The sequence below is a fragment of the Alexandromys fortis genome, unplaced genomic scaffold (assembly GCF_014885135.2).
Source record: "Alexandromys fortis isolate MF-2015 unplaced genomic scaffold, M_Fortis_MF-2015_v1.1 scaffold_85, whole genome shotgun sequence".
NCBI lineage: Eukaryota > Metazoa > Chordata > Mammalia > Rodentia > Cricetidae > Alexandromys > Alexandromys fortis.
Window position 1 is genome coordinate 5820180 of NW_026067975.1, and position 69920 is coordinate 5890099.

The 69920-nt window shown below is 40.4% G+C and overlaps 1 protein-coding gene across 7 annotated transcripts; it reads right to left on the reverse strand.

Moving 5' to 3' along the window:
• Positions 1-4945: 4945 nt before the first annotated feature.
• Positions 4946-57882, reverse strand: LOC126510612 (phospholipid scramblase 1). 7 transcript variants are annotated; one of them, XM_050157251.1, is made up of 9 exons: positions 57704-57841; positions 49932-49957; positions 48236-48316; positions 15788-16023; positions 14382-14424; positions 12029-12249; positions 11753-11914; positions 6711-6872; positions 4946-5450 (listed from the first exon to the last, which is right to left on the reverse strand). In XM_050157251.1, the coding sequence occupies exons 2-9, from the start codon at positions 49942-49944 to the stop codon at positions 5421-5423; spliced, it is 948 nt and encodes a 315-aa protein (XP_050013208.1). In that variant the 5' UTR covers positions 49945-49957; positions 57704-57841; the 3' UTR covers positions 4946-5420. The 7 variants fall into 7 exon arrangements, with proteins under 7 accessions (XP_050013208.1, XP_050013210.1, XP_050013211.1 ...); XM_050157253.1 differs by lacking the exons at positions 48236-48316; positions 49932-49957; positions 57704-57841 and adding exons at positions 19704-19784; positions 27242-27540; positions 28540-28712; XM_050157250.1 differs by lacking the exons at positions 4946-5450; positions 6711-6872; positions 11753-11914; ... (1 more) ...; positions 14382-14424; positions 15788-16023 and adding exons at positions 28540-35839; positions 36854-37015; positions 40408-40569; ... (1 more) ...; positions 42504-42546; positions 44361-44689 and having other exon boundaries at positions 57704-57868.
• Between the last annotated feature and the right edge of the window lie 12038 nt (positions 57883-69920).

Here is a 69920-nt window from a genome sequence, read left to right on the forward strand (position 1 = left end):
CCCAAAATGCCATGAGCACATGGATGCTGGCAGAATAGTGTTTTAGATCAATGGCAAAGATGGACTCCCATTGAAACTGAGGAAGTTAGTCGTTGTATAAAATAAAAGTCAGTGTCTACTCACATTATATAAAAAGCAAATTAATGGCCTCCAAGGAAAAAGAAACTTTCGAGCAAGAACAAGAAAACAAACTGCAAAGTACTCATAATAACTAGTAATTATATATTACTATAAATCCCATACTAAACTGCCATCACAAGTCAGACAAACTAAAAGATTGCTTGCTGTGCTCAGCGCAATTTTTCTAATTCTCTGCCTAGGGAATGGTGCCACCCACATTGGACTGGGTCTTCCCACAACCACAAACCTAATTTTGACAATTCTTAAAAAAAGGAAGTCTCCCCCACCTTGTGCATTTTGTTGATAGAGAAAGAACAAAAAGCTGGTTGGATAGGATGATGAGGAGGATCTGTCACAAGTTGGGGAAAGGAGAAGAATATGACCAAAATATTTTGCCTGGAAAAAATTAAAAATAATAAAAATGTAATGGAATAACAAAAAAAGACAATCCCTTTCACAGTCCAACCAAATGTAGGTGCTTTCTCACTGGGAATTTTCTACCAGGTGATTCTAGGTTATATTAACTTGGCAATTAAAGCTAGACCTCAGCTTTGCCCTGGAGAAATTGGTGTTACTGTGGTTCAATGAATAGAAGCCATAAGGTCAGTTTGCAACTGCCTAATATGTAAGTTTATCGGCACTTACCTACTAGGGAAGGAGGGAGAGAGGAGGGGAGCTGCAGTGGAATTTTCTCAGTGGTTATAAAACTATGTTGGGAGAAAATTGAACAGTAAAGGAAAATTCTAGTGAAGGACAAAATATCTTAAACAAAAATGAGGAACTAGGTATTAGAACCGAGAGAAAAATCCACCTTCTGACAAGGCAAGAAAGAAATTGACTGGATAGTGTTTGTGTCAGATGACTTCATAAAAGGCAGACCTTTAGAGTAAAGCACTAAAGTATTTAATAGAGGAAAATATCTCAGCTAAGTATTGAGGATGTAGCATGAGTTGTAACAAAAGTATGTAAATGGAAACCATATTAAAGATAGGTGATATAATCAAAAGATAGGCATAATATAAAGGGGTGGAAATTTATCAAGCCTGTAAAAAAATAAAGATGGAGGGGGTGGCACCGAGACTGATAAGTGCTGATAAAGTCGCATGCTATTATTCACCAAGACAGTAGTAGAAAGTCTCACTTCAGAGACTTTCAATGCTGCCACATTAGAGACTCAACATACCAAACCCATGAGAGGGGAACATTTCCAAGAGAGGTGCCTGAAGTGTCTGTGGAAACTTGCCCACCGTTGCTGGTGGTCTCAGCTCCTACATTCAGGCACGCTGCTCCTTAAATGCTCTACCTGTGGTTCAGGTGGGCCTGGGTGTTCTGGGATGCCCTTCCACACGGCACAGAAATAACTATGAACAATACTTATGCAGTGCTGAATCTGCTGTTGTGTCTACTGCACAACTATGGAGTTATGGCGACCTTCATCTGGACTCCAAGTGAAACTTGGGCAGATGAGGGCAGTATCCTGAGGACCCATGGTTAAGAGATCCTTGTGGAATGCTTTCACTGCAATATTGTCTACAGAATGTAGAAATGGAGTCCCAAGATCTGGTATGCTCCCTGAATTGCAGAAGTATAGAGCCTGGAACTCTGAATAGGAGAAACCCCAAATATAATATGTAACTGAAAATCATATAAACACTAACTTGAGACATTTCCAATAAATTCATAAGACATGCCTTCCTTGAGCCTTGGAGACCCAGTACTCGTCTAGGGTATACAGAAGGCAAAACAGACAGAGTTTGTTCTCAAGTCTTAAAATTTAATGTTTGGACTTACTGAGAACCATGTTAGCTCTTAGTTCTTTTTCTTTCTTTGGAAGTATAGAACTTGTTTGACCTCTTGGGTTCACAGCCATAAGGAAATTTGCCCCTCCAAAGAATCAGCTTTACAGTTTTATCTTCATCTGCTTCAGATGATACTTAGGTAAGAGATGCATACAGATTTTAAAGTTGATGTTGGAAATGATTTGCGAATCTTCTAATTGTAAAGATAGAATTTCATACATGAAATTTTCGGTTGTATGTAGCAACCAGTTGCAGCTTACATTCTCATGTTGAAGCCTAAAGTATGAAGAGATGGATTATGTAGGACAAGATTAAGTGATGTGTTCTTTACTTTTCTGAATGGGATTAGTATCTCTATGAAAGTACTTCAGGGAACTAATCAGGCCACGTTTGTCCTTCTGGGCTGTCCAACATTGAATAATGCAGCCATAAGGGAACAATAGGATCACAGAGACTGAGGACTCTCAGGACGCTGAATCCACTGTGTCCTTCACCATGGTCTTCAGCCTTCAAAGCTGTAGGACATAAATACCTGTTCCTTATAAACCACATAGTCTAATGTATCCTATGATATGAGTAGGGTCTAGAGAGGATTAAGAAATCAACTATCCAACTTACTCTGTAAAGTTCAGGTAAGAAGAAAATTTTCTGCATATAGTCCTACAGGATTCATTTTTCTAGCAATGTGTAACTAAAGTTGAAATGCTCCCTAGCGACAAATGCTTCAATCATGTACACACGCACCATAACTAAACACAATTTTACTTCACACTGTTCGTTCACTATCCCTGCCAGACAGAAAAAGTATTCAATATGTTAATGATCTAAACCCATAATCCACAGTTTAAAAAATCACATTTTTATTAGTAGAGAAACAGAATTAAGCATTAGTGTTCCAGATCTAGTTGGTTTCCAACTTGGGTAAATTTTTAAACTACTTTTTGGCAGAAATAGGGGCATTTAAAATCACACGACCACGGAAAATAGGTTGGAGATTAACTCGAATGTGTGACTAGAAACAGAGCACTAGTGCTCAGCTCATTTCTCTCATTCCCACAGTGCAGGCTTCCATGACGAGGTCATGGTCCTGCCGCGGTCAAGACGAGGCTTTAGACATCAATTAACATAGCTAAGAAAATCCCATGTAGGCGCGCTAAGTCCATTTCCCGAGTGATTCTAAATTCTGTGACATTGACAATTAACATTAACCGTCACAGTGGTAGCCCTTGGCATTCAAATACATCAAGTTTAATCCAAACCCTACAACCTCACACCTCTATAAATTCATAACCATGTTATAATACCTAATACATGCATTCTTACAGCAAAAAGCCCAGTCATTAATAGTTTCAATACTTTAAACGTCTAAACTCTCTTAACTTTTAGCTCTCATAAAACCAAAAGGGAGATGCATATTTTCAGCACACAATAGCAGAATAAACATTTCTGTTCCAAAAGTGAAAGTCTAGCAGGAACAGTCACACCAAACAAAATCAAACAAATTACCTATCCTACAATCTTCGTGTCTGGCACCTGGGGCTTCTGGTATAATAAACTGGACTTTAAAGTGCTTGGATGACCTAGTCATCTACCTCTGCTGCTTTCCACACCTCTAGCCTGGCTTCATTCTACACCTGAAGAACGTACCTGCTTGGTACACATTCCATTTTCCCAGAACCTTCAATACCCTGGGATTTCCACTAGTAACTTAAGCTTAAAATTTTAAGTTCCATGACACATCCCATCACTCTGAACTTGTTCCGCATTGGTTATCCCGAGCTGCTTTCCATTATACTGCAATCTTTTAGCTTCCATGCCTTTAAAACTGACACTGCCAGGTTCTGCTACAGGTGGGAAACACAGTCGTCCCTTCCCTTCCTTGAAGCCCACTCGACGTTATCAAGTTCTCTGTGTTGGCATTAGAAATCTTTCTTAAGACAGTGACTTGAGAGAAGAGGCGACCATCCCCATCCTCCCAAGATATATTCTCAGTTCAGGCTCTCCTTTGCTGAAGTTTCCATTTTCACAAGCCTTTGGTAGGAGGACTCTTGCCCTTGAGTCACCTGGTGCAGAGAAGGAGGGTTGTTGTTGATGATCTTCATGTCTTTAACAATTGTAAACACTTTGTTATGTGTTCTCTGCTGTTCACAGTTCTGTTTAGATGCTTTTCCTCATGGAGCTACACATTGTTTCTTCTCACTGAACTCCTTGCTTTCGCTCACAGAAGATCTGAATGTTTGTGGTGAGAAATCACAGTAAAACAGTCTCAGCACCCTGCCTTGAAATGTCCTCTTCCCTACAAGGTAGGCCGTTACTTTTGAATTCAGGTTAACTCAAGTTCTCTGGACACTGTCCAAGTAAAGCCAGGCTCTTCGTCAGAATAGAACATGAACGCCTCAGTCCTGGTCTTAAGTGTCCATGTTGCTCCATGAAACTAGGCTTTAAGAGTTCAAATTTTCCACTGCCTTTTGGTCATTGAAACAGTCACTACAATGGCCAGTTCAAGACTGCTAACAGCATTTTTGTATTTTTTCTAGCCCAAAATTTCAAACTTTTCCACATTCCTCCTACAAACCAGGCACAAAGTCTTAAGAGGCAGGTAATAAGTTTTACCATAGGAACAGCCCCAAATTTTGGTTAAACTCCCTGGTGTTATGGTTAGTTATCATGGTTAACTTGACATAAACTAGAGTCACCTGGAAAGACTGAACCTCACTTGAAGAACAGCCAAGATCAAAGTGTCCATGGGTCATATCCATGAATAATAGCCAAGATCAAAGTGTCCATGGGTCATATCCATGAATGGGTCTCTTGATAAATAATTGAATATAAATGTCAAATAGTATACCAACAGTAAAGTAGTAGAGAGTGAGTCCTAAAAGTTAGAGTTTCTAACATGTCATTGTTCATTGAGAAAGCATTTAAAATTGGCAAGTTATGGACTTCTCAGCATGAAAATTTATAATAGAAATTGTAAAAGAGCATTTAATGTTATTTCCTACAGATAGAAGAAAATACAAGCTACTTTTTTTCTTATTTGCATTTATTTTATTGAGAAATATTTCCAAGCCAACAAAAATAGTAACATTTAAAAAGTTTTCAAACTATTATTTTCAAAATAATATCAGGTTTCTCATAAGAAATAAACTAACAAGATTTGACAGAATCAAGTGTAACTTTATAATTAATACTAGCAAGTTTAAATTTAACAGAAGATGAAAAATAAACTACAATTAGGATGGAGCTTTTCCATAAAATGTTATGTCTAAATATATATTTTTATTCTTATCTTGAATTTAGTGAATATTTTAGGTGTGTATAAAGATATGCACCCATGTCTATTTCAAACATGTAGAAAATCAACCATCATTCGGAAAACACATCTGTACACATTAAAGAAAAATAAAGCCATCTGTTTCTCATGTACACCGTCTCATCACGTAGACGTCAGACCTTCTCTGTCTTCTTTCATTCTTCCCACCATGCTACTGAGTTTTGTTCCTACTCACAGCCTTCAAAAAACATGTAATCCTAGGTAGAAACAAAACCAGAGAGTTTTTCAGAGACAAAGAGTGAGAATAGGTACAGAAAGCTAAGGGCACTCAATGCCCAATGATGCAATGTCATCCATGTAATGAGTAAATAAATAAATGTTGGAAAGTATGAATAAGCATGACCTATCCCTTCTGGTTACAACAGCAATTAAATTCCATGATTCAATTTATTTTTCCATGTCTGTATCAGTTTAATAAATTCCCATGTACTTTCTCTAAATATTTCTTTTTATATTTCCCTTGAAATCTATCCATCTTTCTTCCTAAATTGCAATTTTTTTCATCGATGATATGAGTTTATGTTTGTCAGTGTTGTGTTTCCATGCATTTCTGTGCCCATGGAGGCCTAAAGAGGGCATCAGATCCCCTTTAACTGGACTAAGAGGTGGTGATGAGTTGCCATGTGATGCTGGAATCAACCCAGGTCCTCTGGAAGAGCTACCAATGCTCATGACCTCCCTCCCATTCCTTCACTTTTTCTAGTTTCCTTCTAATAATGTAATGTCTCAAGTAACATGGTCAGCTTTAGACTTGGGGCGAATGCAGACTTTTCATTCAGAATGAAATACAGATCAAGCTTTCCGGCGAGGGTCAGCAACTCTCTTGTAAATATGCCTAGTGTTTCCCATACTGTTTCCTTTCAATAACTATTAAATCTTACAGAATTTATTACTTTCCCACTTTTCCTGCTCTTTTATTTCACCAACAGTAATAACTCAGCTCTTTTGCTGATCACTTATATATTACGACGCCTGTGTTGCTGCTTTTTTCAATCTGTTCCTCACAGTTCCCTCAATAGTTCTCTTCAAACCTGTATTCACAGCTATTTTATTCTGCTAGCTTTGAACCAAGCAATATCCAATTTTAAATAACTTACTCAATATTTATAGAAAACTTCCTGATGTTTAAAAGATTTTGAAAACAATTTTCTTTGAATTGATACAAAAATGTGATTATATTTATGGAATATGGGTGATGTTTCAATGTGTGTGCATATTGTATAAAGTTTAATAAATATATTCTCATAAAACAAAAAATATTTATTATATATTGTAGAGATCAATGCAATCTGAGGAGCAATGCAGTTTGAGAAGCAGTGCAGTCTGAGGGAGTCAGTCTGAAGAGGCAATCTGAGAAAAGGATCACCCCTTTGGTCTGAGCATTGTTAAAGATCAATCAGAATTCGTGCTTACAATTATGGAACAATTCTGCCAAGGATTAGCAGGGGCAGACTTACTAGGAGGAAACACGCTCCGAGGGTCACAGCCTTCATCTTCACATCAAGGTCAAGTGGGAACTGGATCCCAAAGTTGTCTGAGTCTGTGAAGGCCTCTTTCACACACCCCGACCACTGCTTGGATATCTTGCCGATTCTGGATTGTTCATCAAGAGATCTGATCTACAGATGAAAATAAAAATATAAGGAATGCGTATAGCAAACCTACTTTCAAAACTGGAGTAAAGTCAGACAAATATTTTCTTAAAATTATGTACAAAAGTGTTTCTCTTCTGAAATTTCTAGAGGCTAATAGATGAAACTCTTGTTCTATATAATCTGCTTTGAGAAGCGTAGCTTCCACGCAGGCTGACCACACAAATGTGGCAGAGGCTCATTGCCACCTATGGGTGGTGGACAGGAGGAGCATGGAATGCATAAAGCCATGAAAAACCTAAAGAATAGCTGGCGATTGGAAGGGACCAACAAGAAGATCCATGGAAGGCACTCAGGGCAGAGATGGGGTTGGACTTGATAACAAGTGGAGAGTAAAGAGTACAAGAAAAAAAGTGTGTGAAATCAGATTTCCATTACAAAAAAAAGTTCTGATTTGGGGGTTCTGTGGGAAGAAGACACAGTGCCACATTTTACAGTAAAACGAGTAGAACACAAACTAAAGCCACTCCACAGAGGGCATGTGAATGCTCACCAAAATATGTACACACAGACTTAAGTCAAAGCAGGAGGACGTGTGTCCTTTCCAAACCTACAAAAGGCATCAGAGCAGGAAGCAGCCTTTTTTAAAGTTCTTGCCTCAGATAGGATCTCAGGTGGGATTGCCTTCTGTATGCTATGAATATGTTTTATTACCATTGGTTATTAAAGAAGCTGTTTGGCCTATGGTTTGGTAGAGTAAAACCAGAGGGGAAATCCAAACACAGTTTAAAGAGAGAAAGTAGGGGAAGTCAGGGAGACACCATGTAGCTGCTGAAGGAGTAACATGCCAGCACCAGTAAGCCACAGTCTACTGGTGATACACAGATGAATAGAAATGGGTTAATTTAAGATGTAAGAGTTAGCTATAAAAATGTATAAGCTATTGGCCAAACAGTATTGTAATTAATGTAGTGTGATTATTTGGGTCTGGAAACAAATGCAAATGCATAGTCTTTTTTTTTTTTTTTTTTTTTTTGATTTTCGAGACAGGGTTTCTCCGTAGCTTTTTGGTTCCTGTCCTGGAACTAGCTCTTCTAGACCAGGCTGGCCTCAAACTCACAGAGATCTGCCTGCCTCTGCCTCCCGAGTGCTGGGATTAAAGGCGTGCGCCACCATAAGTGCATAGTCTCTTACTCCAAAAATTCACCAAGCAAACATGGGGACATTCAGAGGCAGTCAACATCTTATTATGGCTGGAGGAGGATGGCACCTTACATGCTCTGATGTTTATCTCTAACGTGAATGAAAAGTCATAAACCATTGCTCATAGAGTAGTTCTTTCACTCCACACCCACACTGGGCAGAATGCACATTCTCTTCCTTGAGAACTAGGTTTCCTCCTATGTCTAATCTGATGACAGGGAGTGGCAGATGACTTGAGAGTTCGCCAAGGCTAACTTTGTTGGCCTTGATGTACATCCATCCAATGAGCAGTATCACCCACTGAGATGCTGTGGGTACAGTCCTGGGACACACTTTCCTTGAGCAGATGGGAGGTCACTTCCTGTTCCACATGAGAGCCATCTACATGAGCTTCCATCAATGCACAGAAATTCAGATGGACGAAAGGCCATGATGTGAGCATAGCGATGTCAGTTTGAAGTCATGAATCATTAGAGTTGTATCAGATATGACAAGGTGATAAGCTGCTCTAAAGCAAATGCTCTTTTGTAACATCTTAGCATCTTATATGCAATAGCTGTCCTAAGCATTTATAGTCAGTCATAAAAACTTCACATATATATTTGAAGTGTGAATTAAATTATGGAAGATAAACAGTAATTTATTAATATCATAAACCCAAAACTAAGATAAACACATGAGTATTTACCATATTTTTACAAAGAAATAACTTAAAATTAGCTGACTTTATTTTCAAATGTACACGTAATTTTATTGGAGGGATGATCAGAAAAGTAAATTGCAAATTACAAACAAAAGTAACCAGAACAAAAGGATTTTTAGCTAAATTTGAGAAGTTTTCTTCGTTTTGTTTTTTCATCAAGAGAGTGTGTTTGTGTGCATGTGAACTTGCAGATCTTGGTGCAGGTGCAGAGGTGCAGGAGTCTGAGAACAACTTGAGGATGTCATTTTTCTCCTTCCACCATGTTAGTCCTGTGGGTAGAACTCAACTGGCCAACCTGGTAGTTGCTAAGCCATGCCTCCATACCCAGGCACATTTTAAAGGAGACACCTGAACATCTTTGAACTAATGCACTGGCCTAAGGACAACTGTAACTGTTCTACTCACAGTTCTAATGCTATTGTTAGAGGCTCATAATATTTCCCATTTCTAAGACATGAACACTGCCAACACTTACTCTGCAGGAAACAGAACAAGTGGGCGTTTCTAAGTTCTGTCAAAGACAGGACATAGATAGCATTCTAAATATATCATAAAGGAAGCAACTCATTTAAGACAAGGGGTATTGGGAGGCAACATGAAGACGGAGGGCACAATAAAATTTAAAATCTTTAAGAATATCACAAAACTCCATTTTTTATCTTTCTCTCTTTCTTTCTTTCTTTCTTTCTTTCTTTCTTTCTTTCTTAAAGATTTCTGTGGAAACTCCATTTTTTTAATTAAGCACATGACAGCAAAATTTCCCTTAATAGTGTTTCTTGATTAAAAACAGAAAAAAAAATCTATCATATGATGTAACTACTTACTACCTTCTCTGGTGCTCACACAAGAATAATGTTCTGCATAAAGAATTATCATTACAAATGCTCTTGAGTGTTTTGATACACACACATATCATATACATATTTTTCTGTCACAGGTATTTTCTTGAAACTCTCAGCTCTGCCCTTAGCCATGGATTCTGTAAGAGAAGAAAACCACCTATCCACACCCAAATTCTCAGAGAAATCAAATTCATAGGAATGGAGGAAGAGGCGGTAAAAACTGAATGAACCTATAAAACAGAAATCTTGGGGAGACTGGGATTGGGCTACCAGAGTTTCCACAAAGGGTCAGCTCTACTCAGCCTTAGAGAATCTTTCCTTGTTGGGAAATTAAGTTCAGGTTTGCCTCACTTTGATTTTCTAAGAAAAATGTGTGGGTTTTAGATTTAACAAATTCCCCATCCTTAAATATTTGCCAGTAAAATGAAGCAACAAAGCTGGTTAGGGCATTTGTTGTAGAAACCTTATAATGTCAGACATATTAAAGTGCCAGTGGCCTAATTTGCTCCAAGGGTTTATCAGAGCCCAGAGAAGCAGAACTATGCCTTATGCAAGGGCCACATGACCAAACCCTGCTGGAGGCCTATAGGTGCAAACACTACTGAGTTCTATGTATGTGGAATTCCTATTAATGTATTTCTGGTATAGAGTTTATTTTTATGGGGAAGGGAGAACTGACCTGCTTTAAAAAAAAAAACCTGCTAGTGAAACAGAAAATATAATACTCTTTGAAAAACGTTATGGGAATGGGTGTCTCCCTCAAAAGATCTTACTTATTCTTTGTTTACTCTTCCTTGATGAAGTAAGTTGAATAGTGCCAGGCAGTGAGAGGAGTCACGTGGCTCCTTTAGGCTACTGAGAGCAGACTGCGTGCCCACTGTGCTGAGAAAGCACAAGCGTGGGCTTCGAGACGGTTCCGCAGAGGCTGTTGTGAAAGACCCTGTGGAGGGTGTACAGGAAGATGACGCACATCCAGGCAGGATGGAGCAGGACAGCCTGAGGTTACTTCACACTACTGGGAATAGGGTGTGATTTACAACTCAAGTCCTGTTTATTCGAGGAATATTCTCTTTCAGATTTTCAAGCCACAGTTCAATAGTTCAAATGGAAATTTTGGAATCTGGAACCTCAGAGAAAAGAAAAGACATGGCTTCTACTCACCACACTGAAACTTCACTACGTCAGTGGGGTTTTGGCAGGAATTCCAAATGACAAAATTTGTGTACTTTCCCAAGAGCTGGTGAGGTATATAATGCAGAAGGAGGGAGGAAAGGACCCTAGAATTATTTTAAGTGTTTTGGTTACTCTTAGGTGAATAATACTGTGTTTACAAAAGGAAGAGTCTCTCTGCTTTTGTCTCTCTGTCTCTCTCTCTCTCGTGTGTGTGTATGTGTGTGTGTATTTATGTATTCATGTTTGTGCATGAGTTGGCATAGTATGTATGACATGCGGGGTATAGAGGTCAGAGGTCAAAGTTAGGTGTCTTCTATTATTGACCACCTTATTGAGACCCGGTCTCTCTCATTGAGCCAGGCTTTTCTTTTTCTTTTCTTTCTTTCTTTCTTTCTTTCTTTCTTTCTTTCTTTCTTTCTTTCTTTCTTTCTTTTTTTCTTTCTTTCTTTCTCTCTCTCTCTCTCTCTCTCTCTCTCTCTCTCTCTCCCCCTTCCTTCCTTCCTTTCTTTCTTTCTTTCTTTCTTTTCTTTTTTTTTGAGCTAGAATGGCTGGCCAGCATGTCTTAGGAAGTGCCCCCCTCACACATACCTGAACTGAGAGTAGAGGTGGATACCGGCACACTAGGGTTTTCCTGTAGTTGTTGGAATCCCCTTTCAGGTCCTCATATTATACACTAAACAGGGTAGCCATTCTGCAAATCACTAGCAAAACCTATAGAATTTTTAAATGCTTGAAGGTTTTCTTTTCCTTTTTATTTATCTGAATTGACCTCTGTTTGCAGGACACTGAGAATACTCTACATTAACCTTTAATCAAAGTAATGATCTTTGCTCTGAATAATCAAATGACCATTATCTAGATGGATACACATCAGCTCACACTAGGTAACACATTAAGAACATCCTTAGGACTACATTCCTTTCATTAGGAATATAGTCTTTTCATGTCAGGTAAGCACATCCTAGGAAGGTTGTGATATTTCTTACCTCAAAGTCAATGTCTGTACAGCAGGTGCATGCAACACATGGACCAACGACTTTTAGAACATTCTCCTTCTTCTCATTTTGCAGAGTCAGTTTTGGCAGACAAGGGTGCCAGTTCTGAGTCACATAACCAATGGGTACACCAGGAGGAGCTTGGATTTCTATCTACAAAAACAAGAGTGCATGCTGAATGGAGCCATAGCCATACCACCCAGGGTTAATGGATTCTGGAAAACTCTGCTGCTCTCCTCTCATTTGATATGGAAACTCCACACTGACCTCCTGGAGGCAGCAGGGAAAACAGCAGCTACTGCATCTCAGGGGTCTCTCCAGAGTCATGACCTCTTGGCCCAGATTGTCCAGGATCCTCAAGGTGAAAGGTCTAGCTGCTTCACAGCAGTTCCGAGTGCAGCAGTCAGTATCTTCCACAGCTAGGTAAACCATCTGCCCGAGGCTGTTCTTGATTTCAAATTTATTATTTGTTTCAAAGCCTGTTAAGACTGAAAGCACACAGGGGAAGTTCCATTCACCACTTTGTGAGGAACAGTGACTCTCTCCTAGCAGTGGGAAGGGTGCCCGAGATTGCAGGAGCAGCAGGAGGTGGGAGGGAAGCAGTGGAGAGATGCTTTGGACCGGAACATTTAGGACACAGCAGTGGGAAAGGAGATGGACAATAAGGTATGAAGGAAAGATGGAAGACATCCATATGCGAGACTTCCTCAGGGATGAAGCTGCATGTCCACCTCCATGGACTCTGTTACAAAGGAGCTTCAGTGTCTATGAGGTGCAGTGCTGAAGGGGAAGGTGTGTGCATAAAAAATGCCCAGTCATCTCTTCTGGCAGTGTTGCTTTATGACTGAGAGGGACTTTTCTAAAAGCACAGATGGAATAGTAGTAGTAGTAGTAGTATGTGTATTCTGTTAAGTTCTTTGGACTCTTTTGGGGAATCCACCACCTAGCTCCCAAATGAATCACACAAAGAGGCTTATTCTTAGTTACAAACATCCAGCCTTAGCTTGGCTTGTTTCTTGCCCACTTTTCTTAACTTATCCCTTCTGTCTTTTGCCTTAGGGCTTTCCTATTCTCTAACTTCTGTGAAACTTATTCTTACTCTGTGGATTGCTGTGTAGCTAGGTGGCTGGCCCCTGATGTCCTCCTTCTCTGGCTACTTCTCCAGCAGCCCCTTCTCTCAGCTTTCTCCTTCTGTACATTCTCTCTGCCTGCCAGCCCCATCTATCCTTTCTCCTGCCTCTCCTATTGGCCTTTCAGATCTTTATTAGACCATCAGGTGTTCTAGACATGCAAATATTCCCAACACAGAGATGTGAAAATGAAGAGTGAAACTGGAAAGGAATCAGAAGAGGACATTGGCCCAAGGAATCAGGAAACAGGCTGTTATATATTAAGTCTGCTTGCCCTAACAAAAATAGCCTATAGATTATTTGAAATACAGCTATGGGACTATGATAAAAGCAAAATCAATTCTATCTGTACTTAAGTAATTGTAACTGACCTTAAAACCTGGGACAAGTTATAGAAAATTAAGTAAATATGATATAATATATATATATATATATCCTCTGAAAACTCATTGAATCTGTCTTTGTCTTATAAACCTGTATAAATAAAGAAGCAACCTGATTGCTATTCAATCAGAACTGCAAGATTTCCCCCACCATCGAGCCAGACCCACTTCTTTTCCTCCCTGACACCTTACCTGCTGTCCAGACCTGTGAAGGTGTTTTCTAGAATTGAGCCAACTTTTCATAATGCCCTGCTAGCTAGAAGACAACACTGGTTCATACATCCTTCCTGGCTGCTTTCTGGAGGGTGTGGTGATGCACTTAGCGGCATCTTAAGTTCTTGCATCTGGGGACACTGTACCCAAAGAGGCTTCTGAAAGCTCTTTTCCCACTCGTATCAGGTGTGTTCTGTGAGGAGCAGCCTTGGGGGTCTGTGTTCAGTCCCCCTGAGACCACATGGACGTTTCCTTCAGCTGGGAATCTACAGCTCACATGTACAGATTCTCTAAGACTCCACTGTACTTCCAGCAGAAGCTGGGGTTGCTAACACTTTTATTGTTGTTGTTGTTATTTGAGACAGGGTTTCTCTGTAGCTTTGGAGCCTGTCTTGGAACAAGCTCTTGTAGACCAGGCTGGCCTCAAACTCACAGAGAGATCCACCTACCTCTGCCTCCCAAGCGCTGGGGCTAAAGGCGTGTGCTACTAACAATGATTTTACAAATGGTCCCTGTCCTAATTCCTACAGACTATTCACTGTGGGAGCTAAACCACTGCCCAAGGCTCAGCTCAAGTCTCATAGGTCATGGGCTGGCAGAGAGTGGCAAAGAGGTAGGAGTCAGGTGAAGGGCAAGGGGAGTTTAGTGCAAGCAGAGAAAGAGAGCACAAGCATGGCCTGATTCCTTTCTAAGGCGTGGGAACACACATCTGCACAGGAAGTTTGATCACCTGACTCCTACTAGAAGTGGTCAGGAAATTACGTTCATAATCTCTTTACAGTGAAGAGAAACCTCTGTAGCCTCCTGGCTGAACCTCCCACAGAAGAGTGCTATAGGACAGGCAACTCGCAGGCTCCTGTTTCTAGAAATACCATCAATAGAAGGGATACACACCTTCCAGAAGTTCAGTTTGCTGATGAATCAGAATCTGATCTATCTGTTACAGAAAAGAGAATGAGCATGGGATTATTTATCAAGTCTCAGTTGGATCAACATTTCACACTTTGCATTTTATTGCACATAGAATTAAATGTTTATATTTCAATGGCAAATGTTTATTTAAAGATGTATTTATTTTATGCATATAAATGTTTTGCCTACATGTATGTAAGGATGCCCCTTGTATGCAGTACTTTCAGAGGCCAGAAGTGGAAGTCAGACTCTCTGGAACTGGGGCTGAAGATAGTTGTGAGGGGCCATCTGGGAGCTGGGAATCAAGCTCCCAGATGGCCCCTTACTTGATGTGTCTGAATTGATAACAATGTCCTCTTTACAGCTGAGTATTCACAACAATGAAATATTTCTAAGCCTGACTTTGAAAGCACATAGGACGTGTTAGTGCCATGTGTGCGAGGCAGACTGGAGATGCTTGGATATCACAGGGTCCTCTGGGGTGTTCACAGACTGAGTACATCCACAGCCCTTTTACTTCACTGACTTTTCATACCGACCTATTATTAAACTTCATATTTTTGCTAAAATTTATTATCACTGAACTATAGTTCAGAAAGACCCAGACTTTCCTCCCTCACTAGAGGCATTTATAATATTCGATTTTCTAAAGAATAAAAGCAGCTTTGTAGTCTATAAAAATACATATATGAAAAAAATTACTCTTGCCAGGCAGAGGTAGCACTTGGGAGGTAGAGGCAGGTAGATCCCATGTTCAAGGCCAGCCTGATCTACAAAGTGAGTTCCAGAATAGCCAGAGTATGCAGAGAAACCCTGTCTCAAACACAAAACAAAACAAAAACGAAAAAAGAGAAAAACTTAAAAATTGCTCTTTTTTATGTACCACTAAAGATAATAACGAATTTTTTTTTGTTAGTTTGTTTTCTCAGATTCCAAGGCTGAGGGTCAGTCTTGGGGGGGAAAGCCTTTGTGCTCATTACCAAAGTTCACATATAAAAAGTAAATTGCAATGACTGCTCCTTGGTTTTGAGGCTCAACAAAGCAGTTAAGATCCTCTGACACTAGTTTCCCCTTGGAAAGAACAGTGGCAATTATCTTGTGTACACATCACAGATTATCTATAAGGACTGTACTTGGGACAATGAGTAGAACAATGTATAACAAATTCTGCCTGTTGACTATTATCATAGGCTGAACTCACAGGAAAGAAAACACAATTATCTCCCACATTGATAATTTGCTTAACTGAACTTCATTTGGGGGAACTGAGTAACTAGAAGACACAGAGGCAAATGTTACACTCTGGAGAATTATCCATTTGTTGTCCAAGCACATTAGAAGTAGAAACACAGTTTTGTCTCTTGTGAGTGCTGAGCATGTGAATTTACCTGACTTAAGTATTCTAGCCCAGGTGGGCAGTTCTGAAGAGGTGGCGGTGCTGGCATCCACTGGGTATTCACGAGGATGATAGCCTGGCTTCTTTGACTAGGAAGCTGGGTTGCATTATAACCTCCACTGCCAGCTGTTGCGACTGTGTAGCCAAGCTGAGGCCCCGGGTAAGCAGGCTGGGGACCTTGGTAGCCAGTCTGGAGTGCAACAGGGTGTCCAGTATGTGCCGAAGGTCCTGGAATCGGAGCAAAACAACAAGAACAACAACAAAAAAGACTTGCAACTTCATAGAGAAAAAGAATCATCAGTTCACATAGACTTGCCTGTGACCTCTCCACTCACAAGGTCTGGTCTATGGCCTCAATACAGTATCTGTGGCTTATCCCTGCTTCTAATTATAAATATGAAGAATAAACAGCCAAGTTTATTGTTACACTAGTCACATCAGCCAAGATGTGGAGTCAGCCTACATACCTACTGACGATGATGAAGAAAATTTAACACACATGCCTACACAGATATAGATGGCAATGTAGATACAGGTATTATTGGATCTAGATATGAATAATGGTGGATTCAGCCATAAAGAAGCATGAAATCATTTGTAGGAGGAAGTATGAAACTAGACATGACCATATAACGAGACACAAGTCAGAGAGATGCATCGGTGTTTCTGTCACCAAGGAACGACTCTGGATCATAGTGATTTTCTGTTTATTTACATTTTTAGACAAATTTCTTTTATCTGAACTCTTAAATGAACTATAATATGATATTTCTCTTTATAGCTTCTACTTGTGTATCACCCCTGGAGTGCGTGCGAACATACATGCACACAAGGTTTAGAGCAACAGAACAAAGCTCACAACAATTTTAAAAATTAAATAAGCAGACCAAGTAACACATTGCACTGTCACACCAATATACCTGAGTATCATGTCCTTTGTTCACAATTCATTTCCTATCATCCTTGTGTCCACCCCAAAATCTTCCCACTGGGTTCTGGGTTCTGACCAGTCCCCAAAATAGTGCAGTTTACTTTTGATCTTATATAGACACTTTTTTTTAAAATCGAGATTCCACAAAAATAATTTTTTTTAAATAAATGGGATATCTGTCTTTGGAAATCTGGCTTGTATCACTATCTCTATTTTTGTTGTTATTATTTTGCTTTTTGGTATTTGTTTGTTGAAATGGTTTTACTATACTGCCCTGGCTGACATGTCTTTAACTTGCTATGTAGGCCAAACTGGTGTCAAACTCACAGAGCTCCATCTGCCTCCCAAGTGTTGGGATTAAAGGTAGACACCACCACACCCAGCCTGGTTTGTATCTCTTAATATGGTGCTGTCCAGTTTCATCCATCTTCTACAAATGACATAATTTTCACTCTTCTTTCTGACTGAATAAAACCTGTGTGTGTATATGTATGTCTTTGAGTGCATATTCATGGGCTTATTGAGTATTGTTCAGGCATCTGTTGATAAGCATTTAGGGTGACTCCATATTTTGGCTATTACGAACAGTATAGTAATAAGTATGGATAAATGTTTGTCTGTGGTATGATGACAGATTCCTTTAGGAGGAGATCATGCGATAATCCCATTTTAATCTTTGGAGGGACCTCCAATGCTATTTTTTTTTTATTGACTGTGTTACTTTCCTAGAACTACAATAAGTCCCCATCCCCCATCATTGAAGAGGATTAAGGGGGCCCCTGCAGGTGTTATACAGAGAAGGGAACCATGCAAAAGAAAGAAGAAAACCCAGTGCATATTGACTTCATCAACCTGCATCAGACTTCCAGGTGATGTGAGAAGGTCCTATGTCTACCTGTTGCTTTCATTGGTTAATTAATAAAGAAACTGCTTGGTCCGATAGGTCAGAACATAGGTGGGTGGAGTAGACGGAATAGAATGCTGGGAAGAAGGGAAGTGAGGTCAGATGCAATGGAGCCAGCCACCAGGTCAGACATGCTGAATCTTTCCCGGTAAGCCACCACCTCATGGTGCTACACAGATTATTAGAAAAGGGTTAAGCAAGATATGAGAGTTAGCCAAGAAGAGGCTAGATATAATGGGCCAGGCAGTGTTTATATGAATACAGTTTGTGTGTTATTTCGGGGCATAAGCTAGTCAGGCAGACGGGGAGCCGGGCCCCAGGAACGCAGCCCGCTGCTCCTTCTACATCCAGAACTCTGTTAAAAGGCAGTTTATTTCCAAGGTATTTAAGCCCAGTATTGTGGGATATTTGTACACTGTGATAATGTATTGCTGTAATTGGTGTAATAAAAAGCTGAACGACCAATAGCTAGGCAGTACAATATGAGGAAAGTTTCCTGGTGTAATACAGCTCTACTGAACAAGAAAGCAGAATTACTTTGAAACTCAACTCAGGAAATGTATCATTTCTTCCAAAAAAAAAAAAAAAAAAAGGATTCCAGAGATAGACTTTCTGTATCTTAAGGGCCTACGGAAGGGCCTGGCCTGTCTAGATGATAAAGATGCTTAGAAGTCATGTGGGCTATTAGCCACCTCTGGTCCTAATTATGGGAGTTTGGCGGAGACTCTGGCTATAAGGGTCATTTAGATTATTAGTCACCTCCTGGTTGTAGGAGCTTGATATGGCCTGGCCTGACAAGATCACAAGGCAGTTAATCATTTCCACTTCTCAGGTTTCTGGATGGAAGAACAGGTTTTCCATCTTTCCCAAACCAAGCTACCTTTTCTAACACATTCCATGCCTGATACAAACTGAATTTATCATGTACGCCGATTTTAAGTTAGCTGTAAGGCTAATTAAACTGTTCTATGGGTGCCTAGGTTAAGTTATGAACAATCTAGGAATTCTCCAAGTATTGTATCTAGGAGAACTCAGAACAGCGTTCTCAACCCAGGCCCCACATTACCAACACCTGGCTTTTTGGAAATTACCAGCCATTGTTCAGAGGTGTGGTTTAATTTCCCTGTGAATGTTCTCTGTATTAGTATTTTTAAATGAAAATTAATGACAGCCATGGTTGTGAACTGCTGCCTTAGAGCTTTGGAGTTTAGCCAGTTCCTATTTCTTTAATTGCCAACATCTGGATTAGATCGGAGACCCCTGGGGAGTTTTCTAAGACAATTACACAGACTCTTCAGCTCCCAAGCCAATCTGTTTACTCAGAAAAGAAAACAGAACGCTTGTACCCTTCTGCCCAACCTTTGATATGAAGCCCCAGGGTGCTCTTTGAGGATCTGGAGAGCCTGTTACTGGTAAATCCAGGTATCCCAGCAACATTGGCCTTGACAAAAGTCCAGTAGTGCTGACATTTGCATTTGCCTAGATCTCTGAAATAGTTTACTGTTGGAAAAGATAAATGAACATCTAGTATGTAGTGTATGTGACTAGAGAACGGGGCAGCATGTATGAAGTCTTTGCATGTGTTGCAAAGTGAAAATGAGGCTTACTATGAAGTGGGGACATTTTTGCTATAGGTCGCTTTCAGTTTAATGTTTTTATTATTGTTCACCGAGTACAATTAATTCTAAATACGTTGTTCAAAAACACCCACAGTTAAATCTTCTAGACATCATCACATGAAGCACTTTCAGCACCGATGAGCAGCCAACAAACATTTTACTTACTATCCGTATCAATATTTATTGTCAACATTGTATTTCACGAGTAAATATAAAATGTGCATTGCATTAGTTCTTTACAATGTTTACTGTCCTTCATAAATAAAAATTATTTCTTTGGAAAGCATGTATAATCTAAAAGCAAAACCTAGGTCACTAACATTTTTTTCAATCCAATTTAAAAAAAAAATACTAAAATAAAGACATAGTCACCACCTTTTTCTCTCTCTTGGGAACATCAATTGATTAGTGTTATATATATATATATATATTTTTTTTTCTTCAAGTATTTTACCTTGGAATGCTGCTGGTGGATACTGAGGGACGTACCCAGCTGGCAAGTGTGTTCCTGGGCGGGGAGCCTCCATTGGCATGCCTGCAGTTCAGAGAGAGTACACGTTTATCTGTTTAAACGAGATGTGCATTGGGAAGATGTGTGAGGCTGAACGGAAACATGCAAAGACAATTCAGCACATGAAGCTGTGCCTGTAAAAGAACCAGCAGTGAACAGAATCCTGTGTGCAGCAACTTCTCTTCTAGGTAGCTTGAGGCAGCTCTGTGATCGGGGCTGAATTCCCAAGATTTGTCATTTGTGACATTAGACCAAAGATAATTTTAAAAGCATACATAGATAGACAATGTAGAAAACAATAAAACTCCCTGTATGTGGTGATGGTAACAGCTAGAAATGTGGGATTGAAGCCAGGCGGTGGTGGTGCATGCCTTTAATCCCAGCACTTGGGAGGCAGAGGCAGGCGGATCTCTGGGAGTTCGAGGCCAGCCTGGACGGGCACCAAAGCTACAGAGAAACCCTGCCTCGAAAAAAAAAAAAAAGAAAAAAAAAGAAAGAAAAGAAATGTGGGATTGTTTTTTAATAACTATTTTCATTAACTCTTCGAGAATTTCATACAAAGTATTTTTGACATATTCGCTCCAATTCCTCACTGAACTCCTCCCAGGAGAGCTCAAACTGGAGGCAATGGTGTACTAAAATATGAATGAAGAGTCTGTAATCATTGCCCTGACACTTAATTTTAGGGTCCTCATGCCTTCTGTTAAGAGCACTTGCTGCTGTTCAGAGGGCTCAATTCGCTCCCAGCACTCACCCTGGGCAGTTCACAACTACCTGTGAAGTGGGTTCCAGTGGCTGAACACCCTTGGCTTCTGGGGTTATCTGCTCACATAGTCACACACACACACACACACACACACACACACACACACACACACACACACACACAAATAAGAAAACAAATCTTTAGCACATCTACTTTTGTGTTACCATTTTAAAGCTTACCCTGAACCTCTACTACTGGGGCTGTGTTGTTATGTTTGGTTTTGTTGTCTCTGTTTCTCTGTTTCTTTGTGCTTTGTTTTGTTTTGTTTAGGGAGGGGTGTTTGGGACCAGTCCTGCAACTCCCTCTGTAGACCAGGCTGGCCTTAAACTCACAGAGACAGAGACCCACCTTCCTCCCAAATGCTGGGATTAAAGGCCTGTGCCACCCATCCCTCACCCCGTGTTTTTTTTTTTTTTTAATTGTCCACAGTCGCTGATCCTTAAGCAACTCAAGGGCAGCCTTCTGAGTGGGATTCTGTTCCCTGGGGCACCTACTCTTTCAAAACTACCAAGGAAAGCTTTATCTAAATCTAAAGAACTCACAATTTAAGGTTTGAGATGGAATTCTTCTCGGTCAGAGAAGCTGAAGAGCAAGCAGCTAATCTCTCTTGGCTGGCGTCTTCCAAACAACGTCGCCGCTGTACTTTTCTCAGCTCCCACTTAAAAATCCTTCCTATGCCTAGTTCCTCCCTACACTTCCTGCCAGATACTTACTGACGCAGCCTCCTGCTCGCAGGCAGGTTAATTTTATTTTAATCAAACACACCTTTTAATTGTTAACAAAAGCGGCAGGGAAAGAAATACAACACACTTTATAATAATATTCCCCAACAGGGCTGGAGTGTACAAAGTTTCTGTTTGGGTGAGAACTTCACCCCAGCCGCTGGCATCCATATATCTACAGTCTAAAATAAAATGTTCAGGAGGAAACTCCACTCCAAGTCCCCCCCCCCATCCCTCTCCAAACCTTGCTTCATCTTAGAAAACCTGCCAAATGATGACCCCCTCCCCCAGAGATGCTCAAGACCACTCCACGGGGTACTTAAACTGCCCCCCAGAAAACAGACATGTGGTTCTCCGGTCTTCCTTTCTGTCTCCTCTCTTGGGGGCTGGAAAATCATCCCAGAGCGTTGTATCCATTAAACCCAGGCTTTTTCTAATTCCGTCTGATTTGGATTTGTTGCGTCGGCAGAAAGGTTTATCAGGGCAGAGAAACTTTTCAGTTCTAAAGCACAATTAACTGACTTCTAAAAACTATGCTATTCACTTACAGTCAAGTAACACCTTACAATGTTATCTTCTATATATTATGTCTTGAATCATCTTACTATGTGCACAAATGTTTTAGTCCACTACTTCTTCATAGACACATCTCTCTAGAGAGTCATTTACCCACCTCGAGCAGTCAATAACTATAAAGTGGACATCTATGCTACTTTTGGTTACACACTGGGTGACGATGGCTCTGTCCTTACAGAAATTATGATCTAGTAGACATTACACTTATTTTATTTTCTCCTCCCATTTCTTGTTGGGTTCTTGACCATAAATTCAAATGTTTCCATTGTTGAATTATAGAAACATGGCCTTAACATAGAAGGAACCATTCTGGCTTCCAAACTGATATTTTTGACATGGTGCTCTTCTGTGGACTTTTAAATATCACTCAACTCATTCATTTATGTGTGTTCATGAGAAAGGCTAGATTGAAGTCATTCTCCTTTTTGAAACCAATAGAAAGTCTTTATTAGCAGGCCAGAGTGGTTTTCAGAGTTCTACTGGGTGATCACTTTCCAGATATAGAACCCAAGAGCCTTTCTCAGGGTGAGCTTTTAAAGCACAAAAAACACACCTTAAGTTTGCATACTTTAATTAATAAGAACAGTTAGACAGAAGCAGAATTAAAGAAGCCAAAAAAGCAAGGTTCGTACATTTAGAGGTTTTCCCAGTTCTCTAGGATGCAATTCAACTGCACTGATTAGACCACTGAAGCGATGAGCCTGACCCAGAGAAGGAACCACACCCCTCTACGCCTTCCAACTTCCCAGTGCTCTTACATCCCTGAGGTACCCTTTAGTTTACTCCTCTAGACCCCTATGGCAGGCATGCTATATTAGGCCAGTAGTCTCCACATCATTTAGTAGAATCAACCAAGGTATGTTCTTTGTACTAGAGGATAGAAGGTTACCAAGTGTTAAGTTGGGAGCATAGCCCCCAGCCCCTGGCCTCCGTCCCAGCCAACCTGACCTGGGAGTTGCTTTGCTCTGGACTCCAAATCCCAGCATGACAGGTCCTGACCCCCCCAACAGGGTATTTAAGTGGGCCCCCAGAAGAGAAACACGTGGTCTTTGGGCCTTCATGGGCTCTCTGCTGTCCTGTCTCCCTGCCACGGGCTTGGCCCCCTGAGAGCGTCATTCTTAATAAAACGATGGGCATTTTGATTTGGTTTGATTTGACCTAATTGGATTTCTTGCGCCAGAGGAGCTGCCCTTTTCTTCTTTTTTTTTTTTTTTTTTACTTAACACAAGGGAGGTGGCTATACAAGTAAGTGCATCTATATGTAAATATGCCACTAGGTTGTATACCTGCCATCTTATAATTTTATTTTTTGAAAGCTTCCCTGGCCAGGAAGGATTGTAGCAGGAGATGAGTGCTATTGTTGACCTCTGGAGATAGGTAGATTTATGCAAATTTCCTAAAGCATTTGATAGTTTGTATCCTAAAATTTCTTACAAATATAGCCCAACTGAAATGTTAGTTCATTGAAAATAGTGATTTCATTAGTAGTCTCTTTTCTGCTGCCGTGAACGAGTACCCTCTAGTACAACCTAGAGGAGGAAAAGGTTTCCTTTAGCTTATGCTAAATCCACTCTTCTTTTTCAATTGTTTCATAACGACTTCAGCAGTATAGAGTCCACGGCAGCCATAAATTCAGGAAACAAAGAATCCCTTGCCCAGATTCCTGTAACAGACCCTAAGTTGTCGCAGATCTCTGAAATAACAAACTATTCCCTCCTGCTTCTCAGTGGTAGATGCTTAGTCCTCGGTGCTTAGTACTCCCATCTGTTAAAGCCGGACCTGTAGCCCCACTCCCACCCTGGGTCTCGGAGCACATCTAAAGGAAACAATCCAATTCTGATGAGACATATCTGAACTGGAATGACACCGGTTACTGCCCTGTAACAATCACTGTTTCAACAATATAAACGGCAAACTTATAACTCAAAACAGATGGACTCAGCAGGTTTCTGAGGTCTCTGAGGTTTAGGGAGCAAAGAAAGGATTCTAATTTTAGGAGTCCCAAGAGGAATTCATGTGAAGAGAAATTAAGATAATGGGCAGATGTTCCCATATACCAAAAACATAATAATTGCAGGTTAATTTCTGTATTAGCAACATAAAAATAATAGGATTATTATATTATCTGGAAGATAGCACCTTCCTTTTACATACATCTATTTCGATTTATGCACTATTTGCAAAATTATTCTCATTTATGCAAAACTTATATTTAGACATACAAATACACATACTTATATATATTACACATACACATATATATATGTACGTGTGTAAAACAAAAATATTAAATGTGACCTTAACCAAATGCATCTTTCTAAATTGAATTGAGCCATTGTGAAGCTTCTAACATATAAAGTAACTTAAGTCAACATGCATTTACATTCTAAAACTTTTCTGAAATTTTATACAAAGTCAGTCAATGTTGAAGTTGTTACTAAAGATCAACTCCTTGGGGGAAATCTAAGGGCAATGGTTTAATATATTTATCAAGGTCCACTTGATTTGAGACACATTTTTTTTTCTATTTCTACAAAGGCAAAAGGAAGGAAAAGAAAAATCCTTTTTTTTTTTCTCTAACAAGGCAAAATCTTTTGTTAAACATGTAATAGAGGTGCTGGAGAGATGGCTCAAAGGTTAACAGCACCAGCTGCTCTTCCAGAGGTCCTGAGTTCAATTTCCAGGCACCACATGGTGGCTCACAACTATCTATAATGAGATCTGGTGCTCTCTTCTGGCCTGCAGGCAAAACACCGTATACATAAAAATAAATAAATAAACAAATAAATATCTTTAAAAAAAGTGATAGATTACACATTTTCTTTAAAAATTTCTGCGGAGGAAAAGCACAGAGTGTTATGATGGGTGCTCACTTAATTCAGTGTGATGAAAATTTGCAAAGGTGTGAGTCTGAGGACTTGTTAGAATGGACTGGTTGTTTAGAGTTATCATTTTTTAATTTGTGTGACGAGAATAAGCCTTGTGTATGTAAATTGTACACAGAAGCATAAAGCTGTTCCATCTGAAATGTATTCTACATATACAATCTGTTTACCAACAAACCTAATATTTAGCTTTCTCAAAGGTTTTAAGGGAAAAATGTATAGCTTTGGATACTGTTGCAATATCAGCATCATCTCTGTTACTATAGTATCGGAAATGGCATTGGATTCTGTAGCATAAAAAAAACACAAAATAAGAATAAAGGATAAAACACGGTGGCAGAAAACATAACTAGATTTAACTTAATAGTGGGAATATTGAAGTTGTTTATAGTGTTTGTCCATGGTTTAAACAGTTCTAGAATAGAAGACCTCTGTCAACATGCCACACACTGACAGGCTGACAGGCTCAGCGCAAGCAAGGTGTCCTGGAGTTACACAGCCAGACTCATGGGCTAATCTTCTTCACCTATCTGGTGTAGCTTCATCTAGCCAGGCAAACTTTTGCGCTTGACTCTCTTTCCATAGTGTGTGTTTCAGGAAGATTAGAAATGGGGTGGCCCACAATGGTTACCGATCTTCTGGAAGCATTTGGGCAGAGCCCAGTGAACCAAAGGTAGAAGTGGGTAGTGCCCCTTATGAGCAAACATATTCGATTCGACCTGTCTGAATAACACCGTTTTCTTTACTGACGGTCGTTGGCTAGTGAAGGTTTTGCAAATTTCAACAGAAATTTTAAGGGTCACTGCCCGTCATTCTCATCTTCCCTCCATGTGGGAAAAGCACCAAAGTCTATCTTCTGCAAGGAGAGGTGGAGGTAAGTTGTTCTTTTATTTTTCTTTAATTTTTTTTTTTACATTTTCAATTCAGTTAACAGTTGAATTAGAATGAAAATTGTGGGAATTTATAACCACATATATGAGATGGAAATATTTTTCTTCTATTTTAAAAATCTCTTAGGTTTAGCTTGCTAAGCTGAGAAGTCTATTGCAAGTTAGAAACTGAGAATATAATGAAAGGATGGGAATCTGTCAATTGTGTGTCTTGGAACTCACTCTGTAGACCAGGCTGGACTCAAACTCAGAGATCCACCTGCCTCTCTCTCCCATGTGCTGGGATTCAAGGCCTGTGCCACCACTGCTTGGCAGTTTTCACCATCTTAATGGTTCTATTCTCAGGCATGTTGCTCAGGTTTGAAAGCAGCTGGGTCTGGCTTAGTGAATTAGTTAATAATCTATGTCATCATTAAGGAAATAATTCTTATAAAAGAAAAGAATCACAAAAAGGCTTTAGGAAAAGAAGAAATATTTATGTTGTATTCCTAAAGTTTCTCGTAAAGTTATCCTAGGCTCCATGCCATGTGAATCGCGATAGCAGCAGAACAGAATTTTAGGCGCAATCTGATGGTGATTACATACATCTACCGAACTATGGATGATGCTCATGGGAAGTTGAAACTTCATTCTGTTAAAAACCACAAGGCTGAACTGGCATCCTGAGCTACTAGATAGCTGCCACACTTTCCCAGCAAGGAGAGAGAAACTGCGTTGGGGACAGTGACTTGTCTCCACAGTTCATGGTTTACTAAAAGCTTTTAACCCATACTCCTGAGGTAAGAAAATTCTCTTATAGTTTTCAAAAAGTATTGCTGAAATACCACAAAAACATTATGCTAACCAAGTAAATAAAAAGTAGCTTTTGGCTACTTAATGAGAAAATTACTTATTTTCATTAATTTTGCCTCAATTTCTGACCTACTTTTTACTCTTCCCTCAATGTAGTGTCTCATTCTTACTGATAGGACATTGGAGACTTAGAATTCTGGTGTTGGCCTCTGGAACAGATTAGTGTTGGGAAATTAACCTGTAATGGCTTACAAATGTTAGGCCCTAATCATGTAAACTAGTTCATCTTGTGTAGTGAATGATTTGGGGTTCAGTTAGTCCTGGCAACGTTTGTAGACACATTTTGTGCATTCGAGAGGTGAACATCTAAAAAGACATGCACTTGAGCTTCTGAGCTGTGTTTTGGGTAAAGTTCTATGCAGCCAGAAGAGTTGTGCTTGCACGAATTTGGGCTCAAATGTCAGTGAGCTCTTGGGGACACTGTGCAAGCTAGAAGTACCAGAATGGAGAGATCTGGCTAAATGCGGTGTATTCTTTGAAACAGTAAGACTTTCTACCAAAATCCACTTTGGCAATCAAGGATAAAGAAAGCCTGCTTAGGAACATTTATGGAAAGCATCTTAGAGAATTTGATTCATAAACTTTGGATGTAGAATATATATCAACTAGTACAAATGGGCACGCATGCGCTCACACACTTATTTGCAGAAACACTTTCTAATTAGCATTTAAATATTTACATAATAAAAGCTACTGTCACTTAGTCCCTTATGAGGTGGTAGCATCTACTCTAACAACTTATATTAGCTGATGCAAAATCATTTTAATACTTTAAGTCTGTGCTACTTACTCAATGTCCAGAACAAGCTGAGTCAGGGGCTGCCCGCAGAGAGGAAGCAAAGGAGAGGGCCCCCCTCAGACAGCCTGAGTGGGCAGCTGGGGAGCTATTCCTCTCTGCCTTCTCCTGCTGTTCCTTTCTTTCCTGTGCATCCGGTGTTCTCGAATGCCAAGCACAGTTTGGGCTCCAAGTAGTATTTATCGCTCAATAGCTAACAGGATCTGTGACTTTTTCCTCTTGGTTCAGGGTTCCACGGACTTGTGAAGGAGTGTGTGCTGGTGATCTTTGCAAACAGGATGTAATATGGGAGGCTAGGCGTACAGAGAGAAGAATGAAGAGAAAAGAGCCATCTACTACTTCCTAACCATTATTTATGGCATGCACATCCATATTTGGTATCCTGTGCCACAAATGGCATGGGGTACGTCTGAAAACACCTTCACAGACGGTATCCTCTGGTCAGGGTAATGACAAGCAGGAGTATGAGGTTAGAAGCAGTTACCGGACCAGAATTGATATTTTAAACATGTTTAAAAACATCTGCTTCGAGAGACAGAAGCAAGCAGATTCTCAGAGAGAATGATCCTCCTGAGAGGGATAAGGTGTCTGAAACAGATAAGAACAATTGCTGGGGCTTAGTGCACGTGGATGCTTTGCATTTCAGTTGTCAACACTCCATTGTCTTGTTAAGTAAGAAGATTTATAGCATTAACAATCCTTCTGGAGAGTGGTCCTTGAAGGTGAGGTTGTCTGGAACACTAGAAGTTAATCTCTAATATATGTGTGACAAATCTCACAAGTCCAGCTACTAGCAGTTAAGGACTGATTATTTGAGTTGTGAAGGGGGTGTTTTTATTTTTGGCCTTTTGTCTCTGTAATTAATATTTTTACAAATGTAGACAGATGCCTCCCATATCAGGACAAGGCTGATGACCTCCGTTGAGATAGGACTCTTCCCCGAATTAAACAGAAAAACTTGTTGACAACCTAAAGACCAGTCTCAAGTAAAACGACAAAGAACACCTCTAAATACACGCTAGAAAATGGAAGACCGGTCTCCTTGTTAAAAGACGCGCGGAAAAATAACCCTAAACCCCTACCAGCCTGCAGGCAAACCCTACTGAGCTACGGTTTACCTCTCCAGCCAGAGTCCCTTCCTTGCCCCTGGGCCCACTTTCACTTTCCAGGCCTCTAGGACACCTTTCTCAACCTCTAGCCCACGTCTCTAACCTCAGATTCCTCTTTCCCGGACTTCCGAATTTTTGTGTCCTGCGAGGGCCACAGATCCTCTTAGGACAGATAGAGCTTACCGTCGTTAAGCAGCAAATCCTGGAACCCGCAGAGGCGCTGCTCTCCTGACCCCTCTGTGAAAAGCAAGGGTGCTGCACTCCACTAAAGGGGGGGGGGGGGAGAAAAGCTCCCTGAAGTGACTCAGCTGCGGGTGCCTAAGGTTTTGTTTTCCTGAGTTTTGCGTATAAAATGATTTCCTTTCCCCACCGGAAAGTTACGCCCCTGTACTCTAGGTAAAGTTCAACCAAACAGAGCTGAGCTCTGGGGCCCTTACTGCCCCTCCCGCTCCTAGCTCTGGGCTAGAAGTGATCTGGTCTGTGCACTTTTCTGAAACTCTAAGAGAACTCATGGAATTTACTTTACTCTGACCTCCACTGCTTTCTTCAGACTCTGGGACTCAGGAATGCTTTCGCTACTTCTCTGTTTAGATTTGCTTTGCTTAGTTTATTTGTCTGGGGATGGGAGAGTTTGAGTATTTATCCCAGAAGCCCTCAAATCCCCAAGTTCCCCAGAGTACTTGTAGGGGCCACCATAACCAAACAATTCTGTTTTTCTAAAGAATTGGTGTTTTTGTCATTGAAGAACCCAGTAATATGAAGAAGTGTACCGTTTTACCCAATCCTCATATTTCCCACTGATAGCTGCTTTCACTCTGCCTTGCATTCTCTCAGATAAGGAAAAGACAACGCAAACATCTTGAATTAACACCCTGTAATGAGAGACTGTAAACCCCAACTCTTGGAATGCACTCCCCGAAGGGGTCGCACATCCACAGAGCTGCACTGTCCTAGGAGCCCCTCTTACCCTAGGTCATAAGTCTCAACTCCAGGAACCATACTGCCCAGAGGCTGAAAATCCTGCACCCCTACACATGGCCCTTCTCTGTGAAAGGATATTCGATGCCCCTTCTTGTGGTCCTGGCTAATCAGGTTTTGTTCCCCACGGTGCTTGCTTTTTTTTTTTTTTTTTTTTTTTTTTTTTAAATAAAGTTGCTTCTGGTTTATATGAAAGACTCCTGGAGTGAGGAGACTTTCACTCAAGTCTAGGGATAACACAACCCCCCAGGAACTCACGAGAGACTGTCCTTGCTACAGTCACACGAGGTTTATTGATAGGACATAAACCAGTGCACTGGGGCCAAAACTCATTTACCACACACAGGGGTAGAGGGTTCCACCCTGAGTAGCTGGGAGAAGGGGTACTTAAGGGAAGAAACCATAACCCAATAACCCAAAGGGGATAGGGAGGGCGTCATTGGAAAATTCTGAAAATACTAGTGATAATCACAAGGGGTAACTCCCTGTTTCTCAAGATTGTAATCTAACTTTATGGTCAGCTAGTTCCTGGATTAGAGTCACTGAACCAGCTAACCTAGATTTTTAGTTCTTTCTCTCTGGTAGATTTTTTTTGGCGCTACTCTTTCTGCTAGAGGGGTCTGAATTTATCCAGGTTTTTCATATAGACTTTGGTGATCTGCTCCCTGTCATTTGCACATTTCCAGGACCCAACAGTCATAATCACGAGAAAGCTGTTGTTGGGATGAATGGGTCTCTCTGACATGGAGTCTCCCCATAATTGTAATGGGTCTGGAGTCACTCAAAGATAGATTCAACATGACCATGAATTCATTTTAATAAGAGGAGGATTTATTAAATGCTGGTGTTGGATACTCTTGGCGACAGGATTATAGCTTCTAGTCATATCAACCTAGTCCAAAACCACAAGATTACATGTATTTTGTCTACTTGTAGGCAGAGTCCAATTTTAACATAGTACGTATTGCAGTTGTCCTAGTCTTTGAGCAAAGTAAGTAAGTTTGATTACAAGGGCAGAAATAGTTCAGACTTACTGTTGAGTCTCAAACACAGGACAAAGCTGAGATTCTATTACCATATCAAAGCAGACGCTGGCCATTAGGATCTTTCTTCATCCCTCATCTCTCAGGGTATAACTGACATACTCCTTAAACTTCTCCAGACGGTTATCTGAGCTGCTCTTCCCTATATAATCCAACCATTTTTGTTACCTGGTCCATTCTTTGGTCTACCCTTTACCTCTTGGCTAGTCTCTTAGCCCAGGCTGCCCCTCTTGGTTGGCAGCCCCTATATCCTCCCCTTTCTCTTCACTTGGCCCAGCTCAGCCTAGCCCTGTTCACTACGAACTCTTTCAGATGTCTCTGCCTCTGGCTGGTGCTTCCCCTCTTATCTATAAAAAACCTTCTCCAACATATCAAGGAGCAGCCAGAACATTTTTATTTCTTTTTATTCACGTATGACCTCCTATCTTGCTAGAACAGCAAAATTTACTGCTGAATGGGGGTGGGGGGAACTAGACTGCAAAGGTACAGCCTGTACAAGCTAGGGACTTACATGCTAGAGGCATTTTTTTTTTTACTTGTTTGGTGTTTTAACCATAGTAAGTCTAAACTTTAAATGTAACTGTTTACCATCACAGTTCTTGTTAAGTCCACTAAGTAATTGTGGGCTGTTTTTCCTATTTCCTTTTACTCCTCCCCATAGAAAATGACTACAGAATTCTTTTAATTTCTAAACAGATAAAAATTCTAGAGAGGGGCTCCTAGTTAGAGTCCCTGACTGGCTCACAGAGGGAGCAAGGTCAATGAGTACATAATAGAGGTGGCAAACTTCCAAAGGGCTATTTTCTTTCTCACCCGCCTGACCCAAAACAAAATCCTGGCAGCTTAAAACAAGGGACTGGGGGCCATTTTCTCTTATTGTGAGAGCCAAAGTTACATTTTGAGTTTTAATTGCTTTGCCTTAGAGATCGTGAAACAAAAATCCCTCTGATCAGAGAGCCCAAGGACAGACATTGCCTGAAATGCAAGAGGCTGTAGGTCAAGGGTGGTAATAAGTCATGCGTTTCTACTCCCTAAACAAGTTTGTTTGACCCGTCTGCACTGGCTGTGCTTGATCACACATGGGCGGGAGGTTTACAGGCAGGAAATATCCAGGCTGTACGCCTGCCCCTGATTGAACCTGATAGGACATACTTAAGCCTCTACAAACTGTGACTTGAGCCACTTTTCTGGAAAACCAGAGATGAACATGGCCAGAATTCATCCACCTGGCCAGTATTTAATTAATACTTGCTTCAAATTTGGCTTTAAATTGTGGTAGTGGTCCTAGTCTCGAATGGTGGGATTTAACACTATCCTTAGGCCCCCTGCTTATGAACTTGCTTAACAAGTTCAAAGCCTAAGCAGAACTTGTTTACTCAGCAGTTGTGGGCCAGTCCTTCTTCCTGTCTTTCTTCAAACTGACAAACCCTTAATTAGGAAAGAAGGACTCTTTAGAGACTTAAAACACCTAGGCCTTGGGAGGAGAGTGGGTTTTTGACTTCCTGAGTTCCCCCCTCTCCATTTTGGAGTATCTTTTCCTCCTTATGTCTGCTAGAACTCTGTGTTTTCCTTACCCCCAATAACCAGCAGCCTTTTCTCAAAGGCTGATTCTGCCTGCTGTGCTTGAGTTTTCTCTCTGGCTACCTGTCTGTTTAGTTTTTTAACTGACATTGAAAATGAACCCCATGAAGGTGCCTAGCTGGTGACACTAGTCTGTAGCAATGGGACAGATTTTACTCCATAAAGAGTAAGTCATACCCTTAACTAAATTGAGAGATCACATGTCATTTGGAAATGAAAGCCATGCCAAGGATATAGTGGAATTGGTAGAGGGCACAGTGTAACGGTCTGTCCTGTCCCTTTAAGAGACAAGCCCTGCCCATTCCTTTCCCTGTCCACCAAGGCAAGTGGATCTTCTGCTTCCAGCCTGAGCTTTCCCCCCCCATCTCTTTCCTGAAAAGGTAGCTCCTCCTCTTTCCCCCCACTTTTCTCTCTCTGCCTTTCTCTGCTCTCCCAGCTTCTCTCCTTCCCTTTTCCCCCTCCATAATCCACTAAATAAATACCCACTTTCTCTGCATGGCATGTCTATCTGTGTCAGTCTCTCACCTGCCACATCTCCCTCCACATGAAACTGGTCTCTTACACACCTGGGACCCCCAGAGACCTCAGGTGGTGGGACCAGCTGCCCCTTATGGTCTCCCACCCATTGCTGCCCTAAACCACCTGCAGTGGCCCACTGCTGCCTCTGGGAGAACTGCACCACAGTCTTTTACCTTTGCACATAGCTCTCCAAAAGGCTCCAAGTTCCACCCTCAACACCCCAGATGTTAGGAATATTTCCTAATGCGAGCTCTCTGCTGACACAAAAATTCCCAATCAAGCCAAATCAAAACTGTGAGGAGCCATTTCCCCCCTAAAAATCATTTCAGGAACCATCACCCTGGGGAGTCTGCAGAGAACCCCACACCCATAATTATGTTAAGAATCGTTCTGTTGACAGAACCTGCCCCACACCCAATTAGCTGTTATCTGTTAGCGGAACCCGCCTCACATTCCAGCTATCCAGGGAACTAGGTGTGGCAACTCTTGACTTCTTGGCCTACCTGACTGAACGTAACCTCCTGGCCTACGTGACCTGGACCACGTGACAAGAGTCCAGGCCCCTATGCCCCCCCCCATTCCTTACCCTATATAAACTGTAACCCATCCCTAATAAACGGAGGCTGTGACAAACAGCATGGCCTCCTCCTTGTTTCCTAGCCCATTTCTCCGTGACCCTGGAATAACTGATTGCAGGGTGGGTTACAACCCCTAGACTGAGTAACCCACTCAAACGCAATCGACACAAAACAAGCCGAATTAAGAAATATTCAGGTTTAATGGGAGATCTGTGCTCTTGGGTGTCCCCAAGGGGGAACCTGAAAGCTGCAGAAATGCGACCCCCCCCCCCCCGCTCCCGCCAAGGAAGAAAGGGAGACCACGTGTTCCTCTTTTGGGGAATCACTTATATACCCTGGGGAGTGTTCCTGACCCTATCCCCAGGGGGTCAGGACCTGGTCTGGAATTTGGAGTCCAGATCAGGCCTGGGGGCTGGGATAGATGCCAGGGGCAGAAGCCTACGCTCCCAACCTGACATCAGAGATGGGGAAAACTAAGCGAGGGTGTAGTGAAACCATGCAACTAGATTACTCTGTGGGTAGGTAAAAGATTTATAGAAAAATCAAACTGCTGGATCTGTCTCTGGGTAATTAGAACTGCAAATGGCAGAAAGAACCTTGCAGTTAAAGGACACAGGTAGCAGCAGGTGGAGGGAAGCATGAGACACAGAACAGCCTGGGAATTAGAGCAGGGCAGAGGGAAAAGAGAACTCTAACAGCCTAGGAGCGAGATGGGGACTTTGATCATTTGCAGGATCCTTTGGGCTAATCAGGAACTACAGGATCATTGAGGAGGTGGATTGTCGTGAGCCACCTTTTTGAGGTGACTCCTGCCGCAATCCTAGCCACAGCGGGTTTGTACGTTCCAGGGTAGGGGGCATGAGGATTAGAAATGTTAGATATGAAGAACAGAGATAAGAAAGAAACACAGAGACACAGGATAGTACCAGAAAGGCAACCCAGCACATACTGAATGCTGAATTTTTAGTTCTGAGTTCGTCCATATACTTCTATGTCCCAATAGAGAAGGAGGGAAAAGAAGGCAAAAGACTGCTTTAACAGGTGACAAAGGACAACCAGAACAGTTCCTTGCTCCAATCCTGAGACATCAAGCCATTAATTCCAAAGTAAAGTATTTGATGTCTGGAGCAGTGAGCCCACCTTAGACTAAATGTAGGCAGCCTCTCCCTAAGTCAAACCTCCTATTTCAAAAGAAGGAGCAGAAGTATTCTCTGACCTTTGGTCAGGGTGAGACAGATCTATCTCTGTAGGCCATCTTAATGTCCAAAACACCAAGTAACCACACCCTAGGTCAGGATCTCTTGTTTTGTAGCCACACCTATTGTTAACAACTTTGAAATAGAAAATAAATAAACAAACAAAGAAAAAAAAAACCTCCTCAGATTCTATGACCTTCAGACAAGGTGAAATAGCCTCACCTCTGTGTGTGCCCCCACAGGGAAATAATTGCTTTTCCTGTCACGATTTCTCAGGAACGAGGCCTTTAGGTTTCTGTGTACCCCTAGCAATCCGACTGTTAACTGGGTCAGAGTCCAGCCTAAGCTGGCTCCATCCACACTGTCATTTAGAACGTCTCCAGCAGCACTGCCATTTGTAGGTCCACTTTGGACCTAACAAAAACAAGTTAAAATAGATCTATACGTTTTTATTTGGGGCATTTGACTATTATTGTAATCCATAACTGTTGAGGTTTATATATGTTCTATTTATTGAACATCTGAGTAGTAACCAATTTTTCCTAGAAATATTAGAATATAGGAGCTAAACATTCTATGAGAAAATATTTTCAACATTGTGCCACTATGAATTTTTTTTAAGTCCTTATAATGAGTCTTCCTTGGGCAGAAAATTGTGACTTCCTTTATTCATTGGAAGCCATTTCTGGGTTGTCAATAAAAGTCTTATCAGGTGTGGTGTGGTGGCACAAGCCTTTAATCCCAGCACTCAGGGAGCAAAAGCAGAAGAATCTCTGTGATTTCAAAGAGCTTGATCTATATAGCAAGTTCTAGAATAGCAAGGGCTACATTATGAGACCTTGTCCCCAAAAGGCACAAAGGGCACATATATGTATGTATATATACATACATACATATATATACACACACATATATACACACATACATATATGGTATTAATATTATATATTGAACTCTATTATCACTATGTAATGAAAATATTATTGGTAGAAAAGTATATAAATAGAATTACATAACTAAGCTGAATTTCTAAAGAGGGAAAGAAAACAGTTATTGTTTCCTTAATAATAACTATACTGAGTAATAGTTAATTCTAAGGTAAAGGAAACAGAAACTTTTTAAGGCTTTAAATAGTATTTATAACATCAAGTCTTTTGTATAAATTATAATTACATTTAATATGTAATTTTCATCTTAAATTACAATAACATTTAAGTTTTTATAAAATACAAAATAAATCAAAGATTGTAAGTCAAAGCATTTTTCTTAGACAATCTCATTTCTATGTGTAAACATTCATATATTTTCTCACTAATTCACAGTGTACACTTTAAGGATGTATAAAAACAAATAAATGACAAAAGTATAGAAAATAAACTATAATTCGAAAGCACAATTGTACAACAGAAGTATAGGCATCATAGGTTAATCGACACAGTTATTTCAATAAAGAAAAAAAGCCATGTGTGTTCTTTAGATAGTATCCACCAGAATGAAGTCCTTAAATCTCTTGAGGAATCTCAAGAAACTACTGCCACACTCCTGCTCTTTGGTCCTCATTTCCAGTTTTTTCAAAAAACATGAAATCCTGAATAAGACAAAAAAAAAAAAAAAAAAGAAAGAAAGAAAAGAGTTTTTAACAACCAGAGAACAATCCCCACATACAAAGGGAAGGTATAAAAACTCAGCAGCATCAGAACAGTGGGAAAATACAGCCATGCCAGCTCTGCCTTCCCCTCTCCCTCTCAATTGCAATCATTTCACCCCTTCTGCCTTTGCTCTGCTCCAGACCAGCTTCATTAATGTCCTGATGAATTCTCCAGACACCATTTTTTCATAACTCGCCCCACACACACACCGAATTATTTTTTCTTGCTCCCTCAACTTTTGCTAGTCCTTTCTAGGAATGGAATGTCTCTAGCAACATGAGTTCCAGGTTCAGCATTTGACCTGGGGCTGCTGCAGCATCTCAGCAGGAGGGGTGCAGCTCACTGGCCCTGGGTCAGCAGCTCTCTCCTGAACAGGCTCACTGTCTCCCCTGACCGTTTTGTCCTGTGCGGGTCTAACCTGACATTTCCTCCATGAGTCCTATCAAATCATGGAGACTTTATTTCTTGGATCTCTTTTATTTTCCTTTCCCCTTCTAGCCATTTGCTAATCGCTTGGCTCGAACAACTGCAGTGCCACTTCCTCTCACGTCACCAGTATTTCACACAGTTACCAGGATTTATCTTTGTAAGGCTGGATTTCCAACAAGTTTGCCTAATTTTAAATGAACAAGTTAATTAAATTCTTCATGACCTTGTCTGTGCCCCCCCCCAAAAAAAAGCTGCCATTTTCCCCCAAAGCACCAATTTTGAATCTTAGAATAACTCTAAGCCCTGAGACCTCTGTCTAATGGGCAAACAGTCTCCTCAGTCAACTGTGCTAGAGTGTGCCCAGTGTCATCTTAAATGGAATTTCAGACCAAGTTGAATGGTGAGTACTGATATAAAAACTTGTTCATTTCATAGGCCATTTTGGAATACAAAAATTTGGTGAGTGATTTTGGAATGATGCTTAGAAAGCCACCAATAAAGAGGACCAGTGGGAACAGACTTACGATGAGGAAACACGCTCCAAGCATCACAGCCTTCATCTTCACATCAAGGTCTAGTGGGAACTGAATCCCAAAGTTATCTGCGTCTGTGAAGGCCTCTCTCACTAAACCAGACCACTGCTTAGAAATTTTGCCAACTACAGATTCTTCATCTAGAGATTTGAGCTGCAGAGCAAAAATAAAAGTCATAAGCATGTACAAAAACTAAACAGCAGACATGCTTCCAAAGTTGCGATTCAATAAAACAAATATTGCGTTAAATTATATAAGCTGTAGGTCCTTATAACTACCAATTGTATACTGATAAAACTAACAGACAATTGGAACAGACAATTCAAATTCTTACACTTAAGGCAAAACAAATTTCAATAGAAAAACCCTTTAATACCTCACTGATACACTGTCTAGATTATTTCTATTATTGGGGAAATAATAGAACTGCTGTTCAAATGCCACTTCAAGAAGCTTTGCTTTCTTGTAGGCTGGATAGTTTAAATTGGGTAGAGGCTCACTGCCTCCCGTGGGTGGTACGCAGTGCAGGGCATGAGACGAAAAAGCCAAGAAAGATTAGCTGTGAGTGGAAGGGACCAGTGAGAAGCTCTAGGGAAGGCTCCCAGGGCAAAGGTGGGGTAGGACTTGATAACAAGTGGGGAGTAAAAAATTGCAAGAAGTGTGTGGAATCAGATTTCCAGTGTGAAAAAGGTTCTGATTTGGGGGCTCTGTTGGAGGAAAGCCCAGGGCCAAATTTACAGAAGAATGGGTAGGACACAAACTAAAGCAACTCCACAGAGGGCACGTGGATGCTCACCAAAATATATACACACAGGCTTGAGTCAAAGCAGGAGGAGATATGTCTTTTCCAAACCTACAAAATGTATCAAAGAAGGGAGCAGCCTCCTTTAAATCCCTTGCCTCAGACAGAATCTACCAAGCAAACATGGGGACATTCAGAGGCAGTCAACATCGTGGTGTGGCTGGAGGAGGATGGCACCTTACATGCTCTGATATTTATCTCTAACATGAATGAAAAGTCATAAACCATTGCTCATAGAGTAGTTCTTTCATTCCACATCCACACTGGGCAGAGTGCACTTTCTCTTCCTTGATAACTAGGTTTTCTCCTACGTCTAATTTGAGGACAGGGAGTGGCAGATGACTTGAGAGTTTGCCAAGGCTAACTTGCTTGGCCTTGATGAGCATCCAATGAGCAGTATCACCCACTGAGCTGCTGTGGGTACAGTTTTGGGACACACTTTCCTTGAGCAGATGGGAGGTCACTTCCTGTTCCACGTGAGAGCCATCGACATGAGCTTCCATCAATGCACAGAAACTCGGATGGACAAAAGGCCATGATGTGAGCATGGTGATATCAGTTTGAAGTCATGAACCATTAGAGTTGTATCAGATATGACACGGTGATAAGCTGCTCTAAAGCAAATGCTCTTTTGTAACCTCTTAGTACTCCACGAACAATAGCTGTATAGTCAGGCATAGGGCGACAGAAACCAAGACTGACAATACTGGAGTTACAAACCAGTAATTAGCAAGTGCAATGATATGGGAGTGTCATATATCAATCTGTTGATTTCATTGGTTAAGTAATAAACACACTGATGGAGGAAGGTAATTGGTTAATTATAATAAACCAACTGCTTGGCCTCATAGCTTAGAACATAGGTGGGTGGAATAAACAGAATAGGATGCTGGGCGGAAGAGGAAGTGAGGTCAGACTCTGCTCTGCTCCCAGAGACTCGACAGCTCTGCGCTCTGGAGCAGAGACGCCATGCTCAGCTCTCCCAGGCAACTCCAACCCAGAATGGACATAGGCTAGAATCTTCCCGGTAAGCGCACCTTGGGGTGCTTACACACATCATTAGAAATGGGCTAGTCCAGGTGCGAGAGTTAGCCTAGAAGAGGCTAGAGAGAAATGGGTCAAGCAGTTAAATGAATACAGTTGGTGGGGTGTTATTTTGGGCATGAGCTAGCCAAGCGGCCGGGGTGTTGGGGACGCAGCCCCGCCGCTCATATTTCAACAGTGCAAAATGATTTTTACCATTCATACATTCCTGTTATAGTGTGTATTGTATAAATCAAGAAAACTAAATGTTTTAAAAGAAACATTAGTAAAATAGAAAACTATGATAATATCCCATGTCCCTCTCAAAAGATCTTGTTCTCTATTAATCCTTCCCTTAATGAAGTAGTGAGATGAAATGAAATAAAAGCTGCAGAGGTCATATGACTGCTTTAGAATAATGGTTTCTTAACCTGTGGGTCTTGATCCCTACGGAAGTACAATGTCACAGGGGTTTTATATCAGATATCCTGTATATCATATATTATAGTACAATTCATAACAGTAGCAAAATTACAGTTATGAAGTAGCAACAAAATAATTTTATGGTTGGGGTCAGCACAATGCGAGGAACTGTATTAAAGGGTAGCAGCGTCAGGAAGGTTGAGAACCACTGGGCTTATGTATCAAGGCTCCTTGGTCATCCGTGAGAGAGCAGAAGAGTGGGTGTCTGACTGAGGTTTTAATGCTTCATGGAAGACCTTGTGGAGGGCATGCAGGAAGATGGAACACATCCAGGCAGGAAAGAGCAGGACAGCCTGAGGGTAGTTCACTCTACTGGAAATGGGGCGTAATTTACACCTTATAAATATTATTTCTGGGACCTCCCATTTGATATTTCCGGAACCACTGTTGACTACAGGCAGCCGAACCTGTGAAAAGTAAAACCTTGAAAAGATAAAAACTTTTAAACTAATCACATTGAAACTGTCACTAATAACGCATTAATCTACATTTTTGGTTTTTAGCATCCATGTAAGAAGGTGGCATAGGGAAAGTGCACCCTGCATTCTTGGTCAGAACTCTAAAAATCAAAAGTGCACACTTTCCATAGAACAGCAGAACAAGGGAAAAAGAAAGAGCCTAGGAAACCCACTTTGTTGGCTTGGCTGCTCTTCTATTTAAAAAGTGTGACACAAAGTATAGAGATACAGAATTTAGTGTGTTTGTGTGTGTATACTGTGTGTGTAGCTGTTCTATGTATGTGCACATCAGCATGCATTTGTGTGGAAGCCACATCTTTAGACACAGGGTTTACTGCTTGCAATCTTATTTTTGAGCCTGAGTCTTCAACTGCTGATGCAGCTCAGCAGCAAGCCCCAGGAGTCTTTTGTCTCCATCTCCCCAGCAGTGGAACATAGGCATGTGCCTCTATGCCATGCTTTGCACTCAGATGCTGCAGATCCAAACACAGAATATTACACCTGTACAGCAAGCACCTGGTCAACTGGGCTATCTCCTCACCAAAACATACAAAGATTTTAAATGGTAGATTTTTTTTATTACTTTTCTTTCCTTCTTTTTTGCCCCCACTCTCTGCTTTTTATCTACACAGACCTTTAATCAGAGTAACCGTTAATCATTAATCAGATGAGCACACATCAGTTCCCACTATTTAGGTAATGCAGTAGGAACATCCTATAGGAATATATTCTTTTCATGTCAGGAAAGCACATCCTAGGAACATTGTGATATTTCTTACCTCAAAGTCAATGTCTGAACAGCAGGTGCACACGACACATGGACCAACAATTTTGAGAACATCCTCCTTCTTCTCATTTTGAAGAGTGAACTTTGGCAGACAAGGGTGCCAGTTCTGAGTCACATAACCTACGGGCACACCAGGAGGAGCTTGGATTTCTATCTACAAAAACAAGAGTGCATGCTGAATGGAGCCATAGCCATACCACACAGGGTTAATGGATTCTGGAAAACTCTGTTGCTCTCCTCTCATTTGATATGGAAACTCCACACTGACCTCCTGGAGGCAGCAGGGAAAGCAGCAGCTACTGCATCTCAGGGGTCTCTCCAGAGTCATGACCTCTTGGCCCAGATTGTCCAGGATCCTCAAGGTGAAAGGTCTAGATGGTCCACAGCAGTTCCGAGTGCAGCAGTCAGTATCTTCCACAGCAAAATAAACTCTCTGCCCGAGGCTGTTCTTGATTTCATATTTGTTATTTGTTTCAAAGCCTGTTAAGACTGAAAGCACACAGGGGAAGTCCCATTCACCACTTTGTTGGGAACAGCGACTCTCTCCTAGCAATGGGAAGGGTGCCCGAGATTGCAGGAGCAGCAGGAAGTGAGACACAAGCAGTGGAGAGATGCTCTGGACCAGAACACTTAGGACATCGCAGTAGGAAAGGAGAAGAACATTAAGGTAAGAAGGAAAGACGGAAGACATCCGTATGCGAGACTTCCTCAGGGATGAAGCTGCATGTCCACCTCCATGGACTGTATCACAAAGGAGCTTCAGTATCTGTGAGGTGCAGTGCTGAGGGGGAAGGTGGGGCTAAATGTGTGCATAAACGCCCAGTCATCTCTTTTGGAAGAGTTTAGCTTTAGGGATTACAGAGTGATTGCTATGTTTATAGTCTATGAATTGAATCCATGGTTCGTGGTATATATACATACTTTTCCCTGCCATTTGAACAAAAGCAACGAGAAGGATTCTTCTAAAAGCACAGCTGTGAAAAAGGAGAGTGAAAACCAAAGTGAATCTGCAAAGGACATTGGGCCAGGGAATAAATAATGTTTAGCTCAGAAATAAATTCAAACTGGAAAGGAGGTGTTAGATAAGAGGCATGGTGCTTAGTAGCCACCCCTTCAATGCACAGCCTACAAAGGTTATGCTATCACGGGCGAACAGAGTGATGCTAAGTCCTCCCACCCACAGAGCTTCAAGTGATGGGCCTTGCTGTTCTAACTCTCACACTGGGATCTTCTCTTTCTGTCCAGCTAGGAAGAGAGAATAGATGTCCTTCCTTGTTCATAGCCCTCTGATCCTAGAGTCACGGTTCATTAGAAATATGTCCAGAACCACAAGTAATTATTTAAAATTTGTAGAAGCTCAAATACCATATGCTATCTATGTGCAAGGACTTTTGGGCATCTGGAGATGACCTTTGTCATGGTGAACTCATTGAAGTGTCTTTGGTGGGGCTGAGACAGTCCCTGAACCCTGCATTCACGGGAATTTCTCTCAACACTTGGCTGTCACTCAACTGATTTATCACAATCAATTATCATCCTATCTATGGCTATTTTAATATCTTAATCTCAGAAGTCTTGAGCTTGGCCATGAAATTTAAAATTTTTTTGCAGCCTCTAATTTTCCTTGTGATTACTAAAAAAGTAAAAATTTAAACAGTCAAAAGTTTTATGTTTATATCATTTTTGTATACTTAGATTTGAATACAGAAATGTCAGTAATGTGTGATGTACACTAAAGATGTAAATTATGAGTAATTTCATTATCTAAGTATTACAAAGAATATGAAAAATTAAATAAAATGTTATTTTTGTAAAAATAAGAAAATTAAGTACATCCTGTTTTTAAAAGACCTAAACACTGAAAACTAATGTGCTTTAGAATTAGTATCTTAAAGCTTATAAATCTATGAGGATCTGTATTAAAGGGTCAGAGCACTAGGAAGGTGGAGAACCACTGCAAGACAGGCATCTGTAAGTTCCTGGCTGAACCTCCCACAGAAGACTGCTCTAGGGAAAGCGACCGGCAGGCCAGTAACTGTATGAACTGCTTTTACTTCCAGAGACACCATCATTACATGGCATACGTACCTTCCAGAAGTTCAATTTGCTGATGAACCAGAATCTGATCTATCTGTTACAGAGAAGAGAGGATATGTGCCTGAAATTAGTTATCAATGTTTCATATTTGTATTGTTTTTCATTTAAAAGATAATATTTTTAAAATTTTCAAAATGCTTGTGGAGATTCTTTACTATAACATTTTAGTCCAATACATCTGATTTATAACAAGTTTCTGTATGTATAAAACATCTTTCTTTCTAAAAGTTTCTTTTTTTTTTTTTTTTTTTTTTTTTTTTTTTTTTTTTTTTTTTTTTTTTTTTTTTTTGTTTTTTTGAGACAGGGTTTCTTTGTGGCTTTGGAGCCTGTCCTGGAACTAGCTCTGTAGGCCAGGCTGATCTCGAACTCACAGAGATCCACCTGCCTCTGCCTCCTGAGTGCTGGGATTAAAAGTTTCTCAAGGAATATTTATAACATTTTAATTTATTTATAACTTCTGTTTTACAAGATGAAAAATATTATGTGTGACCAATGTCATCATTTGTAGTATGTGTAGATTTTCCCTGGTATATGTAGGATCCTAATTTTATAAATATCTATTTTGAAGCTATTTTATGACCAAATAATTGATGAGTTTCCCCATCCTACACTTTTGAGTAAGTTGTGGAAAATTAAATTCACACAGACTATCTACAGAGACACCTGATTGACTGATAACTGGATAGTCATCACAAGGCTATTTGTTTATAAGCTTATAATTGGATTATAATTATAATTTATATTTTTATTGGACACTGTTACTCCCATTTCACTTAATTTCCTTTATCAAATAAATGCTAAAAGTCATACACTGCTATATTCTGAGATATATGATCATACTGTGAACCCCGAGTTTGCATTTGCATTAATTAAATAAAATCATTTTTGGGTTATGAAACCAAGTTAGCAACTAGTTGACAGGAAGTAATCATAGAGAGCTGCAGAGTGTCTGACTAGGTTCTTTTGTTTTGATAGAGTGGAAGATGCTCTCTTTCGGAGATACCAACAAAGTGAGAAGGTCAGCTAGTTGTTACTCAACCTCCCTGAGCTAGCAGGCTTTTACCCCAGCATTTGACTCTGGAGTCTTACTGGTAAATAGAACAACAAAGACTTCATTTAAAGCTATATTTGGCAGCAGCCACAGAGCCAGGCCACAGTCTGAACAGTTGAGCCACTGCCAGGGCCGAAGGCCAGTAGCCGCAGAACTGTGTTTGTTGGCTAAACAGCAGCAGATTAAAGTTTAGTGTCTGTGCCGATGAAAAAACAACAGTGCGGCAACTCATTGTCATGCAGCGCAGAATAATCATGGCTTTATTTTCTATCTGTCGGATTTAACAAACTGCATCACTCAAAGCACATAAGCAACAACGTAGATAGGAGTTTTACTGGAGGTAAACATGTGAGTCATATAGTAGGGTGTGAATTGGGGGTCACCATTAAAGAACATCCAGTTTAGTACCAAAGTCCAGGTCAGGAGGCAAGGCCCACTATTGTGGACACGGTATACAATTTTTTATACCTTCGGAGAAACATGGTAATTATAACTCCTGTATATCAGAGACTTTCCTATGATGATTCAGTGAAACAATACACAAACTGAGTAGAAAACTGAACTGAAAATAGTGATTAATAACCATTTTTAGGTAAATTCAAAATTACAGAAAACACAATTACTATGCACACTAATGTTCTCCTTAAAAACTGAATCTAACCCAGAAGAATTAGAAGTATCTAGTGGTACAAAATGTTATTTTTCTATTTCAGACTTTTATAAATTTTTTTTGTCCCATACTCCAGCTTAGACACCCAAATTATTTGATTCATGAATAGTTTATGCAATACACTTGCCTGAGTTAAGTATTCCAACCCAGGTGGACAGTTCAGTGGGGGAGGTGGTGCTGGCATCCACGGAGCCCCTCCAGGCCCACCTGGATGACTGTACGCTGGCTGATTTTGGACAGGAAAGCCACTTGGGCCAGCACCTGGATAACCTCCTGGTGGGACTGGGTAGCCAGCTTGGGGCCCTGGATACGGACCCTGGGGCGCTGGATACGGACCCTGGGGCCCTGGATATGGACCCTGGGGCCCTTGAAAGCCAGCCTGAGGCCCTGCATAAGGATTCTGGAGTCCTTGGTAGCCAGGCTGGGATGTGGGGTAGCCATTCTGTTCTGAAGGTCCTGAAATAGAAGCCAGTGAAAAAAATCAGAACTGCATAGAAAAGTCAGTTCATTACAAGTATCCCAATTATCTAGAGAGTTCTCATCTCAGAAATCCTATCGATACAGGATTTATATGATATTGTAATTTTTATCTGTCAGAAAATATGTTCTAATAATTGGCAATGGGAGAGAAAACAAGTATGTCCACAACATAAACCTTCTGGCATTCTGTGAAGACCCAAAATGAAAGCCTGGAGCTAGGTTTTCAAGAACTCAGAACACTCCAAATAGAAGATGATTCTGGGGTACACATTTTATGTGTACAGACTCTGGAAAGAGTTTGCTCCATCTCCCTAAGGAAGAACTGAGAATATAGAGATCATCTGCCTGATTTGGGAAGGAAGATGGTGCTGTGATCTGGTGGGTGGGTGGAATCCAGGAGTGTTACTAAACACCATCCAGCTAAGACAATACATTCCAGGAAAAGAAAGAACTGTTTAACCTAAATATTATCAGACACCACCGAGAAACCCTAGTATATACTTAAAGACAAATCGTTCTTTGCAGTACATTTCAGATACTTGTTTGCCAAGAGTTTTAATACAGTGTATTCCTCTGAAATTCTTTCTGTCCATTGAAAAAAAATGACTTACAACTTTATGGTATATAGCAGCATTTCATATAAATAAAGTTTGCATGGGGATCGGGGAAAGTAAAACAACCACACTGGTCAGCCTTACAGACCAGGCAGTGGTCACACACCTTTAATCCCAGTAGCCATACTAGTTGCCATAGAAACCAGGCAGTATATGCATTTAACCCCAGTGGTGCACACTTTTAATCCCAAACCTAGAGAGGATTATAACACGGGAGGAAAGAGCACTTATACACAGACTCATTCTGTGATTCCTGGAGGCAGGATCGCCATTTCTGGTTGAGGTTAAGGTAAGAGCCAGTGGTTGGCTGCTTTGCTTTTCAAATCTTCAGGTTGAATTCCAATTTCTCTCTCTCAGTTTTTATTAATCGTGCTTCAATAGTAATAAATTTAAACCTTACTATTTATTACCATAAATACTCTAGAAAATACAGTTTATTAACCAAAGAATATAACAAAAGCAATAAGACAAATTATTATTGTCATCTTATGTGTAGGGTTTTTTTTAGATATACATATATATTTGTGTGTGTAAATATATAATATATATAATCATATATACACTTGTGTGTATAAATATAATATATACGCACCATGTATTTAGTACATACACACCATAAATACACACACACACACATACATACACACCATGTGCATGCTTAGTGTCTGTGGCAGTCAGAAAAAGGCATCAGATTCCCCAAGGCTGGATGTATAGACCATCGTGAACCACCATTTGGTTGCTAGGAATCAAACCCAGGTCCTCTGCATGGGCAACAAGTGTTCTTAATCACTACATAAACTCACTCTCCAACTCTGAAGGAACTTTTCAATAATTAGTAGCTAGAGAAAGGAGGGAATTAATACAAGTATTTTGAACAGTCTCCAGTAAGAAATTACAGTGAGTTTCTTATAGTGAGTTATTACATGGGAATGAAATACATATTCAAAGGATTATATGCACCCATGATTTCACATTGAAAGACACTTCAACTTTAATACTTAGAATCCCACAGTGGATAAATAAAACACTTCTGACAAAAATCCATGCCTCATTTAAAAACAAGGCTTAGAAAATTTACTATACCTCACAATGCTCTTTAATTGCCTTCATAATTTCTGAATATCCTAGCAAAGGGTTATCAAGAAGTCAAGGGTACAAGGAGAATGGATTCAAGAGGCTTACAGTCAGCTTTTGATACATTAACAAACAAAAATTTGCATTGCTGTAAGGGAATCTGTGAGCAAGATGGTGACACAGGAGGTGATGACTTTATGTGGCTAATACCCATCCATGAGAAAGGAAGGACGCACTGTGTGAAGGGCTGATGAGAGGTGTTGCAGGTGGAATGAAAGAAAATGTCAAAACCCTCCCCTTGAGACACACATACCCACTTTAAGCTAACTATGAGGAGGACTGAACCACTTTCTAACTCTCCTGGCTTACATCTCAAACTTGCTGGAAAACCTCCCAATGCCAGTTCTTTGGGAAGTCAGCAGAGGTTTTCAAGCCTGGTCTCACAGTAGAAAAACCTGGTGGTTCAGAAATCACCAATCCCTGAGTTCACAGGTCATCTACTAGTGTTCCTGTCCTGACACATTTAAGTTACTCTTAAGTGAAGCATGGTTGACAACTACTACATTAGAACCTTGAAACTTAGCCGGACCATATTCTTTCATTATAAGCATCTGGAAAGATCAAGTTCCCAGGGTTGGAGAGATGGCTCAGAGATTAAGAGCACTGGCTGCTCTTCCAGAGGTCCTGAGTTCAATTCCCAGCAACCACATGACGACTCACAAACATCAATCATGAGAATTGGCATCCTTTTCTGTCATGTAGGCAGAACACTATATATGTAATAAATAAATCTTTTTTTAAAAAAATCTAGAATTCCCCGAGCAGTTTCTGTGACAATCTCTTTACTCAGCAAAGAAAACAGACTGCATAACCCTTGTGTCCAAACAAAGCACCTTGATGGTAGTTCCCAGGTTGTTTGGAAAATCAGGGCAAAGCATCTACTTGGGCATTTGCACAGATCAGATAATGATGGCAATTGCATTTGCTAAATGAAAAGCTTTCCATTATTTTATGCCTTGGTTCAAAATAAGACATAAAATTCATAGTAAATGATGATATGATTCCTCTACTTTTGTGAGACATAGAAAACAAGAATCATCATAATTACAACAGAAAATTGTTTCTTTCCTCTTTTAGTAGTGGGGATTGAATTTATGTTCTCACACATACAAAGTAAGCATTCCACAAATTAGCTTTGTCTGGGCCTTATTTGTGTGTGTGTGTTTCATCTTGTGTCAGGCTTTTGTTAAATGCTTGAACTTACCACCTACCTGTCCCCTCTTACTGTGCTTCTGCAATTACGAGCCTGCATCTTTAAGCTTGGCGAAGAGTAAAGGTGTCCATTATAAGTCTCGCAAAGTGGAAACAAGAATCCTAGGTAGCTTCCAGTGGTAAGTAGCCTTCATTTATCCATTACTTCGTTGGACACAATTAATTCCCAGTCCTGTAGGACTCAAAAACACCCATGGAAAACTTCCTAATTCTCACGACATTCTTGCAGCAATTCTCACAACAGATGAGCAGTCGATAAAATTAATTCTAAATTATGTGTTTTAAGTGAAATATTGTTGCTCAATATAAACATACTCCAGAGTTTACAGCTCTCCTTTATAAGTCACCTTACTGCCCTCTATAAAAAATATCTCTATGGAAAATATATGGAACAAAAGATAAAAAAAAAAAAAAAAACAACTGTGAAGCTGCCAAAATTCCTTTAATACAATTTCATGAAAAAGAAGTACTAAAAAAAGATATATGTGTCCATCCCTTTATTTCTCTCCCTTCCAAATTTCAATTGATTAATGTTATTTTGCATCTGCAACAAGTATTTTACCTTGGAATGCTGCTGGTGGATACTGAGGGCCATACCCAGCTGGCAAATGTGTTCCTGCGTGAGGAGCCTCTGTTTGCATGCCTGCAATTCAGGGAGAGGTACATGCACGTCAGTTTAAGTATGATGTGCATTGGGAAGAACAGTAGACAGTGATGGGATAGTGTGATGCAGATTAATGAGGCACGATTAATAAAAACTCAGAGACAGATATTGGGGTTCAACCTGAAGACCAGAAAAGCAAAGCAGTCAGCCACTGGCTCTTACCTCCACCTCAGTTCGAAAATGGTGATCCTGCCTCCAGGAAGCCTCAGAATGAGACTGAGATCCTCTCTAGTTCTGAGATTAAGGGCATGCAGCCCTACTGCCTGGGTTCTATGGCAAGCTAGTATGGCTACTGGAATTAAAGGTGTGTGTCACCACGGCCTGGTCTGCAAGGCGGACCAGTGTGGATGTTTTACTTCTCTGATCTTCAGGCAAGCTTTAGCTATTAAAACACAAATGAAATGCCACTACACAGAACTGAAACAAGCAGAGTAAACTCCATATATGAGTTCTGTCTGCAAAAGAGTTAATGTAAAGGAGACTTTTGCTTCAATCACCCTGTGAAAATGGATTCATACACTTGAAAGAATGGCATGTGTTTTATGTTTTTTTTTCAAATTTAACCTAGGTAGCTTAGAAAAAAAATCATAAACTTGTGAGATAACTATCACAAAATATTTTATTTTTTATGTATACATGTAGATCCGTATATATGTTATGTAAACTTATTCACATACATTTTATTTCTCTTCAGGTACAAATGTACCAATATGCATATAACTACATGAATATATTGAGTGAAAAAGTGATGGTGCCAGCGATCAAATGAATTCCCTCAGCTGAACGAACTGCTAGCATGTAAAATAGCTCAAACATATCAAATTCTATTTCAACATCTTTAATTTTTGTTTTATGACCATTTAGATCGATACAAAATTCATTAAGAAAACCAAGCGGTTTGTCCTGAAAGTTGTCTAATATACTAATCAAAACTAGATTATGATGAGATATATATAATTTTGACTGTCTCAACAAAGATGAAAGAGAGAGGGAAAATAATTCTGAGAAAATGATTTGGCTAGTAATATTTTTTAAGATATGCAATGTTTTTCTTCTCAGAACTTAAATACAGAAAAATCTTATATTGCAGACTTGATATATTTACTTGGAACTTTCCTGAGAGGGAAAAAAAGAGGAAGAACAATATGATTAATATTACTAAATCCTAAAGGATGTGCATATTATAAAACACACATCATGAAAGTATGCATCTCTACACTTAAGAGAATGAACTGATATCAAAAATGTTATTCTTTGATTAGTATCACTAGAATAACCATTAATGTATACAAATTGTGTCCAAAAGCCCAGAAAAGTCTCTGGATAAGACATAGTAAGCTCTGCACAACGTACATATCTGTATGTCTAACATACACCTTCCTCCTTCCTCTGTGGACTTGCTGTCACTAACTAGATGGTACCACTCCCATTTGTGCCTGTCGTCTCCATGTGAGAACACGAAATAATACATTGAGGATAATAGCGTAGCAGCGAACCCAAAGAGCAATTTCAAGAGCTGAATAAAACATTACAATCAAGTAATGTCTTATCAGATGATTTTATGAAAAGGGAATATTCAACATGAATTACTTACTGTGCTTTTCCATGGTTTAACCCGTTCTGAAAACAGAATATCTGACGTTAGTCCATTATCTACAGATTTATAGGAAAGATGTGACTGCTCCAAGGTGCTCATGAACTCTGCAGGCACAGGTCTGGTCAGTCCTCCCAGTACATCTAGTCTAGCCTGATCTGCTTACTCAAGCTTTTGGGTTTGATCCTCATCCCCATACTCTCATTTTTAGTAGAATTTCGGAAGTTTTTGGCTGGTCATGATGGTGGACACATTTTTTTTAAGGGTCTTTGGAAACAGGATCCAAGAAGGAACACTGTGAAAGACACACCCAACAGGGAACAGAGCTAAATGGGCAGCCTTCACAAACAGCCCTTCTAAAAGAAGCAGGTGGCTCACATACGAATCTCTGAGCTCAGCTTTAGGAACCGTCTAACAAGATAGCAGGAGAGAATTCCAGGGCACAGCAGTGGACTTTAAAATCCAGGATCTATGGACCTGCCCTACTTGAGCTCCAAATTTAAGGTTTAGTATTCAGTTCTGTGGATTAAAAGTTGCTTCGTACTAAGGAACCTGGTTGAGATTCTCATGGTGACAGCATTCTTGACAATCCTGATGACCCCACATCTGACTACTGAAGAAACATGTTGTACAACAAAGTTTATACTTGGTCCTGTGCCCGGTAACTGAACCCCATCTTAGCTTTATCCACTACTATCAAGGTACCACATTCTGTAACTAATTACAACGGAAGCAAAGCAGACAAAAATTCTGTTCCTTAAAACTTTTATCCTCCTGAGTTAAATTGATGCCTCCTCGTGTCTGGCACACTCCAGTATTTGCTTTCCTTTTACTAGCTTCTTTACTGTGCAATTCTAAGTAATAAAGCAACCAATAAATGTGACTATATAAGTAATTATAATCAGTATTCTCGAGAAACAAATACCATCTTCTACTTCATTTCAAAATTGTTTATCACTGGCAATTTTAGGTAAAAAAAAAATCCTATCTTTTTTTGTTTGTTTGTTTGTTTGTTTGTTGAGAAGGGTTTCTCTGTAGCTTTGGAGCCTGTGCTGGCTTCAAACTCACAAAGATCCTCTTGTCTATGCCTCCCGAGTGCTGGAATTAAAGGCATGAACACTACTGCCCAGCTGAAAATTCATATATTAATGAAATACTTATTTCTAAGTATTACCACACCAGTTTTAAGTACCTTATATGCAAGATGTTCAGCAACAATCAAGTAAATCTCAATAGGTTTACACTAGAATAAATCTCAAAAAAAAAAAAAAAACTCGTGCTATCCATTTAAATTTCTCTTTTTACTTTAAACAATAGTAACATGATTTTGTATTAACTGACCATTAGCCAGCTCCAGTGGCTATCATCAGTCCTTAAGGGCAGAAATATAAGTATTTAATTTTTTCTCCAATTAATCCTAGGGCTAATTATATACTAATAAGCATATGTAATTACAATAGAGTATAAGGTTATATGTTATATCAGGCTATGTTAATCTTTCAGAGTCCACTATATGAATATATATTCTTACTCTCTCTCTCTCTATATATATATATACACATACATGTATATGTATATGAAATCTACACACACACAATGCCATGATCATGTATCTCAACATCAAATTTTCATTATGAAAGGTTATGCATTGAAAGAAATTCGTTTTCATAAAATATGCCAAGAGTAGCAGATGTATCAAATTAAAAGAGAAACCTTGGAGTAGAAAGAGGTGGTATCCTTTGTGTGTTAAATGTCCTTAAAGTTTTTACCTGCACCATTTCATTTATATTTTTAAGATTTATTTATTCTTATTGTCTGTGTTTAAATGGTTTTGCATGCATGTTTGTAGGTGCACTGTGTGCACCTGATGCCTGAAACAGTCAGTAGAGGGCTGTGGATCCTTTAGAACTAGAGTTATTGGTGGTTGTGAGACTCTATGAAGGTGCCAGGACCCAGACTCTTAACCATTGAGCCGTCTTTTTACTAACGTCCCCTATTTCTTATGGCACTCTTTAACACATTCAGCTTACAAAAGCCTATAGCCTCAACGAAGTGCAAACTTTAAGGGATTGTAGTTGTTAGCCATTTTCACCTTGCTGTCAATCAGAGAACTTTACCTTTCTTACATTTTGGTTTTCTGTTTTGTTTTGGTTTGACTTTGGTTCTTTTGAGACAGGGCTTTTCTGTGTAGCCCTGGCCATCTTGGGGCTAGGCTGTGTAGGCCAGGCTGGTCTCGAGATCTGCCTGCCTTTGCCTCCCGAGTGCTGGAATTCAACACATGCACCTCCTCCACCCTGCTCATGTTTCTTTAGATTTTGTAAATAGAGCCTAGAACTGGAAAAAATCCTTTCATAGTTTTGAATTTCAAATACACAATAAGAACAGCTCCCTCTCCATAAACCATGCAGTGTTCAAGATAAACCAGCTCAACAACTGAAGTTTGAATTAACGATTTAGTTACGCATTTTTCTTTTCATTGTGTGTATGCATATTTGCATGTGCGTAGACATGGACTGGAGTTTAAAGGGCTGGAATTGACCCCGTATCTTCCTCAGTTGCATATTACCTTATTTACTGAATCAGGTTTCTCCCTTCTAGTCTGTCCAGTCAGCTTGACTATGGGATCTTTGTTTAAAAATATTCCTTCTCAGAACGTGTTTGTTTTGGCCTAGGAATTTCGGTGAGGCCCGAAATGAATGGCATGCTAGAAAGACGGGGATTCCTAAGCCTTGTCAGGTTGATCTTAAGAATGTGGTGACATAAGGTTCTGTCTGCATAATGAGCCCACCAGGAGGACACTGGCTTCATTTGTCCTGGGGGTTAAAGAACATTTCCTCCTTGTGCAAAAATCCCCAAACAGGGCTCTCTTGTCTCTCTTTGATGTCTTCTTCTTATTTTATTTCATAATTTTGACGCTTTAGCTATGATCAGGAGGAGAACGACTCATTAGAAAAACTTCCGTACAATAAAATGTGGGTTCTTATTCACCTTGGCTGCTAACATCATCTCAAGATTTAAAATTACATGTGTGGGATCGATAGCAAATATTAGGCTGCCACTAAGACTGTCCATGTGCCACTTAAAATACAGCTTCGTGTGTCTAAGGGACGAAGGCATCTGCCCTGTGTCTGCTCATCCGAACTGCTCCCCTTAGCTGTAGAGATGATCTTCTGTCTTCACTTTAGCAGAGTTCCGTCCACACAGCTTTGAAAGTAACCCGCAGCTGTATTCCTAGTTGAAGCCTGTCATTCGTTATTCCAACCTGATGACTTTTAAATAATGTTTCCTGCTCTTGTTTTGTCTGCCGCCCCCGCCCCCCCTCCCCACCGCCCCAAGACAGGGTTTCTCTGTGTAACAAGTCTGGCTGTCCTGAAACTTGCTTTGTAGACCAGGCTGGCCTCAAACTCACAGAGACCCGCCTGCCTTTGTCTCCTGAGCGCTGGGATTAAAGGTGTGCGCCACCATTGCCCGACTCTGCTCATGTTTTTTGAAGTTTCAGAAAGTTTTAATAAAAAAAGGAAATAACGTTTATGATGTACCCAAGGGGGGGAAAGTGTGTAACTCACACTAGGGAGTTACAATTTCTCCAGAATGAATAAAGGACTTCAAGAAATACCCGAATTAATAAATTCTTCTCTGCAACTCTATTATGTGACACATTTATAGGAAACTGAAGCATCGTATACATATTAATGAAAGTAAATATAAATAAAATTATTTATATTTTCTGTTTTGTTGTTGTAATAACAAATCCCCATTTCTTTTCTGGGGTTTCTTAAATTAATGATTTTAATTAAAACATTTTTTTCTTTTAATTATCAAGGAGGTATGCATGTGATTGTATATGTATGTTTGCATGTGCGTAGACATGGGCTGCAGTTTATAGGGCCAAAGTTGACATCTGTTATCTTCATTGCACTTTAATGTGCTGAGCCACACCTTTAGCTAAACTAAACTGGAACTGGCCAATTCCATAGCCAGACTATGAGGGTCATTGTCTCTGCTTCCTGCCTGCATAGGGATTGCAGGCAGTGGCCACACCTGCTGAGTTTCTCTGTAGATCCTCGTGATCTCACCTGTAAACTTCCTGCTTGCACAACAAGTGTGCTAATCTACTGAGCCATCTCCTCAGTTCCTTTCTGATTTTTTTTTTCTTTTTTCATAATTGTAAAACATTCCCACCTGGGACAGGGAGAAACCATGAGGACCCATGATCATGTTTTCATAATCCATACACAGTACAGAAAGCGCCTGTCTCTTGGGATCTTGAAATTCCTATTGCTTTTAAAAGCATTTTGGAATATTATAACATTACCCACGCCTATAAAAAAGAGTGCAAATTATATTGAGGTTATTTAACTATAATACTTATTAAATGTCTATGAATCAATGCCTCTTAATAAATTATCCCTTGTAGGAGATAAACCAGCTCACATTTTCTCCACAGTCTAACCATCAATGTATGTCCTGACAAAATTCAGCAGCATCTCACAGCTTCAAAACCACCACTAACATCTCAAAGTGCTGAGCAGTTGAATAAGATCTCATGGTGAGAAAACAAACAAACAAACAAACAAATGTAGTAGTCCAAACAGCAAGGCAGAACCACAATAAGCCACCAAGTGAAAAAATTTTCAGGTACTTTTTTTAGTTAAATTTTTAGGTAGGCTTTATGTGTTTGGAAAGGTTTGGAAAGCATTTAACATAAACACATTTCAAGTGTTAAACTGTGGGTTTGATGGCAGTCAAACTGGGGCAGATAAATATGCACATATATTTCACAAATGGGTGCTTCAAGGTCTTGGTGAGCATTTGGGGGCGGGGCACCCCTGACTGTAAACTTGTTCAAAGACATTGCTTAGCAGTGCAATGTCCCTTGTCACAGGAAGTTTCCCTGTCAAAATCCACATCTCTATTTCATCCTCATGAAAAGGGAACAAGTTTAAATTCTGAATGAAATGCTGTAAACTTTGAAAGAAAATAGATTATGCACCAGCTGAAACCCATGGAAAGTGTTGCAGTCAAATGTTCTACTAAAATAAGAAGTAAATTTAAAGAAGCAGAAATTCATCTGGAAACCCAGTTATGCTCACTGGGTTCCTGTATGATTTCAAAATGCCCCAATGCTCTTACATTAATTTGAGATTTTTTTGAATTACTTATAAACGGAGTACCTAAGCCCAAGGAACAAAAGCTGTTGTTTAATGCCAGCCACTCAGTTCACTAACTAGCTGAATTAATGTGTTTGTTTTTTTCACTTTTCACATCTTTGTATTCTTGCCTTTGGCTCACTGAAAAAGAAAAAAAAAAAGACTTCCAACTTTCATTGAAATTTGTTAGCAAATATGAAAGCTTTGGGTTCCAGTTTATTCTTGTGGTCAATTGTTTAATGGCTAGGTAAGCTTTTTTTTCCAAGAATTTAATTTCAAAATGAAAAGAACCCTTGTTGACACACACTAATTAGAGCTGGTTTTATCAAGCTCTGCTTATTTAGTGCTATACTATAAGAGTGTGGTGTGCACACACATGCATACTTATATAAATATTTCCTGAAGAAGTATTCACTTTGTGAATATCCTGTGGTTTCAAAGGGGGGGGGGAGTATTTGTTCTGGTGGAAGCTCCACCTCAGTCCTCTTACCCCATCTCTCTCTTCCCAAACCATGCCTCATCTCAGAAGGTCCACCAAACAGGGCTTGTCCCCCAGAGATGCTCAAGCCCACAGGGTATTTAAACTGCCCCCCCCCCGAAAACAGACACATGGTTTTTCAGGCTCTCTTCCCCTTATCATCCGGGAGCGTTTTACCCATTAAACCTGACCTTTTTCTAATTCGGTTTCATTTGGTCTGATTTTGAATTGTTGCATTGGCTGAGAGGTTTGGCGGGGTGCAGAAACTTTTCAATGTTTATGGACAGTATAGTTTATAGTGTCTGTCTATACAGACAGTATGAAGTCTATATATCTATACTATGGACCATGCAAAGCTCGATACAAACACTTCACCAGCAAACCTAGGGACTGAGAAGAGATCTAAGTATATCCTGTAGAACATTGAGAGAGCCCTAAGAGAAAATAATGGCGCTATTAGAAAGGTTTAGCGGGGCAGGGATTTACATAGGAGTGGCAGTGGTGCCCTCGAGATAGATCAAAGTCACATTCAAAGGAAACTATCGTCAGCCAGGCCGTGGAGTTATGGGTGTGGGTGTGTGCAGTGAGCACTACAGACAGGTGGGAGGAGAGCAGCAGAAATTCTGAAGCTAGACTCTCCCTTCATTCAGGGGAATGAATGATCTGTGAATTACAGAGCAGAGGAGGACCCGTCTTTAGAGAGGACGATGATAGGGGCACATGAGACAGCCACCCAGGTGTGTCTCCACCTTACAGTAAACTCCTTCAAGGAGTCTGATGCTCTCTGGCCAGACTCAGAGACTCTTGTGTCTCTTACCACCCCTCTATTGCCCTGTTTGTTCTTTCTTCAAAGTGGCCCAGTTGTCGATAGCCACCAGATAGAAAGCTCTGTGGACTAAAAGAGCCCCAACCTGCCCGGCATGATTTCCTTTAAGCTCTGGTGCAATTAACCATTTAGCTTGCCAAGCTGGAAGAAAGCAGAATTGTTTGTTTTGGAACTGAGAGGTGATCAGACCCAACTTCCAGTAACAAGATTACAGAAATCAATCCACACAGGAACCAGGAAGAGAGTTGTTGGTGTGGGACTTTGCCAAGTATTTGATAGAATGAACGTTGGTTTTGACTAGATTCTTTATTCCTATATGCAACTTATTACCTGATGCCAAAGTGACTGAAACTCTTTTGTTATTGCTGTTTTGTCTTCCTTCCTTCCTCTTCCTCCCTTCTTTTCTTTCTTTCTTTCTTTCTTTCTTTCTTTCTTTCTTTCTTTCTATTTCTTTTCTTTCTTTCTCTCTCTCTCTTTCTTTTTTCTTTTTTGTTCGCTTGTTCTGTTTTTCTTCAGTCAGGGGTTTCTCTTGTCTAGCCCTAGCTGTCCTGAAACTTGCTCTGTAGACAGGGCTGGCCTGGAACTCAGAGATTCTACTTCACCCCAAGTGATGGGATTTTAAAAAGTGACACATTTTTAAGTCTTGTCGTAGATAACAATTTCAGAGAAGAGCTAGTAGACGTGAAGAAACTGGGTCAGAGTTCAAGGCTACGGTGTAACAGAAGCCTGAATGCGCAGCTAGTGGTCTTGCCCACTCTGTTCCTTACTCCCTTGTATTCCCTACTTCGGTATTCTAGAATGCAACGCACAGTTTGGGTTCTAGCCATAATCCAAGGGAACACTTTGGTTAAAGAGCTAGCAGGTGAACGATTCTTTTCTTTTCTTTCTTTTTATTTTTTAACCTTTCCTTTACTGCAATGTGAATCCATCGTGGACTCAGCACATTGAACAAGAGTGCTACCGCCGAGCTACAAGTGAGCCCAGCTTCAAGCCCCGATTCAGGGCTGCTCTGGGCTGTAAAGCAGTGTGCTAAGCTGAATAAAGTCCTGTGGGGACTTTCAAAGAAATTATACCAGTTTGGTTCCCTGAGCAACGGTGGAGACCTGGCCTCTGGCTGAGTTCTCTCTCCACTTCCGGGGTCTCTAGCCCAGGTCTTTCGGCCACTTCCCCCAGTTTCCAGAGCGTACAAAGGGTCCCCAGCCCTTGCTCCCGCTCAGCCCCCGCTCCCCAAACCTCTCGCGCCCCATTCTGGTACGCTGCTCGAATGCGCACACAGATCGCGAGCTCCGTCCTGGATGGCACAGAATGCTGGGCTCACCTGAGGCTCCTTTTATTTGGCAACCGGGGAAGCTGAAGTCAGGGATGTGATCAGCGGGTCCTAGTAGTCCTGAGTCCCAATCCTTTGCTAGTGGCGCAGCTGTAACTCAGCCTTCCCAGAAACCTCGCGAAAAGGACTGGGTGACGTGAGGGACCTGACCGCAGCCTGCTCTTCAGAACTCTCCAGCTGCTGAGGCCAGGCCGTCCACCTTCTCCGCCCCGCCCACAAGCAGCTGGTGGGTGCTTAAAGGAAGTGGGGTTTTGATGACCTTGGAAGGGAGGGTCATTCATTACGGAGGGAGAGGCCTCTTCTGGGAACTTTCCCCTGCTCTCTCAACCTCTCCAGCTATGGGGCTTCTATGCAGGAAGTCAAGTTACTTTCCTGCTTTGCATCTTTTCCTAAGTGGTAAATCGGTTACCACATCTGTTCCATCCCCCCTGATTGCATTCTCAAGGTTGTTGAAATCTTTCCCTAGCAGCATTTTTCTCGATTTTTTTTTTCTGCCTTAAGGCTTTTCTTTTACAGTCGTTTGGTGCCTTTTGGTGTTAGTGGTCTTACTTTCGTTTTCTTACAGTCTGTAGAAAATTACTGTCCTTACCTTGAACACATTCAGGGCTGGTCTGAAGGGTCGCTTGCTTATGGGAAAATCAGCGTCTGCTTTTGTACAGTACAACAGTGGTTCTCCAGTTACAGCCCAAGAAGAATCACCTGGTTAAAACTACAATTGATGGTCATGCTTTCAAAGTTTCTGATTTAGTGTGCCCGGTGTGGTACGTGTCTAAGAAAATTCCCCGTGACTTGGGAGGTACCTTTTCCCTGCCTCACATGTTATGAGTTATTTGGTATTCCCTGGGGCGCTGTGTTTATGAAACAACGATGGAATAGGTTCGCAGGTGAATTTTGATTAGCGAGTTCATCCTTCCTTGCCTGTGATTGCTGCATTTCTAAGTATATTCAGCTAAAAAAAAAAAAAAATCCGGAAATCATCTTGGGCAAGGCTAACTACTTGTGTATGTGTATATATTTCTGGACACACATAAACATGGGTGTATAGGATTTATTGTTCTTTCGTAGAAAGCAATGGTGCAAGGCATTTCCATTTTACTGTGAGCCATAAAAGAGCAAGTCTTGAGAAAGGTGAAGCTCACATATGAAAGGACCCCGAGAGTGTGGCATACCAGTTCTTGACAAATGGACCCTGAATTTACATAGCTCAAGGTAATTTCATGGTTTGAATTGACTTGTGGTTATGAACTCAGGATATTTAGCATTATTCTATACCTGATTTCCTACTCAGGCCAAAGAGGGTCCTTACTACTGTCCCCTTCTGCATAAAAGCGTTCATTTCATTTCAGTTTTATAATTTGGTTATAGTTATTTGTGTGTCTTTCTTTTTTTTTAAGCTTAAGCAGTTGAAATTTATGTATAGGTAAAGGTAACGGTGCTGAAATCATTAGCATAATCTGTCTACCAGCCTTCTTAGTGCCCTTGTGCTTCGTGTTTCCTAGGCTAACTGCCGTTACCAGGAGCTCTGAGACTGTCTCTGCCACAGGGGAATAGGGCTTCATGGGATGCAGCTGCAGAATAGTGACTCACTTGAGTTTTCTTTCTCCTCCTCATGTCTTCGTGCCTCACATTCACCTGAGGTTTTTACTTGGAAAAACTAACCTTAGTGAATGATTTAAATGTTGTGTCCCTAGAATTCATTCCTTATGAATAACAGGAGATCAAAAATAAAGCATTGAACAGGTAACCACTGAATGGACGTGTTCCTGTTTGGTGCTGCTTGTGGATAGCAGTATCCTAAGACCCAGGGTCTAGTCTCTTTAGTATACAGCTTTCTAGGTTGGTAGAGGCTTTATCATATGGTCTATTCACAAAAGAATAGAAAGGGCTTAGCCACACACAGAGGTTTGGGGGAACCATACAATGAACTGATAACACTTATCACTTCTATTTGCATCCTGTATCCTGAATGAGGGTAAAGGGTCACACAGATTACAAGAAAGGCATGGAAATGCAGTGTGGAGTCTTCTCAGAAAGGAAAATAAGGAAGTTTCCTACTGAGCAGTTAAAAAAAAATTGTACCATCATCTGGGAATTTCCACTAAAACAAAAACAAAAACTCCTCGTAAATAAATGAGCAACCAAGCATTTAAGCATATGTACTTATAAATCTTAGGTCTTTTTTACTTAAAATTATTTCCTGAAGTTTGTAATAAAAAATAATTTCAAATGAACTAGATATTTAGTTCAATGTGTTTGAGGTCCTATTGCAAAATGGAAATTTGACATTTTAAAATAATAATGTATAGAAGTACATGAAGATTATTCAGACATTTATTACAATGAGGTCATATTTATTATACAAAGAAGCTATTTATTTTGGAAGAAGAGGAATGCTAGCTTTCTATAATAGATGGCTCAACTAAATTTTAAAGGAAAAAGTAGGAAGTAGCCATGAACAGAATGCAATACTGATGTGAAGAGACACAGTGGTGTAACTGAAGAAAACTAATATATATATCTTAGCAGAAGGTATGGTATTGGCAGAGCTCCCTCAGCTTGCAACAGAGACCGAAACTCATGTTCCCTCTTCTAACAGAACGCAATTGTTACTGCGCAACGGTTGTAAGCCCTAGAAATATATTTCCTTGTTTCCGGGAGTGATTGAAATAGTACCAGTGCCATCTATGATACAGAAGCAATCTGTTACTTCCAAGCCAGGAACCTAAAAAGGAGATGTACCTTCATGGTACATCTTGATAACCATGTATGAGGAAAATAAGTTAAAGCTGCTAGCATTGTCTAATCTAATGCTGGAGAGGTGAAAAGGAGCTGTTGTGTCTAAAATCTTGTAAAGAAAACATTCAATTTTATCATGGGAGGTGGAAGACAGTGTGATCTAATTTTAAGGACGAGAGAGACACTATTAAGTCCTTGTATATAAAGAATAGTCTATGTGAAGGACCTAGTACTTGTTGGAGTAAAAAAATGAGCATAGAAGAGATTATTTTATTGACATTTCAAGACCCAAACAGTGTGAGGCTAAACTGAGATACTGAGATGATACTAGTAAAATTTGAAAAGAGTGGGCAAACATGAATATAATCAGAGCATGTATGAAAATGTCACAATGAAAATTCATCCTGTAAAATTAATATTCACTGATAACAAAAAATAAGTTGTTGGTGGTGACTAAATAAATCAGAAGAGGGAAAGGAGACTTGTCACAGGGACGTTCCTACCTTAAATAATTGACCATGCTCAAATTCCAAAAGCATTGCAAAGGAGATTTGGTGAAGAGCCAGACTGACAGAATTTGCATTCATGTAGGGTATCAAAGTGAGGGCAACTTTGTTTTTAAGATGCTCTGGTTACGTTGGCTTTTGTTTTTTTTTTTTACTTTTTTGGAGTGAGGAGTCAGCACCTGACTCACAAATTGTGCCCACCTAACAGACTACTATGTACTCTAAAATGTCACAGTGGACCATGGGTGGGCATTGAAACTTGGGCCACACCCATCCTTAAAGACTTTGGCTCCTTCTAACTGTAAGAGGGAAGATGTGAACAAGGAAGGCCATGGACAGGAGAAAAGCCTGCTTTTCTGAGACTCAATGAGGAAGGGATTTACCATAATGATAAAAGCTGTAAACTTGAACGAAACAAAAGTAGTGTGACTGAAGCAAGCTACACCTTGTAACAGTGGAAGAGGCCCGCACATAGCTGTGTTGACCACAATGTCTAGTTTATTGTGTTCTGACCTCTCCAGTTGCATAGGGGAAAAGAAGGTACAATCAGGAATCACACTGTGTAATTCTTTGCTGTAACTCAACCCTGTGACTGGATATCACTAGTGTGAAGAAGGTAGAAGCTCAAGGACCGTACTTTTTACCCTAGGGGCTCTTTCTGTTTTCTCCAGGCATAGTGTTCCTTCTAGTAATTAGGTGTGGTAAGAGAAGTGTGTTGCTTCATCTGGCTGCTGTGGGGGAGACAACAGCTACAATATTATGCCTGCAGGAGCCTATTGTGATTTTTTCAGGTTTTTACTTTGCACATGCCATTTTATAAATGGAGACTGCTTGTTTGTTCCCTGGCCACCCAGACCTGAATAACCACACAGAAACTCTGCCAATTACAACATTGTTTAGCTAAGGTCTCAGACATAGTTCAAGATGGCTCTTGCATCTTAAATTAAGCCATTTCTGTTAATTTGTGTATCGCCACAAGGCTGTGGGCTACGGGTAAGTTTCCTGTGGTATTCTTCTCTTCAGCAGCTGCACGACATCTACTAGACTCCACCTACTCTATATCTCTGTTTTTATTTTTCATCTGGCTTTACTCTGCTAAGTTGTTGCCCGAAACAGCTTCTTTATTAACTAATGGTAATAAAACATATTCATATCCTACAGAGAGGAGCCCCACATCACCAGTCCACATTCACTCAAAATGCAAATCAACAAAAGCAAGCAAAATGAATTTAAGGCCTAAGGATGCCTACTTATTTTAAAAAATGGCCAATGACTTCCTGAAATATAATTATCATTAGGTTTAGTGGGAAGTAAAAAATTCTAAGAATGAACAGGTGTTTTTTACAGATTTCCTGAACATCCTAGTCATGATTTAGTAGCTGCCAATTGATATAAAAATAAGGTCACAATCTTACTGAAATGGTGAGATGGAATCTGTATTTTAGGTGTTTAGAGAATAAAGGAGAAAAACATGAAATATAGACAATGACGTCAGAAAATATAAATACCATTGTTGCTAACCAAGTTTACTTAAACGCGATTATAAGCATTTTTAAGGCCGTTAACAATAGTTGTATGTCAATGCCTCTCAAAGCAGGAGCACTTCACTATGTCCATAAAATTAAACATTTTAACGATATTTGTTTATTTATTTATTTGTGTGTGTGTGTGTGAGAGAGAGAGAGAGAGAGAGAGAGAGAGAGAGAGAGAGAGAGAGAGCAGGTGAATGAGGAATCCAGAGGACTTTGGATCTTATGGAATTAGAGCTACAGGCAATTGTAAGCTATTAGATGTGGGTGTGGGTGCCTGGAACCAAACTTGGCTCATCTGCAAGAGCAGTACAAGCTTCTAATCTCTGAGTCATCTTTCCCAAGCCCAAATTTTTAAATTGGAAATATAAACCTTCCTGAAAAACATCATAAATCAAACAAGAATATAGACATCTTGTTAAAGTTCTATGGGCAATTTGGGGTCTTCTTTCTGCAGATTGCAATATTTAGATATCAGATATATTCTTCAGGGTCCTCCAGAAAACCCTGCTCACTAGGATATATGCATTTCTACAGAGAGGATTCACTCTAAGTGATTATCATCCTGTGATTAGGGAGATGGTGTAATTTTATACTTTGCTCGCTCTTGTCTGGAGGCCTAAGAGGAACGAATGAGTTATCCAATCCAATCTTAAGTGGATTCTTAAGCCAGAACAATCCACTGAGCCAACAGCATGGGCCCCAGTTAGAGCCCAAAATCTTGAGAACCTGGTTGACCAGGACAGTGTCTTTTTCCCTCTGTCTGTGTTCTGTTCAGCCCAACATTCACTTGAGCCCCAATTCAGTAAGGGAGAGCCTTAAATCTTGTGCTGGGTACAATTGCAGCTCTTTACTCCAACAGTTCAGCAAGCTGATATAGGTTGAATTAAGATGCCCTAAATGGCAAAAAATGGGATCTTGGGGGTGGGTGGGAGGGGGGTAAGGGGAGATGGGGAGAGAAAAGTGAGAAGGGGAGGTTGGGGGGAACTTGGGAAATGGGATGATTGGGATAAAGGAAGGTTGGATAGGGGAGCAGGGAAGCACATATCTTAATTAAGGGAGCCATCTTAAGGTTGGCAAGAGACTTGGACCTAGAGGGGCTCCCAGGTGCCCAGGGCGATGTCCCCAGTTAGTTCCTGGGGCAGCTGAGGACAGAGAACCTGAAATGACCCTATCCTATAGCCATACTGATGAATATCTTGCATATCACCATAGAACCTTCATCTGGAGATGGATGGAGATAGAGACAGAGACCCACACTGGAGCACCGGACTGAGCTCCCAATGTCCCAAGGAGGAGCAGAAGGAGGGAAAATATGAGCAAAGAAGTCAGGACCACGAGGGGTGCACCCACCCACGGAGACAGTGGGGCTGATCTATTGTGAGCTCACCAAGGCCAGCTGGACTGCGACTGAAAAAGCATGGGATAAAACCGGACTCTCTGAATATGGCGGACAATGAGGGCTGCTGAGAAGCCAAGGACAATGCCACTGGGTTTTGATCCTACTTCATGTTCTGGCTTTGTGGGAGCCTAGCCAGTTTGGATGTCCACCTTCCTAGACCAGGATGGAGCGGGGAGGACTTTGGACTTTCCACAGGGCAGGGAACCCTGACTGCCCTTCAGACTGGAGAGGGAGGGGGAGAGAAGTGGGTGGAGGGGGAGAGGAGAGGGAGGAGGGCGAGGGAAAAGGGAGACAGGGAGGGAAATGGGAGGCGGGGAGGAGGCGGAAATTTTTTTTTCAATAAAAAATTATATTAAAAAAAAACAAAACAAAAAGATGCCCTAAATGTTAGCTAATTCTTCAGTCATTGAACTTGGGACTGAGCAGCTCAGTTAAGTGACTCCTCAGTTCCTCCAGTGGCCTTAGCTTGAAAACACCAGAATTTAGCTAGGGAAACTTCTTCATCTTAGAAATCGCAAGCAGAGAAATCCATCCAGCACTAAGAGCAAACTTTAGGAAGGGGAAGAGCCCCAGATCAGTCTGGTATAAAAAAACAGCACAGGAGCTCAGAATGAATCAAACCACAGAGAACTCTGTAAGGGAGGCTCAGGTCTGATTTAAGATTGGAAGAGTTTGCATCGAACTAGGATATGCTGGGGATCACCTGCTTTTATGTCTGGGAATAGTAACTACTGAGCAGAAAAGGATGCCTGAGTGTCTAAAGTCATGTTACTATGCTTAGTGTCGCTAGCAAAGATAAGACTTGTCTTCTTAAGTAAAGGGTCAAATCAATGTTTTTTTTTTCTACTAGAGAGAAAGCTCATTGAAGCCTTACTACTTACTTGTTAGATGCCGAGCACCATGCCCTCCTAAATACATTTAAACTGCCCCTCCCCCCCAGAAAACAGACATTGTTTCCAGTCTTCCTTTCAGTCTCCTTTCTGGTGGACTGGAAAAGCATCTGGGAACATTTTATCCATTAAACCTGGCTTTTCTATAATTCAATTCGATTTGGTATGAATTGGATTGCTGCATCAGCAGAGGGGCTTATCGGGGTGCAGAAAATTTTCTCTTACTGGAGATAGGCCAACTTGATTTGATCAGTTTTAATAGATGTAATGTCTGAAAGCCTGTTAGGCATGCCATATGGAGATGGTCTAAGCGTCTGTCTTTTTCAGGGCCGGATAACATCAGAGCCATAGCAGGTGTCCCCCTGGACAGCCTTGAGCGCTCTTTCCATAATTTCTTCCACCCTGCAATGACCTAAATTTAGTTAGAAAACTAGGTGAGTTTGACAAGGAATCTGTTAAATGTAACTGCCCAAAGCATTAAATGTGAATATTATCTTGATAACAATGAGAGCCCAGATGCTACTGGTTACTGATGGAGCATAATTGGAAACTTTCTTCCTTTGCCACAGTGCTGAGTGGACAGAGAGTCTCAAGAGGCTAATGCTGAGAATCAGGGCAGGGGTGAAGACAGAAAACAAAATGTGTCTGCATTACTTTAAAATATGTCTCATTTCCAAACACATTTTCAGGTCCTTAGTAGTACACTTTTTCTATAGTAAATTAGCTATTAATGTGTTTGTTAGATTTCTGAGGCTGTATTTATGAGAAATCCCTTGCTTAAAATATTCAGGTCAAACAATATAATTCTGTGTTCTTTAGGTTACACTTTATCCTAATTTTAGTGCTTATGTACGTTTTACAGAGAGTTGAAGATGTGACCACAGCTGAAGGGATTGAGGCTTGTTTACTACTCTCCGGGCCAATTCTCTTAAAATGAGGATATCTAAACAGAGGGTGGTGGCCCATGCCTTTAATCCCAGCACTTGGAAGGCAGAGGCAGGTGGATCTCAGTGAGTTTGAGGTTAGCCTGGTCTACAAAAGCAAATTCCAGATCAGCCAGGAGTGTTACACAGAGAAACCCTGTCTTGAAAAACCAGAAAATAAAAAAGAAAAGGATGAAAAGATGATAATATCTTACTTCCTGCTTTGCTAGCATAAATGCATCCAGTTATTGTAACAAGTCCTTTTCTGTCCCACCATCCAGCTCCCAAATAATGACATGGAGACTTTTTATTCATTATTAAAGCTCGGCCTTTGCTTAACCTTTTTCCTAACTGGCTCTTTTAACTTAAATTAACCCATTTATATTAATTTACGCTCTGTCATGTGGTGTTACCTCTCTTCTATTTTGCACCTCCTGTTTCCTCTCCCTGTCTCCTGGTTTCTCCGGCCCCTCAATTCCTCCACTTCTTCCTTTCTTTCCCTACTATTGGTCATTCAGCTTTTTAATACACCGATCGCAGCAATACTCCTTCGCACAGTGTAAAAACATTCCACAACAAGTTATGGAGAGTAGCATCCAGTTCTATGATCCCAGCAAGCAAGTGCCTCCATTTACTTGAATTTCCACATGCTTGTGTTGACAAAAACCACACAGTTTTTTACCTCTAAGGGAATAGAGATAATTTATTCTATAGCCAGAAATGAGTGACCACATCCCGATACACACATTCAGTTCCTCCAAATACCATGTTTTATTCTGGGTGTGCTTGCAGGAGATTTTAATAGTTACAGAACAAAGAAAGTTAAAAAAAATCAAAGCATTCACAAAATACAATGGTAGAAGCACAGGTTTGGGGGTACCAGGGAGTGGGGGAAGGTTGTACTGTGGGGTTCAGATGACAGTCTCAGCTTTTGTACTAGTAAAAGCTAGTGATCTACTAAGAATAGAGTTTAAGATTTTGAGAGTTATAGGATGTTAGGTCAGGTGCAGGGGTGGGTGGTAGATAACTGGAACTCAAAGTAGCCCAAGAGGATTCATCTTATGTTTGCATTTCTTTGTGTTTTTCTTTTTAAAATAATTTACTGTCTTTTGATGTAACATTTTATTCATTTATTGAAAATGTTGTACATGCAGTATCATGTATTTGGTCATATTAATGTGATACTCCTCCTACATCACTCCTCACTACCACCCAACTTCATGTTCTTCTTTTGCCCTTTTATTGAAAATAGATTCTTTTCTCATATATTATACCTTGATATAGTTTCTCCTCTTTCTTCTCCTCCCATTTCTCCCCAACTCCCCTTCCATCTCCTTTTCTGTCTTTCATTAGAAAAGGACAGGCTTTTAAGAGATAGCAACACAACATGCCAAAAATAAAATATAATTTAATACAAAACAAGCACACTGAAGTTGGACAAGGCAAGCCAACAGAAGGAAAAGAGCCCAAGAGAAGACATAAGAATCAAAGACACAGTCATTCACACACTCAAAAGTCCTATAAAATACTAAGCTGAATGCTGTAATATGTGAACAGAGGACCTGGGGCAGACCTGTGTCAGCCCTGTGCTTGCTGCTTCAGTTACCGTGGGTTCAGATGATCTCTGCATAGTTGGTTTAGAGGACCTTGCTTTCCTGGTGACCTCCATCCCCTGGGATCTTACACTCTTCTCACCTCAACATTTCAATATCTCATAACTTCGATGTTCTGTCTTGTAGTATCTTTAACAGATTCAGCCTTTCTCTCCTCATCTCCCGCATTTCCTCTTCTTATCTCTCCATTCTCTCCTTTTGAGAGCTTTAGTTTCCACTTCTCTAAGAGATATATTCTATAATGATTCCGTGTTTTACAATGGGAAAATAATTTTGCCATGAGATAAATGTAGCTAGATGCCCCCTCTCAGCTGTATTAGCTTTTCCTAGGCTCTAGGAACAGGCCATCCAGACAAGGAAAGGCACAGTGAAGGCACCCTGGCAGTGGAGGCATTGCATCTGCATCAGACCATGGCAGGTCGATGGCCTTGTCAAGTCTTTGCCAACATATTATCAAACTGGTCAATCACTTAGAGTTGCTGACTTTAGACGTACATCAGAACCTGTGCTCATATTCATGTGTAAGGCCAGGCCCACATTTGTTACATTAAGAAGTCACCATATATGACCAAATACAGTGCATGAATTGACGGTATTGACTAAACTATAAACTCTGGGAAGATGATAACGTTTCCAAGCTCTGTCACTTGGCCTCAGTGCCTGCCTTGGTCATCTCCTAAGTGTAAATAACAGTGTCACCAATATTTGATTTGATACATTGCATAATGTATTTCCTGACATAGATTGAGTGCTCAGTATCAGTGTGACATAAATCAGAATATAGTATGGAAATATTATTTGATTCACTGCTTCTTTTACTTTTTTAATCCTTTTTTCTCATTAAGATTACATTTAGGAAGATAATTTTTTTCTAGTTTCTTTTTTAAAAAATTTTTTATGGAGCTCTACATTTTTCTCTGCTCTCCTCCTTGCCTCTCCCCTCTCCCTCAACCGTCTCCCAAGGTACCCAAGCTCCCAATTTACTCAAAAAATCTTGAGGAAGACAAATTTCAATATTAAATGAGTGGTTGTATCCATGGGAAAAAAAAAAAAAACTCAGTTACACAGACAGCCCAGGAAGAGAATAACCTGGGAAATAGTAGCAATGTTCTAACTGGCTGTAATCAGAACCTCCTGCAGCTGTGGCTAGGTGAGTTTTTGCCATGGAGATATACCCCAGTATACAACCTGCACTCTCTGTGATTAAAACTCTTTTGAGTTGTGAAATGCACATACAGTTCCATCAGCCGGGAAATTGAATGATTTGAAAAAGTAGGTGTGGAGTCTAGTTATTATCCCACGGCTAAAGTGTCTCAGTTTAGGTACTATCTTTGTGCTGTATTGTTCTTAATATATTAAACGTATTGGATCTAGCCATTGTAGAAGATAAAGGTGAACATTTTCCCCTCTTTCTGCTTTACTAATTTCTTTACTAATATTGTAATTTATTGTTAATGTGATTTTGCTAGGAGATATGTTAACTTTAAGTAAGCCAAGTTTCGATGGCATTGTTTGTTTTTGTTTTTATATGGGATCTTAGAATTAGAGTGGCCTCAAGCTCCCCTGTGTAGCCAAAGATAGCTTGGCATTTCTCTAACCCTTTTGTCTCTGCTCCCCGGAGCTGGGATTGTAGGCCTGGACTTGCCTATGGAGTTCTGGGAATTGAACTCCAGGCCTAAAATATACCATGTAATCACTCTACCTAGTGAGGTCCATGCTAATTCCAGATGCTTTTATTTTTAAAGTGGCATCTATAAAATTCCCAAATTGCTTTTCTGTGTTGCCTGTATATAACTATATCAATAACTACATATGCAACTCCTAGGAGATTTGTCGACATTGAACCACGCAAGTAGCATTTACTTCCTGGTGTTCAGAATCACACAAGTCTTAAATATACACCCACCAGTGAGTCACTCAGATCAATGCTTGTGTGAGATATGTTCCTTTAACTCACTGAGGTAAAGATAAAGAGGTCATCGGCATATGTGTTCTGCGGAAGTTAAGATCAACTTTCACTAACCAAACACTAATTAAGGTTCTTTTTTTATCAAGAACTGTGCTGTTAAATGGACGGAAATAAAAGAAAAAGAAAAAAAAAAAAAGAACTGTGCTGTTGTGTGGGTGGGGAAATGTTGTCAAAGGCTCTGTGAATGCCCTTTGCTGGCAACTTAGGGCTGCCAGAGACTCTCTCGGGAGCAGGGCCCAGGCTGGGTGCAAGGACCCACAAATGTCTTAAATCTATTGCTTGACGCTGATTTCACATGTGCACAAACACACACATACACACACATACTTAGACTGTCTTCGATTTTCAACTCTTACTAACTTTCAAAAATTGTTGGAAAGTTTGTCTTTTTGTTTATTTATTTTTTTTCAGTACCAGGATTTTCTAAATTATATTTAGAGGTGTGAAATTGTGTAAACACAATTGAGTTTTAAATGTTCAAAACTGTCCAGCTTTTGACAATGATATACTTTATGAAAACCAGAGAGCTGTGGCACTTGAATAAGTATATAGAACTCCTATTGCTAAACCAAATTAAAAGCAATCACTTTAATATACCTTTAGCTCTCCTTGAGAAGGTAAAATTCTTAATCATTTTGAC

Excerpts from the sequence above, each read along its gene's own strand:
- LOC126510612 (XM_050157248.1), bottom strand. Across the intron at positions 44,690-48,235 it reads TCCACCAGCAGCATTCCAAG|GACCTTCAGAACAGAATGGC; the intron begins GTAAAATACTTG and ends CTTCTATTTCAG. Across the intron at positions 39,578-40,407 it reads GTTCAGACATTGACTTTGAG|GTTCGGCTGCCTGTAGTCAA; the intron begins GTAAGAAATATC and ends TACTTTTCACAG.